Source organism: Sciurus vulgaris, assembly GCF_902686455.1.
Source record: "Sciurus vulgaris genome assembly, chromosome: 4".
Classification (NCBI taxonomy): domain Eukaryota; kingdom Metazoa; phylum Chordata; class Mammalia; order Rodentia; family Sciuridae; genus Sciurus; species Sciurus vulgaris.
In genome coordinates this window covers 181,500,060-181,572,148 of record NC_136464.1, presented here as the reverse complement: position 1 = coordinate 181,572,148, position 72,089 = coordinate 181,500,060, and the positions used below count along the sequence as shown (strand labels likewise).

At 43.2% G+C, this 72,089-nt stretch overlaps 1 long non-coding RNA gene across 2 annotated transcripts; it reads left to right on the top strand.

The window, feature by feature from the left end:
• Nucleotides 1-26,307: 26,307 nt before the first annotated feature.
• On the top strand, nucleotides 26,308-45,848 carry LOC306658753. 2 transcript variants are annotated; one of them, XR_013763141.1, is made up of 5 exons: nucleotides 26,308-26,481; nucleotides 28,107-28,133; nucleotides 42,938-43,049; nucleotides 44,183-44,313; nucleotides 44,729-45,848. It is a non-coding gene; the product is annotated as an uncharacterized lncRNA (long non-coding RNA). The 2 variants fall into 2 exon arrangements; XR_013763142.1 differs by lacking the exon at nucleotides 28,107-28,133 and having other exon boundaries at nucleotides 44,729-45,847.
• Nucleotides 45,849-72,089: the final 26,241 nt, after the last annotated feature.

The window sequence follows — 72,089 nt, the reverse complement described above, 5'->3', positions numbered from 1 at the left end:
GCTGCAGCTGATGAGTCTGTGCTGACATCATTATTGCCTAACCTTCCCAGAGGCTTCAGTGTGCAGCAAAGTCTGGGCCACAGGATGTGATCAGAGTTGATGTGTCCTGCTTGCATCCTGTGTTGTCCTCGGCATTTATAGCCCAAGTCCATGCAGATTGACCAGAGGCCCATGGGCAGAGTTACTGGTGCATTTTTTGAAGCTCAGGTTATGACTAGGAAATCCACTTCCAGCACCAGAGCCTTGTGAACACCGTCCTCTCGTCAGGGCTGTTCCTGCTTTGGGTGTGCGTGGTCTCTGCAGGCGCTCAGGCAGTGCACTCTCACAGGCGGTGTTGACCTCAGAATTGGATGTGCAGGGTGGACTTTGCAAACATCATCTTAAATTCCTTTTTGAAATGGATTTTTCTTTTCAAAAAATAATCTTTAATTTCTAAGTGAAGGTAAAACGTAGAAGAAGCAGGATATAAGACAGCAGGTGAAGATCCCAGTATTGCTACTCCTGACTGGAGAAACCTGGGCAGGTAAGATTGAGCCTCGGGCCAGAGCCTGCCCACCTCAGCATACCTCTGTGTCCAGATCTGCTCTGCCACCCAAGGGCAAGGATGGCTGTATGTGTTTTCACCAGACTAGTGACGTCGAGTCAGTTTGATAGGATTTTGCCTTTTCATAATCCCTGCATTGCTCGCACATGCCAGGAAGTCCCCAGCTTTTCCTCCAGTGACCAGTTGGGCAATGCCGGTGGGTATCAGGGTGCTCTCTCCTCCCCCAGGCCCGCTGCCCCAGGAGTTCTTTCTCTCCCCTTCCTTCTGAGTGAGATTCTGGCTCACTTGCTTTAAAAAAAATCCATATATTATAAAGCATCTCAGAAACAGTTTCACAGGAAAACAGGGAAGAAAACAAAAAAGTACAGGACAGGCTGAACCATTTCTGGATTGATCACACAAACGGAAGTTTGATTTTTTTTTTTAATTCACATTCTCTACACATATTGACAGAGAGGCTTAGAAAAGAACATGATGCTGATCAGTCAGGGAAATTACAGGCTTGCCTTTAGGACATGATTACACCTGATTTCTCTTATAATAAGAGTGCTTCAGCTCATTAAGTCCCCGTTGGGGGGGGTAAGTGTGTGTGTGCCACCATCTGATGGTCCCGTGTGTCTCAGGTCACCCTGCCTTCACCATGGATGCGGCTCCTACTGCAAGCAACTGGGAGCCATGGACACTTATTAATGGAAAAAGGGACCTGAGGGGTTTTTCTGTGGGTGTCATTTGCTCCTAGAAAGGCTTCTCTGCCGGCAATGAGAGGGAGGGATCATAGGCAGATGTGGTGGAAGTGGACACATCAGAGCAGAGCCACTGTTTCAATCAAAGAAGACACGGTCCTGAAGCCCCCTTGGCAAGGGGAAGGGCGCGGACATGCAGAAACATCCGGAGACGGACTTGAAGGACTAGTTGAACAATGGGGGAGTGAGCAGATGAGGGCGGAGAGGCAAGGCCTTCTAGATGGTGGAGGGGATGAGCGTTGCCATGACAACCACTGGGCCTTCTGTCTCCTTTCTTGGGTTCAACAGTGTGGCTCCATCCTGGTCCGTGTTCACCATGCCTGTGGACTATTTAGGTTTGCTCTGCGACAACACTCTTCTCCACCAATCCGCTGTTTGCTCACTAGCTTGATCCTAGCAGTAGGTTTTTATTGTTTCCATTTTAAAGAGGAGGATAAAACAGTTTTGGTGAGGTCCCCTCTGTCAGGTCTGTTCAAACCAGCAGACCAGGGCAGAGCCACCGTGGTGGGGATGGTACTCTGCCAGGGCCAGAAGAGTCACCCCCGGAGATGGACTGAGCAACGTGGCCTCTCTGTCTAGCACTGGGCACACCAGGCTTCCTGCGGGGAAGGGGCATATTTTAGGCAGATGAGTTTGGCTTTGAATGGTTGAACCTCTGGGACAATGAATGGAATGAGATGTTATTTGCTTTCTTATTTATTGCAAGCAGGTTGTAAACTCCGACTTTATGTTTTTGAGACAGGTTCTCACCTCATTGTTGAGGCTAGATTTGAACTTGCCATCCTCCTGCTTCGGCCTTCCTGGTAACTGGGAGCACAGACACTCACCACGACACCTGGCCAAGCAAAGTATTATTTAGGTTTTATATTCAAAATGCTAGTTTTGAAAGCAATGTTTGTCTGAATGACTGTGTGAAAGTTGGAAAAACATGCAGCCTAAGGATTCAGAATTTTAACAAGGTTTATTTCTGGAATATGAGCTCAGACCATGGAAATGCAAGGTTGATGAAGACCTTGAAGTTTTCCTTAATTAGGTTCATAAACATGTGCAAGGGATTGGAAATCTTGCTTTGGACCAAACCCCTGTGCTCACGGAGAACTCTTCTCTGAACGCGTAAGCTCCCTTTGTCCGCGGCTCAGACTGCTCTCTGTCGGACTGTCGTCTCACCCTGTGGTCTCAGTGTGCCTGGAGGAAGGAGGAGAAGCAATCTCTTTTTCACACTGGTGGTTTTCCCTTCTCTCCTTAATGCCTTTTCTTTACCCCTTTGCTCTTCTCTCCAAGAACATCATTTTCAGTTTCTTGACATCTTTATGTTTCCTCATATAGTAGACAGTTGAGATTCCCTCCCATTCTGCTGGACCTACGTGTGGATAGAGAGGGAGGAGAGTGTGTGCAGAGACGCCAGCAGCTCTTCACGCGTGCATGCTCACAAGTGTTCCTCATCACCTGGCTTGCATGGAGCTGGTGGCTGTGTGCCTCTTGTGGACTTTCCCCTTGATCCTGGAGCTGCTGATGAGTGCCCTGCCTACCCAGGCCTGCATACAGCCGGCAAGTCCGAGAGCACGTGCATTATTTCCATAATTAAAATAACTTATCCTAACAGCATCTCTCACTTTCTCTTTCCTTAACTAGGACTGCAGAGGAGGTCACTCACAGGTGTCCATTGGCTCCTGATATCCATAGGCTTCTGGTATCCGTGAGAGTTTTAGTCAGCTTTTTTGCCGCTGTGACTAAAGGACCCAACCGGCACAACTGTATGGGGAGGAAACGTTTATTTGAGGGCTCACGGTTTCAGAGGTCTCAGCCATGGATAGCCGGCTCCATTCCTTGGGGCTCAAGTTGAGTTGGGACATCATGGAGGAAGAGTGTGGTGGAGGGAAGCAGCTCACATGAGGATCAGGAAGCAGAGAGAGACTCCGCTCTCTAGATACAAAATGTATACCCCATAGCCACGCCCCCAATGAACCCCTTCCTCCAGCCACATCCACTGGTGCCCAGTGACCACTCAGTTGCTGATTGGGTTAAGGTCATGACCCAATCATTTCTCCTCCAAGCCTTGCATTGTCTCACACGTGAGCTTTTTGGGGCACCACATCTAAACCATAATAGTAAGGTCTTTGATAATCATGAAACATTTTGACATGTACACTTCTCTAAAAAGAGGATCCATAAACTCAGTGAAAACCACAAAGTGTCCATGGCACTAAAAAATGTTAAGAGCTGTTGACCTGTGGCTGTTTTGTCCTGGAAGGTATGTCATCTCCCAAGCATGGCCACCTCCCCCATCTTCCTCATCTGTCTAGAACTGTTTGTAGCTCTCATCAGCTCTCCTGATCCATCTTGGAGTAATGTGGAGTACAGGTGCACAGTTACCTTGGTGAATATTTCATGTATGTCTTAAAAATTTTGTTTTGATCATTCATCAAGCTTTACCTAATAAGGGCTTATAGAACCCACCCCTCCACTCTAGACAATTTGGGACCAGTTCAAAAGCTTTCTGTTGGCAATTTGGTTAACCTCATAAGCCTCAGCTTTTCTTATCTATAACACAAGAATAATAATATAATCATGTGTTTACGCAGAAAATTAAATTAAGGAACATACATGAAAGTGCTAGTCACTCAATAAAGACTTCTTTTTGTTTGTTTGTTTCGGCCTCACTCAATCCTTTGTGATAGGTACATTCCCAAGTTCTTTACGAATAGTAGTGCACTAAGTACTCATGGCAACCTCAGTGGGTAAGTACTGCTCTAATCATCATCCTTGATTTACAAGAAGGAAATTGAAGAACAGGCCAGTGGAGTGACTCAGGTCCCTGACCTGAGTGGCAGAGCTAGGCTTTGAGCCCGCCCTGTGTCCACAGCACATGTGGGTTTTTGCTTTTGAGCTTACCAGTATGCTCCGATATGCAGTCTCCTAGCAACTTGAGAAAACCATCCAGTGAGGGAACCTCTGACACAGGGACCCAGGTTTTCTCCACCAAGTTCCTGGGTCCTCTGCTCTTCAAGTCTCCCTTCCAGATGAATAGGAGATCCGTTCTCTAGAGCTGATGGTCCCCCAGACATTGATAGTCCTGCTTCCTAAAATCCTCCAGAAGTATCAGCTTGGCACAGCGGGGGGGTCGGCAGCAAGGTGGTACTCGTTGCCTGTGACAGGCTCACTGTTGTAGGCCGGGCCACTCTGACTCATCCTTTGTAGTCAGCAGGGATGCAGGACAAGCTCCCACCTCATGGGATTTCATTCCAGGGGTAGGTTTGGCGGCAGCCACTGATCCCAAAATGTGGGCAGGAGTCAAGGCATCTTGGTGTTTATAAAAATCACACCCAGAAGCACATGTGCTCTCTTCAGATGGGGGTTTAGTTCAAAGCTGGTGATTAATGAGTGTCTTAGAATCTGTATATGTAGAACAGTCATGTAAACTCTACATGGGGTGAACACAACAGTCATTAACTTGAAGATAAATTTTCTTTCCTAGTCAAACTTTCCAGTGTTTCTTAAACATGTTGTTTATGTAAAATTTATTTATAGCGGATTTTTACCCCCACTCAGTAATCACTGAAGAGGGATATATTACATACATACATGAACTGTCTCCTTCTAATACCAGCTAACACCTTTGTTATTTATACCAGAGTGTACAAGTCTCTCTTCATGACATAACATCTGTGACTAGAAGAATGGTTTTGTTGGCAGAAATGAGTAATATATTTTGAACCAAGCAAAAGAAGAGATCAATCATGGAAGAGAAAAATAATCTTGCTCCATACATTGGATGTGCTTCAAGCCAAAGTCACACGCTCACACACACACCCACAGAGCACCTTCAAGCTCTTGCTGGCTGCTCGTAGATGGTGATGTCAATGAGTGTCTGGGCTGTGCGTCCTCTCACAGATGGCCTTGGCTCAGGGGTCCTAGGACTTACCCCATTCTCCACCAAGGTGGCTCTATTTGTGAGAGGTTTGTGTATATGACATTTTGTCTTTGTCCTTCTCTGTTGTACTTTGTAAAATCATTGACACTTGCTAAGAAATCATAACTTAATCAATTTTTATTAATTAAACACTTTAAAGTAACATTTTCTAAGTTTATTTAGTGAATAAACTCAACTTCTTACCAAAATATAAAGATATTTTTCCTTAGCTGTATTTTTTCCCAAAATAGCAAATTTATCATATTAATGGGGTTCTGAATGAAAACTCCAGTTTATGAAAGAAACCCTTTTTTTTGGGGGGGGGGGATTATGTGTATTTAGGAAACTATAAATCCATTATATGTGCACTACAAAAAAACTTGGAAGATATGGAAAAGTACATTGAGAAAAAATAAAATAAAATTTGTTATAATCCACCTCTTGGGATTGCCTCTGAAACCAATAATCCAGAATGGAGGTGCTTTTATTATTTTTTATTTTTTATTTTTTATTTTTATTTTTTATTTTTTTATTTGAAAAAAATAAAAGCTGCAGAAATTGCTTGGGAGAAAAAAATTAAGTAAAATATTTAAAATATTATTATATTTTATAATGATTAAATATATAAAGCAAAAATTAATTATTATGCATTAATTATTGATTTTCATTCTAAGATTTATAGTTTCAGATGAAATTCAAAGTGTAAAATTCCAGAGAAACTGAAGCACTATGTGCTTTACAGGTTACCACACTACAGATACGCATATTGTACACCTCTCCCTAGTGTCAAATTTTTCTTGAGACTTACAAATCCCATGAAGATTATAAGAATATCTATAATTCAAAAAGGTGAAGCCAACTCATATGGGCAATGTAGCAGTTTGGAGTGATTTCAGTAGTTCTGGCAAAGCATGTCGGGAAGAACCACTTGTGTTAATTATCTTCTCTTCCCTTCCAGAGTCCTACTTTGAATAGAAAACAGCAATGCTGGAAGACTAGGGATTTGCCAAGAGGGCAAAAGGAAGAGCACACATAACTGATTCATTTCCAGATTCCCAGTATGAGAAAAAAATATATTCTAAAATTTATGAAAGATAATTGCTCTTGATCTCTTGCTGGTATGCTGTAGGTTAGAACTGTAAAGATGCTTTCCATTCTCTGGGTGTGCAGATACTTCTCATTCAGGAAAGCACAGTTTCGCATTTGGATCCATGGTGGACTCTGGCAGCCAGGGCCCCTGCAGCGCTCCAGGGGAGCCAGTGACCTTAGGTTGGCTCCTGAGTTCTTCTCTTCTCCTTCAAATGCTCCACAGGTTCTGCTCTCTCATCTAAGCAGGAGCCCACCCAGCAGGACTCAGTTCTAAGATTGTTGCTCTTCCCATGCTAAATACTGCCCTTTTGAAGTCTCCTCTAGTCTAGGGACTGCATTCATAACAACAAAGTAATGGTTCCAAATTGGCATCTCGGACTTCACTCTCTTCCATATGCTTTACTCCTATACTTCCACCTGTGAGCCAGATGTCTTTGTTAGGATGTCCTGAGGTCACCTTACTTGTATTATGCACTAACAGAATTTTTTTTTTCTTCTGATACCTGCAGGTGACACCATTTGAATTGCCACAGGCTGAACATCTTGGAGGATGACTAAAACTGTTCTCAGTTCCATGTTGTATTTACCACGTTTCCTCAACAACAATCTCTGTTATCTACCATTTGCTGGTTGCCATGGAGTGAACAGCCCTGCTAGGGCAACTTAGCCTAGCAGTGACTGTGGAGTTTGGAAGAGAAGTACCCAGTTGACTCTGAGCAGGTGGCCAAAAGTGGAATCAGAGCACCACAGGTGATTCTGAAATTAATCGTGAACAATTGAAAAGAGGTGGTGTGTGCATTTGGTAAATGCTAGTTGAATTAGAGGGTAGATAAAGGCTCAACACAACAGTGTAGGAATAAGCAGTGCAAGTTTCATTGGCATTCAGAGAACAGTCATGAACAGACCATAGGCTTAGATATTTATATGGGAACAGTGAAAGAATAAGCTTTAATTTCATCAAAGCAGTTCAAAAAATATCGCACGAGCTTGTGTAGAAGTTAGAGAAATACAGATGGATAGCCAAACAATTTTGTGGATGAATAGCTCATCAAGTCAATACTTAAAAAAGTATGGGTTGATGGAGAACAGACAGCCTGCTGAAGGTCTCTAATGGCATGCCATTGGGCTCAGTCTTTGATTTTTTTCAAGTTGTGTGGTATAATTATAATTTTTGCTATTATTAATGCATGGAGGTGTTGCTATTATGGAGGATGACAAAGTCAGAATTCAAAGAAAATTTTGACAAATTAAAATAATGAATCACCATAATAATAAAAAAGAAATTTAATGGCAGCTTTGGGTTCTGCTTTTAATCTAAAAAATCATTTACAAAAATATAAGTGTCATCAAACTTGATGATATTTGCTGAAAGAAAGATGTGCAGGTTTTAGTTGACTGCAAACTCAATATGAAGCAGCAGAGAGTGCGGTTGCTAAGCCAGCTAGAGCATTCTTGGGCTGAGTTCAGTAGCTCTGCGGTGCGAATCAAGTGCAGCCACCCCCTCACTGACCAGGCTGCCAGCAAGGAGAGAGGGTCTGCCAGGGGAGAAGACCCAGAGGGTGCTGTGTCCTGCACACCCATGACGGTGCAACCCCAGGAGCACACCCCCACCTCCCAGAAACCCCACCCCCCAAAAATCTCATATCACCTCTGTGGTCCTGCCACCCTGCTCCATGTGCCTTTAATGTCCTTCTTATTCTTTTGCAATTAAAATCCTTCTGTTCTGTTTAACTCTTACCTGTTCTTATGTCAAGATCAGAAATATTCAAATCTTCCTCCCCACATCCTCAAAGTTGCTTGGACTCTTATTTAACACTGATTTGTTTCAACCCTTCCATATAGTTTGTTGTCTGTATTTGGCAATATTTATTGATGCCAACTTCACATCTGATGTCACACACTGTCCTGAGGTTGGTCCTCTGAGGACAGAGATTGTGTCTTGTTATCGAGTTTGTCTTTCAGTGATTAGCAGATTGCTTAGGAAAGGGAATCGCCCTAACTTGAACATAAATTGAATGTGATAGAATCTGAACTTAAAAGAAAGTGTAAATGAACCACCACCAAGAACCAGGCTTGTCCCTAGTTTGGGGACTCTGTCAGTGCCAGCAAGGGCTACTTGTTATGCATTGTGCTTGTGAGCTTGGATTTTCACAAGCTTCCATTTCTTCACTCACAAATGGGCCAGGCGCTGCGCAAGATCGTGAAGACTCAAAGTTTGTGCTCGCCACTTTTAACTCCAGAGGTCCGTCTGAACTGTAGACCTGGACGCAAGGCCTGAGAATTCTTCTTAAAGTGAGAAGATCCATTATAAATTGTTTTGGCACCAAATGTGAATGACGGCAAAGACACGGCATCTCTGTAGTTCTGATGACTAATGGTGATCCAGTCCATCTAGAATCCTCAGTCCGATCTGAGTTCCTTGTGTCTCTCTCTGCTTTTCTAGTTATGTCAAAGAAAATCATAATGTGAGTGTAAAAGCATCTCGAGAGTCTCTTGGGGTTTCACTCAGGTAACACAGAGCCTACAGAAATGTGTCGCTCACAGCTCTGCAGGCTGGAAGTCCAAGATCAAGGCGCTGGCAGAGTGGGTGTCTGATGAGCTCTGGTTCCAGGTACATGGGGGCACCAGCTTACTGTGCTCTCACGTGAGGAAGGGCTGAGGCAGCTCCCATAAGGACACTGATACCATTCATTAGGGGCTTTTATACCTCATCACTTAATCATCTTCAAAGATCCATCTTCAGATCACATTGTTTTTGACCTGAATTCTGGGGACACAAGCATTCAGACCATAGCTCCATTCAGTCATATCCTAGGGCCAGAAACATTACAGTGAGCTCAATGCTTGGTTTTATGCATTTCACATCTGTTCTATTAAAGTGAATGCATGTAACAAAGTAAGAAAAAAAAAAAGAAAATCATGAATGTTTGATTTTTGTTAATTTTGAAAACTCCATAAAAGAAATAGATAAAATGGCTATTTTAATACTATGTTATTCACAAAGCCATGCCTTGTTTACTTGTGAATTGATGACTTCCCATTCTGAGATTGTTAGATTAAATATTTTAATATAGCTTTGTGGACAAGGAAGGGTGACTACTAAACAAATACTGCAAAGAAGAACTTAATATAAATGCTAAGGTTTCCTTTAGTCTGTGAAGTTGAAGTCTCCTTATTTCTTACATCTTGATAGAGAGACAGGCTTCTGTCCACTTTCAGCCCTGAGAGTGCTGACCTTGGATGAGAGGAGCATTCTTCTGACTCTGGAATCCAGAATGTCTTTGCCCACATCATCTCTGTGATAGTCATGGTGCTGCTGATGGAAGAGTCAGATGGGATTTCTGCCAAGTTAGCCTCTGAGAAGTTGAGTCACAAAGTGGTTCGACGACCTTCAGTGACCTTCAGTGACCACCACGTCCCAAATCAGCAGGACTCAATGACAGTCCTCTGAGCTGGTGCTAGCCCTGCCTCCCAGGAAGCCATGCTTCCTGTCACTGAGTAGAGCTGCATCCACCAAAAGCCCACGACGGGGGTTTCCTCTTGTGTGCTGTCTCTGCTTCTCTCGCGGCTGGCAGCTGTAACTCTTGGTACTTTTCTCAGAGCAGAATTTAGCTCACAGTCCTGGTGGAGACTGCCGCTGAAGGATGACGCCCCTCCCCCCACTCATGCCTGCACTTTGACAAGTAGTCTTAGTCAAGTGGGGGTGATGCTGGGGGAGAATGAGGAAGACTGAGGAATGATGCCATTTTTTTTTTTTTTTTTGCGGTGCTGGGGACGATGCCATTCCTAATGCACACAAAGGCGAGCTGGAAGGAGGGAAAGGAAGAATGGAACTTTGATTGTTAATAGATGCTTAAAGATGCCCAGAGCATCATTCAATGGTGTTTTTTAAAAAATTTTTCTGCACGTGCAATGTCTTCTTTAAGATCCATTCAAAGAAGCGTGTGCCTGTGTGTGTGTGTGTGTGTGTGTGTGTGTACAAGATGGGTGTGTGCGCTGTTTCATGTGACCATCGCTATGGCTTTTCCTGGTGTTTAGAATATCTTAATAAATCAAGCTGTTCTGTCATTTTATTACACAAACCGCACCATGAATGTAAACGTATTCGTCCACTGTTAGTTTATTTTTTGTATTGAAGTAAAACATAAAAAATAATTAACCTAAAGTTAATTCGAAGGTCATAATTATAATTTTAGGCAACAAATGAATGTTTATAAAACTCATAAACACTCTTTCACAACAAGTGGACAATTAGAACATTTGAGAAATCTTCTTCTCTTTGACTGAAATGAAGAATTGCAAGTTGCCACTAAGAACTCACCACTGAAACTGGAGAATAGATTCTAGCAAGTTCAAAGTTTACATTTTGAGAGAATAGTAAGAAAAATCAGCTGTATTAAACACAAACTTACTCCTACCTCAGATGATTCTGGGTTTTAAACAAAGACTTATGTGGAAGTATTGGCAGAATTATTTAGACTCTAGTCTTGTGAGTTTTTGTGGAAATTCCAACATACTTGATATTATTAATTAATAAGTCCTCACTTCAACAGGCAAGTGGTATTCTTGACCTTTGGTATTTTGATTATGGCAATTCAAAATTCTTCCTCCGCTCTTGGTTACGCTAGGATCTTGTCTTACGCTAGGACTGGGAGGGGAGGTGGTGTTACTGTATTTGGTATTTCAATGCACCAGGGTTCATGCATCTCTCTTACTTACCTTGTCCACTGTCACCTTGGAGGGGTGTACATTGCTGTCTATTTTCGGACTCCTTAAGTACTCATGATAACTCTTGGCCTGGAGTTTATTAGTAATTGAAGACAGATTGGTTGTTTAACGGAGATTGTGAGTATAATTCTTCATAAGTAAAAGTTCTTGTGTGAGTGGAAGTATGTTGTGATATATTATGATCACTGGGTTCAGTACTAAAGTGCTAATTGTAACTTGGCTTTGAATATTTGAAATTGTGTGTAAATCAGACTGCAAGAAATGGTCACTTGGTGCACCATTGGTGTGAACATAGCATTAGTTTGCAATTTGTTTGTAGTGGCACATCATTATTACTAATATGGTAGATCTAGTTTATAGAACAACATTGCTTCCTCCTGGAAAAGAAATATATTTTGAGCCACAGCTTTGGATATTGTTATTATAATTTAATGGGAAACAGAAAGATACTGGTTAGATTGAGAACTTGAGTACTAAACCCAAGTGAAAGAGAATGGACGTCTGTATCACATGATAGAATTAAAACCTTTATTCATCACTAATTTTGTGGTTCACAAACTCATAGCAAAGCCTGTCTCTACTGTAACTGTGTCTGCAAAACTATTCTTAAGCTGGATTATGTTTGTACATTCATTATTTTACTTTCTTTCTTATATGTAATTAATCTGAAACATACAGATGTTTGTTTTACTGGCTGGGGTGGCAGCAGGGCTGGAGGCCGGGAGGAGAGCCCTGGTTTCACTTAGATCTTCCGTGTGCTAGTTGTCTGAGAGGTGGATTTCAAGTGTGGGCATGAGCTTCAAGGCTGGAAGTGTGACAGCTGAACATGTACTGTTACTTGATCGAGTCATAAATAGTGATAGAACCATGTAGTGTAGACAACATGAGAGAGTCACATCTGTCTCTATGTTTATGAGCTGAAGAATTCCTTTATTACTCGATCATTATTATAGGTCATGACTGTGAAAATGTAAGAACAAAAAAAAAAAACCAGAATAAAATGAAGCTCTAATGATTGACACAGTAACCTAGAACATTTCCTAAATGTGCCCAGAGGAGCAAAGTGTAGTCTTCTCTTCCCAACCTGGTGTATAGTGAATCAAGGCTATTGGGAATTCTGTGCTTATTTAGGGGAATCTGATAAGATCACCATGGACAAGAAGTCTGCTTTTCTAAAACTAAACTGCTGGACTTTTGGAAATGTACTGAAACCATGGGTTATTAACATATCCAAATATTAAAGAAATCATAAAAACTTCCCAGTAATAGCCAGAAAGCATTTAACCCTCTCAAAGCAGTTTCAACTACTTGACTGTATTTTATTTTCCCATAGAATATTGTATTAATTCATTATAATTTGATTAATTCATAGCACTTTTAAATTACATTTTGATACTACTTTATTTCTTAAAAATTACTTTTAGTTAACTAGAACAATAAAACAAAAATCTCTCTCTTTGAAAGTTTGCTAATGTTTCCCTCTACTAACATGTTTCTGTCTCTGCAGACCCACATGACCAGACAACCATACTCAGCCTTACACGTGTCCAAGATCACTTAGGGGAGGTCCAGGGTGTGGGCTGCTCTTAGCCAACAGTCAGGTGGCTAGGGAGTTCTAGAGGGTAATTGATTTGAAGAATAAATCAGCAAGTTCACTCTGGGGCCGGAAAACAAAGCCTCCCTCAGCATTTTAATAGATAAGCAATCATTAATTTTACTCCAGATTACAAGCATGCTTATAATGTTTCAACAGCTGTTGATTAATTGTTGAACAGCAATAATGGGAGGATGAGAAAACCTTGTTGATAGCAAGTTCATGAGGGTCAGCAAATTTATGTGGAACACAGCTGTCCCTTCTAACCTCCAGTGAAACTGTCAGACCACAGTTCCGCCTTGAACTTGCCTTATAGGTTGGAGCCTGCGGTTTTCCCCTCTCTCATTTTAATAAAGTTGCTGACTTATCATTACAGCTCTGGCACGTTTTTCTGTGAATGCACTTTGTAATTTTAATATTTCAAGAGGATTCAACATCTACAGAATGATGGTGTACACATTTGTGTTCCTTAAGTGAAATATCTGAGCTCACAGATTCTGTCTGTGTGTTGTGGCCAACAGACACCCGTTTGAACAGGAGCACAGGTACAGTACTTTTTAGGTGGACATTCTACAGACATGTATCCTCTTTGAGCGTTAGCTTTCCATCTTTCAAGAGTGAATAGTAGTCTTTACCTTGCTGTGACATGTAAATGAAGCAGAAACATATGATATGTGCATAGACTGTTCCATCAAATATATGCAATACATATTTCTCTCCCCTTCCCTATCTCCACCATTTCAAATGCATGTAGGATAAATTTATTTGAGAACCAGAATAAATTTAAAAGTCATTAGGTTTTGTTCCTCAGCTGTATTACTTCTTTTTCTCTTTGCGTGCCATTCTGGTTGAAGGCAATTTGTGCTAAACTATAAATATTGTATGGTAGAATTCAGAAGTACCTGTTTCATTCAAGTTTTTATGAGAATATGTGTATTTGTGTGTTTAGGACTTAAGAATTCTTTTCACACAATAAAGTTCAACCCACACCTAACATTTCTGGATTACTATAAAATAAATAATGAAATAAACCACTCATAGCAGGAAGTTTTTAAGTTATTATCATAGCTGTGTCAACAAAGCACCAATGGGATTACATTTGGGGAATATTTTATGTGGCTAATGAGCAGCTGAGAAGTAGCATGTGGCTCATAGGTACACTTGAACCTCAAGCCACTGGGACAAAAGACGATTCTGTTATATTTATAGTCACAACTGTCTAGGTGGAGAGGAGCTCCTGAACTCGTCAGCCAGAAACCTCCTTTAAGACTAATCACAGGTGATTGAGTCTCCCTGCCAGTTGGTGTGCAGAAGGCCTCAGCAGAGAGTCCCATGTAATTTCTGCTGTTGTAGCTACGTCACCCAAGAAATATTTCCTGGTTACCCAAAGGGTCAACACACCCATTTAAAAAAATTCTTAAAGTTGAATTGGTTTTTAGGAGATTATACCAGTAAATAAAGCAGTTATGCTGTGCATAGAAAAGGTGCATTCATTCAGAACCTGGCAGCAATGAAGAGAACCCATTTCCAAACCTCCTGTCTTAGAAGACATTGTATGTCAGCATCTATTGAGGCGGGCCAGATCTTCTTGAAGCAGAGATCTTTGTCTTTCAGCAAATATTTGTGTAATTCCACTACTCCTCTGAATAGTGACTAAATGGCTAAATTTCATTTCAATGGAAATACATACCTCACTGCAGCGCCTTCTCTTCAATAGGGTCAAACCAGAGCATGGTGGAGTAGTTTGGACCATCTCGTACTTTTTATTTCTGAATTTTAATTTTTGAATTTCAGTATGAGAGATTGTGCAGAACACGTTTTAGTTACAAATATACCTCTCTAATAGCACTGAACCAATATCTTTTCCATGAAAGGCGGCACCCATGGAAGCTCTTTGTAGACTCAATAGTATAACTGAAATGCGTTGCTTGATGACACGCTTACGTTTCCATTTTATTTTTTTATTGACTTCAAATTTGTAAGGATAGAAATTGTGATTTCTGTCTTAAACATAATAAACACTTAAAAAATATACTGAATGGGTACCCACATCTCATATGTTGTTGTCAGGCGTGGGAACAGCCACCCCTGGTGGGGGGAGCTCCAGCAGAGCCAACAACCCTTCCACCCCTGCCATGGGCACTTGGGATCTTCCTCTGCCCTTTCTCTTTTTGCCCTCCTTTCTGAGCTGTAGGGAACGGCCTCCTGCCCAGTCTGACAACCATGGATCGTTCTTCCTTTTACTGTCCACTTTCCACTTAAGATTGGGCAGTTGATGTTTTCAAGCACGTGTTGACAAGATTTACTGCACTAATGATTTCTTCTTGTAATTTCAGTTATATCGGTTTCCATCATCAGTTCTTACCAAGTCTTCTTGGGTCAGGGAGGGTCTCTTATTTGTGTCTGTTCCCTAAATGTGGTATTATAAGTGCCATGATCGCTTCATTATTGGGTTATCTCTAAGCTCAACCCAATGCCCTCAGGGAGGTTGTTGGAAAGGCTCCGGGTCTCCTGCTGTGGAGAAGAAAGATGAGGTGTTTACTTTCACATTGGTAATGGGAAGAACCAAGGGCTAATGTGCAACCTCACAGACAAGAAAATTATAGATGATAAAAAGTGTCAGGAGAGGAAATGTGAAGAAAAATAACAGCCCATGGTTAAGCCAACTTATAGGTCAGAGTAAGGTTAGCATGGAGACCTGTATGTTTATTTAGAATTAGCTGGAGATGCAGGAGGAAGAGTTTGACACTCCAGGCAGAAGGACAGTGTCTGTGAAGGGTCTGGACCAGCAGAAAGCTTGACCTGTTCAACAGAAAGTAAGACTGAGGCTGTAGCGCAGCCAGTCAGGAGGGAGTAGGAGCACATGATGAGTTTGTAGGACCAGCTGCAGTCCAGGGCTCCGAGTCCTGGTCCTCTGCAGAATGGCTTACTCATAACTTAGAAGTCTAAACAAGAGGAAGCCATTGATAGAATGTCATGTTCCAAAGTGGCTTTTAGAAAGCTTACTAAATTTAGAAATTCTATATTACTGAAGAATAGATGAGGAGAATTGATCAGAGGCCGCTGAGAAGAGTGTGTTCCAGTGCAAAGGCTATTGTAGCTACAGACAAAGGTGGAATAGGAGAGGGGAAGGAAGGAGACAGATGTGAGATCTATTTTTCCATTGGATGGGACAATATCGTTGTGGGGTGAAAGAGGAAAGAAAGTAGCCAGGTGTTCATTGAGTTCCCAGTGAGCAATCAGCTGGAGAGAGGCTTATGAAATATGAAAGATGCACCTGAGAAGGAGGAGAACGTCTGTGGACCCAAAGACTCACTTCTGACATGTTAATTGTGAGGTAATGTAAGCACCCTAAGTGAGATATCCAATAAGATTAAAGAATAATTCTGGGCTGGAGATAGAGGTTTGAGAGTATGTGGCTGATGGCTGCTACTACAATCATGGCCCAAAGATAACTGTGTTTTATTTCTAGTGTCCAAGATGCAAGTCCCTGACTCTACTTGGGTAATTCCCCATTTTATGGGTCATAGCGAAAAATACCTTCCCTGGTAGGAACTAATACTGGATACTTCTCCAGCCTCTAGGCCACCAAAACACAGGGCTCTGCTGGTCAGGTACACCACCCCAGGTATTTATCAGTAGCTAGAAGTCCCAGAGAGACATGTTTAGGAGCTCTTGTTTTTGATTGGTGTCAACAGCAGTTGTGACTATGAGGTTGATGTGTGGGTGCGGAAGGGACAGTGAGGCTAGAGGTGGCCATAGTGAACTTTGTGCCCCACCATGGTAGGGTGAGTGGAAAATGCATTTGACTCTTCTTTCTGACCAATTCTTGGGCAAGTTGTGGAGTACTGTGCCTGGCATGGTAGCCTCAAGTCTGGTTCTTGGTCTCGCTCAACAATTTGGTGAGCAACCCTAAAAACCTTTCAATAGGTTTAGTTTGGGGCTTAATCTGTGAACTCTGTTTGCTCCTAAGATCCTCAGCTTATATCCATGGATTAGATTCAACTTTCTCAGGAAAAAGTAAGGTGTGAACAGCAACAGGGCCCAAGACATCCAGCATTTTCCACTCACACAGAGAGGGAGCTGGTGTCTGAGAAGGAAGTCACAGAACAGTAGAGGGTGCTGAGAGGGATGAAGACAAGTCAAGAGAACAGAGAACTGCAAGGAAGGAAGAATAGCCCATGGCATCAGATCTCACTGGGAAAGCGAGAAGCACTAAGACTGAGTTATGCCCCCAGCATGAAGCAAGATGGTGGCTTCGGGGTGGCCCTGACAAAACGGGACGATGGGGCAGGAGCCAAAGTACAGTGAGTGGAGGCAGTATTCCTGGGAAGGCAAGAGGGCATGGGCTCCAGGGAACACATGAGGGAGTCCGCGTTGGGAGGTGGAGCAGCACCTGGGCTGTAATAGAAAGAAAGGACAGTACAGGGGCAGATAATTTACAAAGTTATTTTTTATAGATATCACCATCTTGGGTTGACACCATCGCCATCACTTGACATCTGTAGGACCTGGGCCATATAGATGACCTTGATGTTCTTAAGCTTGCTTTACAGAGTACGGTTAGTCAGTGAATATATACCCAGAGCTTTATGAAGTGCCGGGCACATGGCATGACTCTTGAAATACCAAGCATTCCTAGTGTCAGTAGAACAGTGAGGTCACTGGAGTTGAGAAGGGCTACACAGGATGCAGGTCACACATCCTGTTTTTGGAACAGGTTTAGTTAGAGGCAGGGGTGAGGAGGAGGATAGTGAGGCAGATGCTGGGGTTCTTGCTGAGAGCAGGTGATTAGGAAGAACTGGGAGGATTCTGTTGAAGTTGGGGCCTGCAGAAGGTTAGACCCATTAGGGAGAGCTTTATGGGACAGGGACCTTCTAAGCAAGAGCTGTGGATGGTCTGAGGTGGCAGAGGTGAATCAGGCAAAGCGTGGTTTGTGAGAGGAGTTTCAGGGTGCAAGGGAAGCTGCCGACTCTGGCGTCCTTGGGGAAAGTCAGCCCCTGTTGTGCTCCTCAGTTGGACAGCGGGTCCCATTGGCTGGCTTTTAACCCATGTGCCATCTGAGTCAGGGCCACAGGGGACCGTGCTTCCCTGCTGTGTGCCTCCGGCTGTTGCTCCTCAGCTTCTGCGTCACGGCCCTGGGATACGCCCGACCACCACCTCTGCCACTGTGGGGGCCATTGCTCAGGCCCTCCTGGGAAGCTTGGAGGGGCATTTGTCTTGGAGCTTGTGCTTCTTCCTTCTTGGTTTTCTCTCTTTGGCTTCCTGCTTGCCCCTTGTGCAGGTCACCTTGTGCAGGTCACCCCAGCAGAGGGACCATCAGTGGCATGGAGATGCCGTATCCGTGCTGGCCCCTTTCGCGGTCACCATGGCTGCATTGGATCTTTCTAGGGCTTCCCTGAGAGCGACTCACTTTCCTTTCACATCTTCTCCTTCGTGAAGCCCCTGCGACCTCGTGGGAACCAGGCGACAAGGAGAAACTTTGTCCCTGAGTATCGCATTCTAGCTGCAAGCAAGTCAGACCTCTTAGAACATGACAGCTTCCGTTGAGGAATATAATTTTTCTTTCAGAATAAAACTAGTTATAAATTTGTTTATTTTAAAATATTACAATTTTTGAATGATAGAGAACATTCCTTTTTAAATAAATTAGGTATCATTTGAAACTTTATCTTTCTAAAATAACCACGTCTTTGGCACTCATCAATCTAAATATCTGTCTAGCCATAGTTTTTACATAAATGGTAGTATTAAATTCCTGATTATTTTGCAACTTCATTTTCTATGAACAATCGATACTTTACATTTAAATGAATATATACTAGAAAGGAAATTTTAATAGACAAATATTTTTAACCAATTGCCTAATGCTGCCTCGAATATTGTTTTTATTTTTTAGGATTTTACATATACTCTGGTGAACTTCCATATACATTTACCCTCAAGAAACTTTCTTATTTTAAAAAATCAGATTGTATGTATTAAAAACATTGTTGATAATAAGATCAACTTTCACGAAGGTTGAGTAGTTGATATTCTTACTTATTCTGATATATTCTTCACCATACTTAATAATTCCTGATATTTTAACCATTTTCTATCTCTAAGGGAAAGAAGTATAATTCTATTTTTACTTTTTTGACCTGTGACTATAGGGGCTTAACTATTTTTCTGATATAGTTATTGTCCATTTGCATTTATCTTTTTGTAGCTGAATGCATTTTGAAACATGTTTTCAGAAACTTTTGGTATTTTTTTTCTTAATGTTTTAAAAGGGCTTTTGATGTATAAAAAATAGCAATGATTTTTTTTTCTGGGTTATTTATCAATGAATCTTGGCTGTGTTTTTTTTTCTTAAAAATATTGGGTTTTAACTCTATTGACATTTTACTGGTGGCTGGCTATGTTTCTTCTTGTGTATTAGTATCTCGTGTATCTCCAGGGTTTATTTATGGTTTTAGTTTTTGGTGCTGGGGACTGAACCCAGGGGTGTTTAACCACTGAGCTACACCTCCAGTCCTTTTTAGACAGAATCCCAGGAAGTCGCTGAGGGTCTTGCCCAAGCTGCTGAGGGTGTCTTTGAACTCGCCATCCGCCTGGCTCAGCTTCTGGAGTTGCTGGGTCACAGGTTGTGCCACTATGTCTGCAGAGCCAGCACTGAAGTTGATGTGTCTTGTTTCTGCCCTTCGTCTGACAGTGGATGGCACCTGAGCAGCTGCACGGCTGAACCCCAGTGGAGACATCTCCAAGTGCAGCTTGCTCTCCATGGGGACACCTGCAATGAAGAAGGTCGGGAAGAAGAAAACAGTTGCAGGGAGATACTGAAAACTCAACATGGTCAGCGCTGGAAGACATTTTCCACTAACCCGGGGGTGGGAACTTTTAGACTTCAGGAGGTTGGTTTCCCCAAAGTTGTCCCTACCCAGTGACAGCGAGGAGAACAGGGAGCACTACTGCTGGTAACCGTCTTTCCAGTTTCAAACATACCTCTTTGTGCTGTTTAGTCGGGCACTGCTGGGGGAAGTAGGGTTTTTTTTTTTTTTTTTTCCAGAGTTCAAGGATGTAATTAGTTCATTGCCATGTCTTGCCAGCCCTTTAACACTGCTCAGGGACAGAGGGCACCTGCACTGGTCACCATTTTCTTATCACCACTGCTGCCAGTCACTGCTAGATGGTTCTGCAGATGTGCGGAGAGAACCTTCTGACCCTTGCCTTGTCGGCATGCTAATTGTGGCTCATAAGAAAGTTAGTGCGGCCACAGCTCTGGAAGACACCTTGATGGCATGGTTTATGACCAGGCCACGTCAGTGTGATTTTTAATAGGAAGCGTTTAATGAGCCAGGCATTGGTCTAGGCACTTGGCATGGATTATGTCTTTTGACCAGATAAGGAAACTGAGACTAGAAACATGTGGTTTGTTGATTCAGATCACCCAGCAATGTAAGTGCCACACTGAAGATGCCTAACAATTTTTGTTTCCTGCTACCCAAGTCTACGTTCTGCAACAGATTTAAAAGAGCTCTGAAATGGAGGGAGGGGGGCAACCTTGAAACCGTATCTATGTCTGAAAGACTGGAGAGAAATTGTCAAAGGAGTGAATTGTGCTGCATTATCTACATCCACTCGGGATTTGCAGCAGCTGCTGTAGAAAATAAAAGCCAATCTCAGCATCAGAAAATTCACCAGAAACTTGACACTATTTTCTGAATGCTAAAAATTTTGGCTACAATGTAGGAAATATTTCTCTAAAGCATAGCACATCAGAAAATGTGACATGTCATGAGAAAACTGGCAAAATAACAGTCACTAAATTACCCAAAGTGAGGTAAGAATAGCTAATGTCGACACACAGCCCATGGGAACAGAGTTTACCATAACTGCAAAACTTCACTACTCTGCATTGACTTGGGACTCTGCATCCAAATTTGTATATTCTGGGTGAATTCCTTCCCTCCCTCCCTCCCTCCCATCCTCCCTCCCATCCTCCCTCCCTTCCTCCCTCCCATCCTGCCTCCCATCCTCCCTTCCTTCCTTCCTTCCTTCCTTCCTTCCTTCCTTCCTTCCTTCCTTCCTTCCTTCCTTCGTTCAGTGCAGAAAATGGACTTCCCAAGAGTACTGAGCATCAGAGGAAGACAGACATCAACTTTCAATACTTTGTAGTTAACCAGCTTAGATGAATGTGTGTTGTTTGAAGGTTGAGAAACTGTTGGATCAGTCACTGTTTATTTAATGTAGCCATCTCAGCAATGACCCTATGGTACAGAGAGCTGTTGTTTCTTTGTCTATAACCTAAGAATTGGTATCTATGTCCGGGCCGTAGAATGCACTTTTTTGTTCAATGTTCAGTTCTATGCAACCCATGCTTATACAATGTGATATATGTATAAAAGCAACAAGACCAGTCATCTCTGAAGTTACTTCTCCCTGTCTTTCCTGTTTGCACACTTCTTAGCTCTGTAACAACACACAGACATCTGTATATGCTTCCAATCCAGAATCACTACACATCACAGGAGATGAATAGTTGTATTTCAGTAGGAATTGTATGAGATTGCCAGGTCTTCTTATATTTGTTATTTTATTAGAAATAAATCCGGTAATTGAACATTGAGTCTATATTGAACTTGTTCATTTTTTTCATGGTAAAATTTTCAACTTAGAAAAACGTTTATGTTCAAATTTAGGTTTTTTTTAAAAAACCTCCACATAAACATTGATGGTTTTGTATCATGTTGGGGTGTGTGTGAATGTGGATTTCCGTAATGAAAACATTAGAAAAGACAACAAACCATACAACAAATAAACATATGAGTTATGGAAGTCTGAATTATAAAAATGTTAATATATTAAAATAACTTACACCATCTTTTAGCAATTATGTCGAAGCCAAATCAAACACTTTGGAAGACGTCAAATTAGAGGGTTTGCATTTGTCAGTTTTTGTTAGAGATTTCCACCTCCAAACTGCCAGTTTGGATCAAGTTTCTGCTTGGATAGAACCAGTGTGGGCCAAAGTGGAAGAAACGGGCTTCATTATTAAAGTGAGGGAAGAGAACTATGCCCCACACCACTGTGGCAACTGGCTTCTGGGCAGCGAAAAGCCACTTAGCGGCAGAATGACTTTCTGAGCTCTCATACCAGGAAGAGCCCTCCAGTCTGACCCCCATTGGCCAGGGCCTGCTGAGAAGCAAGTCCATGACCAGACATCTCTAGTGTCTATGACTGTCAATTAATTCCTTTAACTCTGACTTCTATTCTTAGCTCCATTTTAAGTCCATGTGCATGTTATGGGTTTGATCTGGATTTGTTTAGGAAGATGGTTTAAAAAAAAAAAAAAAAAAGTTTTTTTTTTTTTTTTTTTAACTTTCTTTTATCCAGGAATCAAATGTCTTAAAGAAAAGTTAAATCTGTTTGTCTTCCTAATTTAATCTTCTGACTGTGTGTTTCTATTTTCTTTTTTGAATAATAGCACACATAGAATCTACCATTATTCTAACTTTTTTTTAAAACTGTTGAGTCTAGAAATTTGCCTTAAACTTAAAATCTTACCTTATTAAAAAAAATCATGATAACATAGCAAAACGAAAACAAAAACAAATGAAAATGTTTTCTTAAGCAATTCAAACTGGGGTAAGGAGGGAGTTTTTATTTGTTCTGCTCACTTCATGACCCGCTGTTCTTCCCATCACACACTGGGAGGGCGGAGAAAGCCCGTCATCTCATCCTTGCCTGACTCACTGTTCAGCACAGCTGGACAACCCAGCTGAGGCTCGCGGGACTGTGGCTCCGAGGATCCTACCAAGAACAACTGGGGATGCCATCAGGGGAGAGTCCACATGTCCCTCTCCATGGCAGGAAGCAGGACACTGTATTGATCGATTCTTTGATCTGTCTGAGTTTGGAGTTTGAATGGAACAACAAGTACATTTACAAATCGATTCAGCGTGTTTGCTGCAGGAAGCCTGAAGCGTTTCATGTCTGGCACACTAGACAGTCATCCAAGAATTTTTTATCTTTTTTTTTTTTTAATTCCTTCTAAAATATTTCAAGTAAAAACTTCCAAGACATTATAAAGTCATATGAATAATCGGTGTCAATACTGCTTTCCAAGAAGTCTTCTTTTATTTAATGTTTGATCCCCATTTCAGAGTTTTGTCCCCATCTGGCAGTTGTCACGTAGGCAGATGGCCACCAGCTGGGAGGGCAGCCTGAGTACTTCCCCACTGGGCCCACGGGCTCCAGAGACCTGATGTGGTCTCTGGAGTGAGACACTGCCTCACTCCAGGGCCCGGCAGGCTGGATATTCACTTGTCACCACCCGCAGGCTTCCCGGGGGACCTCCGTCATGAATTCGGGATCTTACGCTGCATTTTCCTCGGGTCACGGTGTCCTGTGTTGGCTTCACGTAAGGCAGTGTGGCTGACACTTCTACATGGAGCAGCACTGTCCCCCAAGAGGTCACATGTGACAGCAGCGAGTCACATGAATGAGCATGCCCAGGGAGAGAGGAAGAAAAGACCAATTGAAGAAATGTACCCTGACTGAAGTCCAGACATAATTTGATGTTTCAAGAATATGCTTACTCTACTCATAAAAATATGCCTCTATTTTTATGGTCTTTTTTCCCCCTTAAAATTACTTAGGTAAAACTTTTTATTAATTTTAAATAGCCTTGCTCTGGGAGTGTCTGAGTAGTACTGTACTAGAAGCTACTAGATTCCAAAAGAAACTCCTGCCTTTCTCAAAGACTGGTGATTCAGGGTTCTTCTTGCCCATTTCACATGTGAAAATTACTCTTGGTTAATTTCATCCTTGTAAGCTGATTTTTGGAAATGCTGTTGTTCTGTCCAGCTCATGACCCACTGGGTCAGCCAGGGATGTGGTTCTGTAAAGAAAGTTTTCTTGTTTTTACCAACAGTTGCCATTGTTGCTCATTTATTTCCCTTTTTATGATAGTACATTCGTTCAGGATGGAGTGGGTAGATGGGATAAAATTGAAGACAAATTAATCCTTGTTTATGTGTTTGTAAGTTTCTTTGTATAGACCTGTACATAACTGCAACAGGCAGAGGTACACACATACACACACACACACACACACACACACACATACACACACACATGCATACATACAGGGCAGCTGTGCTTGTATTTGTCCAAGAACAGATCAAATCATTTATATATTTTTTTTCATTTAGTCTTACATGGTGAGCATGTTTTTTTGTTTAAAATAAAACCCTATAATTTTAAATGACTGCATGCTTTCAAGTTTATGAGTTGACCATATTTAAATATTCTTTTAGTGTTAGACATTTGTTTCTGATTTTTTTAAAATTATAAATAACATTTTGAAATTTAAAAAAAATACCCATTTTTTTAGCATATGCTTGAAAATTTAGTTCTTAAAAGTGGAATTTCTGGGTCTCAGGATATATACAATTTAGAGTTTAAACTTTTATCCTTTCAAATTTCCTGAGAAGGGCACATTCAACAGTGACAAATGGGAGTGTAGAAAGTGTTCTATTTTTGTTGCTCCATGTGATGATAGGCTGTCTGCCCTTCTGTTTACCTCCACCTGCCGGCCCTGCCGCAGTTCTGAAGCTGGCTTGGAGCATCCCTGTGACTTTTCATTCGGGAATGGTAGGGATTCAGGTGGACAACACACGGGGGCTCTGCAGAAACCCCGGCCCTCTGTGCCTGCACACATTCGGGCCAAGAGCTAATAAGGACAGTGGCACAGAGGGTGGACTCCTCACTGCAAAACAAATGCAGCTGTTTACTTCTCTGGGTGGTGTCCAGTGAGGCTGAGTGAAGGTGCACGTTGGCCTTCCTGATCCAGTTTCCTGCCAACACAGCCCGGATAGGTATTTCGCTGTGACTGGATCTCTCTCCTTACACAAGCCACTGTGGGATTGTAGACTTACTTTTAGCTAGCATTTGAATAAGGCCTCCTGTATAAATGGGATCTTCCATGACAGATCAAGGAATGTCCAGACTTGCTTTCCATTCCATTCCTAGCACCAGCAAGCCCTGCTGCTCAGTCGTTGCTGGGTTAATAACTGAATGCATTGGTGGCTCCCTGGCTTAAAAGAATGGGATGGGATGAATATGTTTGAAAACACTTTAGATAACAGAAATGACTGAAGGGCACATATTGCTGCCACCAGCTGAAGCACTGGTCCATAAACATTTGGCTTGTGTGCAGGAGATTAACCCAGAGAGGTTGGTAGCCAAGCAGGTGCTTCATCCACGCCTAGGGATTCTGCTTCTGACATGGGCGAGGCCTGAGGAAGGTCTCTGAATCTGTTTTTGCGCCATTGCTGTGTATTTGCTGCGTGGCAGTTTCTGGGCACACATCTGAACTCTGAGATGGGTGAGCATAGGCAAGATATAAATAATTAAACTTGCAAATGAAGCAAGGCGAAAAGCCTTTCCAAGGTCTCACAGAGTCAGAGTCAGAACCGAGACATGAATCCAGCTCTAGAAAATCATAAGTGTTCATAGCTGAATCTTCTGAGTACAGCAGACTTTGTTCTTTTAATAGCTGCTCTGTAACTGATCAGTTAACAAATACCAGAAAGCTTCAAAATGCTAGCCGTTCAGCTCCTGGGTTAGAGTGTAAAATCGTAGCTTTTTAGCAGTGAGTTACACTATACGCTACACACGTATTTGTTGAGGGCCTGTAGCTGCCAGGTCTTACTGGCACTCGTGACAAGCACAATATCACATAGGCACATGTTTTTATTTTCCATTTTCTCAAAACAGAAGAGCAAAAACTGGCTTATTATTTTTTGTTCCAATGATCCACATTTCCCCCCCTTTTTGTTCTGTTTTTGGATGTTGTTTTTGCTTTGAAGCCTTTCATTATGAGATTCACTTGTTACTCTTTTTAAAAGGCCTTTATTGATCCTCTGCTCTTGCCATGTCATGGTGAGGATTCAGCTACCAATAAAAGAGATCTCCCATTTTCTGTGATTTCAAACTCCAGCCTCTGAGTAGACCTCTTTGCCCAGAAAGGGTCTTCATTAACCAGAGTAAGAAATGTCCGGTGTACATCAGTGTGGAGCGGGTGGAAGGATGGAGGCTGGTAGCAACAGTGCTCTAACTGTTGGGACTGAAAATCTCACGGGGCTCTAGGTGGATATTTCTAGGAGCAACTGGAGACAAAATTTGGACATGTCCCCTGGCGAGGGATCTTCAGAAATCTCCAGTGTAGTGTGGAGAGTTGCTGAGAGTCCTCCCTGGGGCCTGCCCCTGTGACCCCAGCAAAAAGGGAAACAAGGAGAAGGCTCTAGGGAAATACTCCCATATGAAGTTCACATGGAGCAAAGGAGACAAAGAGGACACAGATAAGAGGCCAGCCTAAAGGGAAAGACATGCACCTACAGGGTGACATCCCAGAAATCACGAGAGGCAAGGAATGTCGGAGCCACAAAACTGGGAGTTATCCAGATATCCAAAAGCACATTTCCCAGTCTGTTTGTATCTTGGAGCACATCTGCCTTAATTCTTGTTTTACTATGGGAGCGAGTTGTTCAAACAAGACATTATTTAATATATACACCAATTTCAACCACGAAGAAGATGATATCTTCACATGAAGATAAACATGTTAGGGCAAACTTGTTTACCAGCTATTTAGATAAGACATTTAGATAAAAATGGAACAGAAATCATAAGTCATCTTCAGATTTCTTATATGTGGTTGGCAGCAGGTCTGTAGCACCAGACTATTGGCAAAACTTAGGTTGCAAATATTTGCCCACAATGTTTAGGGAATCAAAAACGACTTTGTCCACCATCTTGCCAGAGACCAAGAACTTCAGCTGAGTGACTTTTACACTGCTAATGGCTTACTCAGAGCATCAGGTTGGTAGGTTCTGTTCTTTGTCTATATACTTTTGCACTTTAGATGAGGGACATTTAATTTAGATATTAAACATTTATTTGAGGTTAAAAATAAGTAAATATTGTGAAATAAAGGAGTAAATACATAAGGGGCATACTTTGGACTGCCTTTTGAGAAGGCTAAGCAATCTGCAGATATTTTTAAATGTGTCTTACTGGATAAAGAAGTTGAAATATATCCAGCAGGATTCTTAGATTCTTGGATATTAAAAATATGTAGGAAAGGACTGTTGTTTCATTTATTAGAGACAAGCTGCTTTGATAACTATTGCTCATCAGCTGCTTTAGGTTAATGTGTAGATATCACTGAGGTGTGGGACTTGAGTTACAGGTGGCTCCCCTGACATGCATTGTACACTGGGGACCTAGACATCTCAGTCTTCATCCCATTCATGGTTAATAAACTTTGATTGAAACATTATTAAATATGGAGACATTTTTACCTCACTTGTTTTGTGATTTCACAAAGACTGGAACTGCTGCCATTTTAAGAATTTTTCTGTGGCTCACTTGACTGTCATTGGGAACCTAGTAATTTTTTTTTTTCTTATTTACTTCCTTTGCTTAGATTTTAACTGTCACAGCAGACTTATAGTTTTACCAGTGTGTGTTTGATACCCACATTTATTTATTATTGCCTTCTGTTTCTATGAAAGCTAAGTGCCTGAGTGACATGTAGGTCTGCATGGGGGGTAATTTTGGAAATCAGAATCCCACAAAAAGAAATACTCTATTACTTTATCAAAGATCACACACAAATTGGCATATTTAGCATTTTATTCTGATCCCACCTCATGTGTGCCATCTGTATATATAAAAGTTCTGAGAATGGTCTATATTTTTAAGATTGATTGTTAATGAGCATTTCCTTTAGTTGCTAAATTATCTTTTCATCATATCTAGAATATTGACAGATAAAGATTATAGCTCAGCAAAATTTATTTAGAAGTGCTAATGAATGTATTTGTTATTTCCTCTAGGTTATTTTAATTCCCTCTGCCTACATGTATGAAATTGCAACATAATTAAATGTAACCAAACATTGAATGGGTTGAATTCCCAAGAGTTCAGGGCCAGAAACTTGTTTCTTGGTGGTGTTCAGGTTAGTCAATTGGACACAGCAAATTTCAGTCCAGCTGCATATTTTCTTATTCAGCTATTCCCAACCTCTGACTGCAGCTTCATTTGGTGTAGAATGTTCTTTAAAGGGTATGAGAAAAATCCAGCCATTCTATCCAAAGGTTTGCAGCTCAAGATTGCCCACCACTCAAGGGTGCATGACCTTGCTGATGTGCCTGATGATACAGAGTGAATGTCTCCCATTGAGTGTTTATTATTTTTCCTGACTTGTCTTAGAGTTAATTGTCTAAATGCCTGTCTTTCCTACTATCTTTTAGAGCTACTTGAAAGCTACCTCAGTACTTTGTGTGCCATTATTTTTGAAATTGTTTATTTTCTCTAAAATTAAAAAATTAAAACAAACTGTCATTGCCTTTAGAATACAAAGCTTATAAAGCAGGAGTTAATAATCAGATGATCAAACAGGGCTCCTCAAATCTCTCCTTCTTTTTTTTTTTTTTTTTCCCTTAGCTATGGATTCACTTGACTTCCTTCCGGGTGAGTAAATGCAGCTGTAATTCATAATTTTTAATATATTTATCCAATGGTGAATATCAGATATTTTTCTAGATTTGTTAGTTATTACTGTTGTTATTTTGCCACTATAAAAAACTGCAATACTGCAAACAAATATCCTTATGCATGTATCATGCTTTTTTTTCTGTGTAGATCAACTTTCAAATGATAAACAGCAGGGTCAAAGGTTATAGGTATTATTAATTTAGAAAGATATTTCTGGAATATTTTCCAAAGAAGATGTAGTAATTCGCTTATCTCCCCTAAACATGGGAGGGAGGGTTGTTTCCTTTCTCCTCACCAGACTGGACGCCATTTCTTCATCTAAATGTCGATCCCTGTGCTTAGAATGGACTCGTACATGGTGCAGGCTCAGATCTTTGTGGACTGAGTCACTTTGGAATGTCAAAGTAGCATTTTCCTTTTAGTCTTCTGATAAGTACTGAATTTTATTCACATTAAAACTTATGCTCTTTATTTATAATGTAAATTCATAACTGAACTCAACTCAAAATTTTAGCTCCAATGATGTTAGCAGGTTTTCCTGCCTTTGAATGCGAACACCTTTGAGTTTTTCTTTTGGTCCCCTTTGCAACTGGTCCCTCTCTTATTATTGCTTTTGCTTCTGTCATGACTAATAGCATGCTCGACGTGGAGAAGAAGTTCTCGTCATCATTATTTCTGCATTTATCAATGCAAAATGCAAAAAGTCAGAGGGTTTGCCTGCAATATTTGTGGATACTTCATAGTGGGTCTTTTCTCATTTTTCCAGGTACCATTCCATTTGCCAGTGTCTGTGTTTCCCTACACGATATGTCATTCCTTTGTAAGGTTTCATGTTGGAGAAGATGCACAAGTTCCTTTCATATTACTTTTGAATGATCCAACCATTTATGCCTCATAGGAATAAGCCAGGAATATTAATCAAATGCTTAAGCATGTAGTACTAGTATGTGTTGGGTGTTTATAGATGTTGTAACATATATATTCTCTTTTTTAAATTTGACCCTTACAGCGACCCTATGACACTGCTGTGGGGGGTCCTTGCTTTAATTTTACTGATGTATGGACAGAAGTTCCCAAAGAGCTTATGTGGTTTCTTTAAGGACTTACAACCAGTGACTATGAGAACTAAGATTGACCGCAGGATTTCTAAACTCTAAATCAATGCTCTTTGACACTGGTTTTAAGAATTCTAAGTGCACTCAGATCCTTTAAATATTTCAGTGTAAACAACACTTAATGAACCAGCGATTTTTATGTCTATTGGCCATGTACTGTGTTTGCTGCACTTTAGTCAAATTTGTTTTCGATTAATATAATGGAAAATGAATTAATTTTAAATATATTTTATATTTTGGAAGGGAAATTAAAAATCTTTTAAACCATGAAGTGAAAGGAGAATAACATAGGAAATCCTTAATTGTGAAAATGTTAGGAGTTGCTACTCTAAATTAGATCAAATTTATTTTGGAAAAAAAAATCACTTTAACATCAACCATAGAAAACATTGCTGATTTTTTAAAAACTCAGATCTTGCTCTCTCTTATTCACATTTAAGTTTTACTCTGCGGGTTTTCTTGTAGTATGTGAATTCTGTATTTTTAGTTGGTTGTGCATCTAGATTCAGATGGTTTCCTAAATTCCTGAAGGCTAACCATAGCTGTAGGATGCATTTTTCAATAGATTATCCATTTTCTGTATCCGGTGGTTGATAAACTTCCTTGTTCTGCTGGGGAACACATTCTAAATACTGGAGAAATTATGGAACCTCAAGGTTTCCCTATGAAAGCTCAATGTGTATTTCCTTGAACCCATTTAATGACCATTTCGAACATAGGCTGTCCTTTAAGAAAGGAAGGGAAACTTCTGCTTTATGCCTTAATTTAGTTATATCATATCTAACCTGATAACACTTCTCCGTGCTTGAAGTTCAAGGTCCTTAAATCAACATTCAGTTATGCTTCCTATTTAAATAAGGATGACAAGAACAACATATCCCTAGTTTTACTTCTTTTTAAATGAATTGATTTATTTCAATGCTGGGGCTAGAACCCAGGGTCCTGAGCATGCGAGGCACATGCTCTGCCACTGAGCTATACCCCAGTCTGAGTTTTACTTCTTTTATTTTCTCTCTAAATTTTGGCTTTGGTTTCGAATGAGTATTCTCTCCATTTTTTCTTGTTGATACTAACACCAATTTATTAAAGGGTAGGATACCATATGTTCATTTTGAAAATATCAACTCCATTTTGTTCATTTTAAATTCTACTATTTGCAAAGCAGTTTATTATTTACTTTTTACTTGCAGTAATTTGTGTCTCTGCCATTTTTTTTCCCATTTTGACTCATTTTTTCACTTTCAAAAGATTTAATCATCTTTCTTATGTTTCTTAGTTTGTTGAGGGGATATATGTTTATTATCTTTATTGTAAGAAAAAAGAGGAAAGAATGAGCAGCAAAAATCTTTGTATTTAATTATAAGTGAAAAAACTCGGGATTATTTTTGGAGAACTAACACACTAATGGGTTATGAACTGTTTTTTAATATTTAAATAAGAGGAAACTGAAAATGTCATGTAATGGGAGGATCGTAATCCAAGGGCTTAGGACAAGGGGAATGAAATATGTCCCAATATGAAGTCAAATTAAATGTTTGAGGGATTCACTCTCAAGATTTGGTCCACATGGCATAAAAACCTAAATAAGATGTTAAAAATTGTGGCTTACTCATTAGTAGCTGCATAGAATTGAAATCACACTTAAAATGGGCTTTTTCCTGCACACTCATGATGATGATAGCTGTTTCATTATCAAGATCATCCTTGACTGGATGCTAAGAGTGTAGGGAAAACAAATTTAATTGATACCTATCTTTCATCAACTGAGAATAAATCTAAGTATGATGTCACTGAAATTTAAATAGTGTGTGGTAACGAGGCGCCCAGATGGCTTTTCCTGTGGTTTGAGCCAATTCAGAGTAACTAAGGGTCGTCCTCCACCCCTTAAAACTGCTTAGCAAGAGGATGACTTATAATGTTTCCAGATTGATGTAATCTATACAAAATGCTCCCCCTAAAACAATCTTTGAAACAATAATTTCCTTAAAAATACAGTATGATTTTTAAAAATCTATGTATTTCTTTATTTATATTTTCTTAATACAATTCCTAAATTACACATAAATTTCTAAAAGGGAGGTAAAAGCATGATTTCTACTGTTTTCTAAGAAGATTCTCTTTGGAACAGGAAGAATTAATGCAGGTCACGGAAGGCCAGATCAGTATGTTTATGGTTTTCTGTGAAGTCCATCTTAATATATGAGAATACAGGAACTAAATGTTTATCATCTCTGAAAAGTCACTCAGGAGGCCGTTAAGTCTCCAGGGGATTTGAATTTATCTTACTGGTTGACAATCAAAATATTTTACCTCTGACCATTGTTTCTCTATTTTATTGCCTTCCTGTTCATATCTACATCCTTGTGTTAATATCACATCCTTGTGATATTATTGATGAACATGAAAGTAGGAAACCTGAAATGGTGTACTACTAAATGGTAAAACATGGTGTTTTCTGCAGAAATTCCTGGTCTGTTTCTAGAACTTAAACCTTCTCAAGTAGAATGAGGAATTTTTTTGTTTGTTTTTTGTTTTGCAGAGATTGTACAAATAAACATGCTTGTTTCAAGTCAACATAGAATATTACCTCCCTAAGAGATGTGCTTTCAGAAAACAAAACCTGGACACATAAGAAGTGTTGGGATCAGATTTTGTGGGGACCCAGCCCCAGGGAGTGGGCGAGGAAGGGGAAGGCTCATTGCTGACATTATTTACTGGTATTTCATGTCTGGGTAAGACAAGACTATACACCAAAGGACTTAAGTGAAGGTACATTTAAAAAACAATGTTTTTTTAAAAAGTAATAGAATTACAAAGTAGGAAAGTCAACATTATAGCTGAACTCTTTTTAAAAAAAAATATTTATTTATTTTATATTTATTTTTTATTTTTGCAGACTGCATTTTGATTCATTCTACACAAATCGGGTACATCTTTTCGTTTCTATGGTTGTGCACGATGTAGATTCACACCACTCGTGTAATCATACATGTACATAGGGTCATGATGTCTGCCTCAGTCCACCATTTTCCATATCCCCCCTCCCTCTCATTTCCTTCTATGTAATCTAAAGTTTCTCCATTCTTCTCTCATCCCCCACCTCCATTATATATGGTCATCCACTTATCAGGGAAAACATTCGGCCTTTGGTTTTTTGGGATTGCCTTATTGCACTTAGCATTCCAAATTTCATCCATTTATTTGCAAATGCCATAATATTATTCTTCTTTATGGCTGAATAATATTCCATTGTGTATATGTACCACAGCTTCTTTATCCATTCATCTGTTGAAGAGCATCTAACTGAACTCGTAATACTTAGGAGTTCACCTAAAAATTGCTAGAAATACTGAAACTAAATCTTCCTAATTCTTACTTTCCTGGGGAGTATAGAAATGTCATGCAGAGATGAGGAATGCAGATGTCAGTGGATAAGTGTAGATATGTTCTAAATTGAAAAGCATAGATGAATCCAGCAGTTCCAGGTCAAACCACTCAGTTATTAGAAGCTAACTGAAAAGACATTCTAAATTAGTCATTATCATTTACAATCCCTGGCTTTATTAAAGTGTCCTGAGGTTCCTTTTGCACATAGCAGTTAGGATTTCTAGAACTATACTAGATTGCCTTTCTTTGTTGAGGGCTATTTTTGCTTTTTTCATGTGATGGTATTTAGTCCCTTTTGGATGCTTTCATAGTCAAAATATTTGGCTCAGGATGTGATTTTTTAAATTGTTTGTTCTGTGTAGTTACACCTGACAGCAGAATGCATTTTGATTCATTGTACACAAATGAAGCACAACTTTTCATTGCTCTGGGTGTACCCATTGTAGAGTCACACCATTGGTGTGATCATACATGTACATAGGGTAATAGTGTCTGTCTCATTCCACCATCTTTCCTTCCCCTCTGCCCCTTCCCCTTTCCTCATTTCCGTCTACACAATCCAACGTTCCTCCATTCTTCACTTATACCCCCCTACCCCCTTATGTATCAGCATCCATTCAACAGAGAAAACATTTGGCCTGTTTTGGGGGGAATTGGCTTATCTTGCTTAGCATGATTTTTTCCGACTCCATCCAAGGATGTGAGTTTGAAAGCACATTTGTGGATGCTTCTTCTCCCATGTTCCTCCTCATTGTCTGGACCTGGCCTGTTATTTTTCATTTTCATCTTTTCAAGACAAATAGCGAAATAGTTCTTGCATTAAAGCTTTTGGTTTGAGCATTTGAAGTGAGGTATCGATTAGCTGAGCCAGTATAAATTCACAAGAACTTAGAGGGGAAAGTATGTGAAGGCCAGTCAACCTGCTTCTCTGTGACTGAGGTGCCCCAGCACTGAAATAACTGGGGACTCTACAAAACGGCACCATACATGAGTCAGGACCTTCCTCACTGCGTGGTTGCCACGAGTTGCAAAACTAAATAGGACATCTTGTCAGTTGTCTGCTGTGACATGGCCTTAGCAGAAGTATTCCAAGGTTAAGAGAATATGAGGTTACAAGAGAGGCTCAATTTCCAATTTTTAGGTGGGAGTAGTTATTATAATTTGCTTAAAAAATAAAAAAAGCTATGCATATCTTATTTTTGGTGCATGCTGAGTGAATAATTGTTAATAAATATGTGGCTACAAAATGCATATATAGACATTCACTGTCCCCTTCTTATCATTTAGAAAAATTAAGGGAAAGAAAATAAAAGTAGTGAGTACACTATCAAAGGGGGAAACCAAGCAGTGGGAAGGTAGGAGGACATTAATTAAAGGCAGAGTGATGGATCCTTGTGAGGGATTCGGTGACGTGACTTCTCCTGCTTACATATGCGCGCGCGCACACACACACACACACACACACACACACACACATTCATGCATACTTCAAATGGAGTCTCCAATCATGTTTAGCAAGGGTTACTAGTTGCATATATCTTTTCTCTCTCTGTTGTAGGATTTATTACTTAGTAATTTCTGTATGTAAGTGCACTGAGTGTGCAAATGCCAATGGACAGCTTTTGATGAGACAGAGGCTACTAAAGTAACACAAAGTCATTGACACACAAAACTTACTTTGATTCATTTTTTCGTGATTCAGCCTAACTGATGTGTAATGTGCCAGTCTCTCTGCAAGATCACTCAGACTATGTAAAAGCTAAAATGCTTAAGGAGCTTGTTTGCAGTCAGGGAGACTGAATGTGTTTACTATTCACTATAATAAACTGTACCTTGGGGTAGATGTTAAAATAGAGGGACAAGCACGTGCACATGTGGTCTTATGAAGCAGGGAGATGCAAGTTCCTACTTGGGAGAGTAGATTACAAAAGCCATCACTCAAGACTGGCACATGAACTCCATCTGACCTGTGGAGATGGGAGGAAGGTGCTTCTTCTGGGGCCAGGGTGGGGTAGGTGTGCAGGAGGTAGAGGTTCTGGAGGGAAGGGTGGTAGCAGAAGAGGCTGCAGCATGGGGAGCTTGGGGCAGCCCAGTGGGAGACGTGCTGGAGGGTGGGCTTGGCCCATGGAGAGCCCTGCTCAGACTCTGGGCTGCCTTCTAAATGCAGGAATGCTGAGCAAGGGAAGGAGGACGGGAGAGGAAGGTGCTGCACAGCGAAGCTGGTCTCGGTTCAGTGTGAAGCATGGAGGGGCAGTAGACGAGGCTGGCCTCACGCCCCAGCCGTTGGTTGCTAGTACCATGAGCGCCAGGCCCCTATCTGTTCTGAGACTAAACAGGATCATGCCACAGAGAACCAGGATCTGGTGTGTTAAAGTGACAGACCTACCCTGATCCTCACAGGTTGAGGGCCAGAGCCAGACCTCCTGGTGCTGGCAGGGCTGTGCTCCACCCCGAACTCCAGTGGGGGATCCTTGTTTGCTTCTTCCAGCTCCTGGAAGCCCCAGGGTCTCCCTGGACTGTGCAGGCATGATACCAGTGTCTGCTCCGTGTTCACGTGGCACCGTGGCCCAGTGTGCCCGTCTCTGCCCTCTGTCCCAACGAGGACTCCAGTGATATTGGGTTAGGGTCCACCCCAGTGGCCTCGACTTAACCTGAGGACATCTGTAATGACTCTATTTGAAAAAGAGGCCACACTCACAGGCGCATGCTAGAGCTTCAACTTCCACTCTCAGGGACATGGCCAATCCCATAACAGGAATGCAGGGTGGGGCCTGATGGCCAGGGTAGCACCAGGGGGGACCTGATGCCCAGGACATGCAGGGGAGGACAGGGCAGGCCCGCCACCCTTCAGACTTGGCCCACCTTGCAGGAAGGGAAGACGGTAGGGTACCTGGAGACTCAGGCATGAGAGTGGCAAGGAAAAGTGCATGAGGGCACTGTGCACCCCAGTCTCTGTGGCATTCCGAGTGGAATTTAAGCCGACCCGAGCCATTTGGCTTCCACGGTCACTGGGGAAGCCCTAGCTGGCGATGTGCGGAGGGCTAGGTGTGCTCACTGCATCCTGCCTGCCTCCACCACCCCATGCGTGTTCAGGTCTTAGCACAGCCCGGGCATGTGGGAAAGGAGCTCAACCTGAGAGCCTGCAGAGGGCCAGGTTATTGGCATGAAGGAAAGAGGCCATGCCGGGAAGACTTGGCATGCGCAGGGCCATCTCCAGCTCTCGCACCTGACAAGCACGGGTGTGAAGAGTCAGCTCCAACAGGTCATCTGGCAGCAGGGGCCACGTACAACAGGAAATAGAAGGCTTTCGTAGTTGGGCTGGAGGGGAGGCCCGAGGCCAGTGGGTACACAGAGACGGGGCATTAGAGGCAGAATTAGGGCTGAATGTTACCCTAAACCCAGCTGCTGCTTAAAGTGATCTCAGTGCTGGGAACCTGGATCCTGTGTCGTATGCTGCATTGAGTAAGGATCTCGGCTTTCCAGAATGTTTCATGACTACTGCTCATTTCACCAATGCACATTTATGCCTGGCATAATTTATATACATAAACACACCTGTGCGATTTAGATAGTGGTAGTCAGAGCGGTAGCTACTATGCAGAAGTTAGATGGTGAGGCTGAAGTCGGTAGGGAAAGACTTTTTTGGGGGCAGGGCAGGTACCAGGGATTGAACTCAGGGGCACTCAACCACTGAGCCACACCCCCAACCCTATTTTGTATTTTATTTAGAGACTGTGTCTCACTGAGTTGCTTAGCTCCTTGCCGTTGATGAGGCTGGCTTTGTACTCTCCATCCTCCTGTCTCGGTCTCCCGAGTCACTGGGATTACAGGTGTACACCACTGTGGCTGCCCAGTTGAGAAAGATTTTAAGGACATGAGTCTGTTTGGATATTATGAATAACCAGGAAGTTATTTAGGTTTCAGAACTCCATAAATCCAGGAAGTGTGATGTGGACTATAATAAAAATGTTATGTTACCTTTGTGTGTGTGTGTGTGTGTGTGTGTGTGTGTGTGTGTGTGTGTCTATATATACTTATATATGTACATATAAATTTTTTCCTTTTATTCTATGAGCCACGCATTTTTTAAAAAAAATCTTGTGCATTTCTCAATTAGTACTAAATTACTTCTTAAGAGATCTCAAGTTCCTGTTTCCATTGCAGATCTAACAATGAAGATTTTTTAAATTTTTTAAAAAATTTTTCGGGGGTGAGGTTGGACCCCAGGGGTTCGTGCATCTTAGGCAATTGTTCTACTTCTGAACTATGTCCCAGTCATCCCAACCCCCACCCAAACTCTTGCACTTTGTGAAGAAAATGGTAAGTTGGTTTAACATGATAGGCTTTACGATATGCAAGACATGCAATTAGTCTTCAGGAAACCTCTCCTTTGTTTCCATGTGGGCAGGGAAGTGTAGATGAACCTCAGTTTTTAACCACATTTATCAACTAGTCAAAAATATTTTGGAGTCAACAAAAATATGTGAACTAAGGTGACGAGCAATATTGATAAGCAAAATAATTTGCATAATATTTCAACTTACTTGAGACATGACACATATTTTCTTTGAAAGCGTCAAGTGGCATTTCTGGTTTTTAGAGGATGCCTAAATGAAGACGTATGCATGTGCAAAGAAAATTTGTGCAGTACACGTGCAAGAACATGTGTGTGTGTGCATACTATTTGTATTTTTACACAAATCTGACTTGTCATCCCATATACCTAATGGTACAGTGTCATGGTTTTGCTCCAGTGTATAGATTTGTGTCTGTAAAACATATTGTTGCTTGTAGAGGTAAATTGACTTTTAATTGCAAATGTCATCTTTTTATTTTTGATTTTATTTATACTGACTTTGCTCACTTTTTGGATTTTCAGTACAGGTCAAACAGTTCAGCTGAGGAGTGGAAGAGCTAGGATTTCTAAATATCTCTGGATTATTCTCTTGAAAATTTCCATGTTATTAAAGACAAAAAAGCTCTAAGCTTATTAATAAAAACAATTAATATCTTCATAGAACCCTCTAGGTTCTTGACCATTTACTCAAAACATTTTTTCATTTGACCTTTAAAATGTCTACTTGGAAAAAATTCCATGTGAAATAAACACAAGGATTTCTGTCGGCCTTATTTTAGCAACAAGGACACGTGGTCTGTGGAGACAAGGAGGTTCACAGCGAGGCTCCATGTTCTCCCCAGCCTCAGCAGCATGTCCTGCACTGCTGGGAAGCGTGTGCATGCCTCCTGCCACGGCGTGCTGTCTTTTCCAGGAAGTAGTGACCTTTCTGTCAAAAGACAAGGGATTCCCCTTTGATGCACGACTGGCTGTTATTGTTTATGTATTATGGTGCATCCATAGTAGGATTGTTGGCATCTTGGTCTGCGTGCCTTTGAAAGTCCATCTTTATATTATTTCCTATGGCTTCTGTAACGAAGCAGCACAAACTCCAAGTCATAACACAGTAGAAGTCCATGGTCTTGCAGCTCCAAAGGCTGCATGCCTGATGTCAAGGTGTCGGCTGGGTCACACGCTCTCTGCTTTTAGGGGAGGTCCGCCCTGCCTCTCCCTGGCCTCTGGTGCCTGCAGCTTTCCTCTACCACCCTGCCCTGCGCTCAGGAGTGACTTCAGGATATCTGGAAGCTTGTCTTATGTCTGACCCCAAGTTACATGCCCTATAGGTACTTCTTCACCCATGTTCCTTTCGTCGCTCCTAATTCCGTGTGGGCCACTCTGCCTGCAGCTGTGTCTGGTCCCTGCCCCAAGCACCTGGACTAGTCCACCTCCCATGCATTCTGCACTCCTTCCACTGAGTCATGGAGGGGTGGATGCTGGTCAGATCACACTGCCCTTTATGCCTCACTTCCTAGGCTTATGAATTGGTGCATAGATTTCAGGACCTCTGGATGGCTTGTTCCCTCACAAGAGGAACAATCTGCACCCTCTTCAGGAAAAACTTGGTTCTTCTCACAGGGCTTGGTCTTGACCAAGAAACCGAGGACCCGAGACCCACTGACCACCAGACTACTCCCAGATTCTGACAGGACTCACTGTGAGCTGGGGTGGGTGATTCGGGCTATGGTTTCTGCAGCTCAGCCCAAGGAGAGCTGGGTACTCCGCCCTCCTAACTCTGTCTCTCTCTCACATACCTAAAGAGTAAAAATTACTCCCAGAGGCAATTTAGCCTAGAAGTATATTTAGGATAAAATTGCCTTTTGAAAACAGAATTATCAGACCTGAAACCATTTCTTCTTTTCCCCTCTGATTGTTCCTCTGGGTTGATGTAGAAAGAAATGAGGGCATTACTAGGCTGTTTACCCAATGATGGCAACAAATAGAACTTACAGAAGACATGATATTCTGTGTTCTACTTTGTCCAGATTATTCTCCTTGGCTGCTTGGTCTTGGGCCAATCTCTAAGAAGAAAAGCCAGAAAAGCTTTATGGTCACCCTAGCAGCCAGTCATCTAGGGACTGAGGGTGAAGGTAGTTGTCCTCAAGTTGTATAAACATTCGTCCAGGGCTGAGGTATTCGCTGACCACAGCTTGAGCTGGCTGCCGTCCTGAGGTAAGAAGGTCCATTTGTAGTGGCTGAAAGCTGCCTCCAGTGCATGGACAATTGATGGCAGGTCAGCGGCATTATTTTTATGAATGTAGCAATAATATAATGTAATTGGAGTACATCAAAACAAATGGCCATCTGTGGTGGGCTCCATTCACTGCATTCTGGAAATTAATGATGTCTCATTGAAGGCGCATTCCACGAAGCTTTCTGGCATATGCCCGGTGGTGTTCCGTAATTTCATAGTCCACAAACCATAATGACACAATTTTCTCAGAGGTGCACTCATCTGTCTGTGTCTCATATTGATCTCTTTCCACTGTGAACTAATTTGGGGGTTATATAATTGTTTACGTGAGCCAGAAAATGACCAAGAGGGGAGAAATAATACAAAGTAAAGGATTCAAGCAGTCTTCTAAATACATTGATAATGAAATTTATTCTTTGAAAATCTAGGTTCTCAATCTAATATAAATACATAGACCAGAGTAAGGAAGTCTCATAGACTAAAGGAAGGAGGTCGGGGAAGGAGAAAGAGAGAAAAGGAGGGCATCATGAGCTGAAATGGAATTCCAAGCAAGTACGAGTTTGTAGGGTGAACCCAACTACTGTGTATAACTGTAAAGTTCTAGAAAAATGTAAAACAGCTTTAGAATAAGAAAGAAAACCTGGGTTCAGATCTGGTTTTCCAAGTAGTCACTATCTGCATCTTTAATCCATCAATGCATCCATTCATGGGCACATAACAAACCACGAAAGCATCTGTCCTCTAGGAGACCCTGCTGGGCATGAGAGAGACTCCACAGAGAGTCTGTAAAAGTCTTCCATCAGGGGCGTTCTAGCTGAGCCAGAGATGAGTGACCCAGCCTCCCATATCCTGCAGCTCAGTCAGTGCATGTGGATGGACAAATGCCTTTATTTAATGTCCTTATTTTCATGTGATCCTGAGGATGGAACCCAGTGCTGCACACATGCTAGGTGAGCACTGTACCACTGAGCCACAACCCAACCCCCATCCCACATTCTTTTTTTTTTTTTTTTGGTGGTGCTGGGAATCGAACCCACAGCCTTGTGCTTGCAACACAAGCACTTTACCAACTGAGCTGTCTCCCCAGCCCCCCACATTCTTAAAGGCAAAACAGTCACGTTTCTTTTGTATGGCACTCTGGTCGTAGGTGAGCTGGACACACGGGGCCAGGGAGCGCATCGGCAGGCGCCTTCCAGCGGCTGAGCCTGGGGAGAGGGCCCGGCAGAGACGCCAGGAACTTTGGAAGACAGGACTCTTCCTTGTCTTAATCACCACCATGGCTTCATTAGTGAGGATTTATCCAAATTCTTACAACTGTGCCCCTAAAAAAGGTGAATTTTGCTGTATATGTGTTTTATTTTAGTAAGCCCAACTTTAAAAATGAAAATAAAAAGGAAGTCCACGCAGGGGGCCTTCAGGTAGCTGCCTGCTTCTCTTTGCACGGGAGGCTTGGACAGAGTCCCCTCCCTCCCTAACCAGCCTATCCAGGTTGCCATTTAGTCTCCTAAAGAGAGGAACTTGTCTCGAGACGAGCAGCCCGGGGATCCTATTTACCCAGATGTGTTCTACGCGTTGGGCCTTCTCTTTTGTTTCCCCAAATGGTGATGGCTGGACAGGTGACTCTCAAATGCTTCTCTCCTGGATATTTAAGTATCAAGGACAAGGGCAGAATCTACAAAGCTTCATCTTGTCCCTTTTGGTGTTTTAGAGCCATTAAGGCAATAAAAATGCAGCTGGCTCATTTCATCCACAACCACGGTGGACCTGTGCGAGGCTAACTCCAGCTAAGGGACAAGGACCATGTTCTTCCTAACTAGTGGTACTAGAAGGGCGCTGGCTTTGGGCGAGAGGCCTGTTTATGAAGACCAGTGCTTCCATCAGTAAAGGAGAGAGAAACATGGGGCTTTGCAGGTCATCTGGGTGTGCGCTTGGAGACTGCAGTCTTCAAAATGGAGGTATAAACACAAGTCCCATTACGCATCCTGCGTGTGAACGAGTCTTGGGCCCTTTCTCCCTCTGGGGAGCTCCTTTCCACTCTAAGAGCAGGTTTGGAGCTGTCGTGGTTGCCTGCGCCTAGGATTGCACTCTGAAGACACATGCTCCCATCCTCCCTGTGCCACTGGGAAGGGCGTCACTGCCTCTGTTTTTTTTTTTTTTTTTTTTTTTTTTTTGATTCGTCTGTAAATGAGCAAGAACCTGGATTTTGTGATGGCTGACGGCACATTTTAAAATTCAAATCCATTTTTCAGGGAGGTGGCTGACCCCGTTGTGCTGACTCTCCTTACCAGCTTCCCCTCAGGAGTTCCTGTGTTTTGAGAGTCCGCACAGGATGGCCTGCAGTGATCCCTCTTACATCCCCGGTCACTGCTTGTCCTGACCCTCCGTGGCTCTTGAAACCCAGGCAGAGGCCACATGTCTGGATTGATAGAAGTCAAACAGACTCCCACTCAACAAAGCTTTCCAAAGCATGCGTCCAGAGCGCCCCCATTCAGAGTCTGGAAAGGGGCCTCCTGACTTTCAGAATTAATATTTCAGATTTTTAGAGCACAGAGGTTTCAAGAAGGCAAAGCCATTTTTTCACTCAAAAGCATTCACATTGGGTTGTACGTATTTTTATGTCTTTCTGAATCAGGGTGCGTCTGTTGGCTTCCGCTCTGGAGGCCTCTCTGGCAAGAGCCACTGACTTTCTGGTGAGCCAAGGTCCATGCCGGGTTTGTTCCCGGTGTTGCGTGTGGCTGTGTAGTAAGGATGCCTTTTGGGATTCTGCTTGGGGAAGACTTGAGAATGAAGATGACTTTTTGCTGCTCTACTGTGGTTCATCCAAATTATTCCAGATATTTCGGTTTGTTTTCCAACTGTGGAGGCCTTCGTGAATGGGATGCTTCTCTCTTGCCAGATGAACAGTCAGTGTCTCTTTGTCAGGAAGTTCCTGATGATTTGAGTACCTCCGCTTCTGTTCAGTTCCTCCTCTGCTCAGTCTTGAGTGGGGTGCAGCTCCGAGGGTAAGTTCGTCTTTCTTTGAGTAGTGATCCCCCGCACAGTGAAGCAACCATGCACTTAAAATGCGTACTTACATGGCAACTTGGGAAAGAGGAGCTTAGAGGCAGAGCGAGTTAGAAAAAAAAAAATAGGAAGTGAGAAAAAAATAGAAGACAGTTTCAGAATTAATGACTGAATTATCATTTAACACTTTAGGAAAGGATTCTAACTTGTAGGAGTTTTTCTGAGGGGTGTGGGCTTGGAGCACGTACCTTATTAGGATGCTGGCAAGACATACAGGAAATATAAAATAGTGGGAATATGATAAGTGCAGAAAATTGGCTGGGTAATATTCTGGAAGAAAGAACGTGTTGGGAGGAAATGAAGAAAGTCAGAGAACTTTATCTTCAGGAATCATAAATGCAATGGGATGGTTGACATGTCTTACAAAGAAGAGCTCGTGGCAGGGCAGGAATGGCCAGGAGCCTGGCAGGAGGCCTGCGCATGGACTCCAGAGTGGAATTCTTTCATGTCAAGTTGTGTTACGTTTCTATCATCTTGAAGGAATTTGGACCCAACCAGGATGGATGTCACATTCTCATTTCTAAAACCATAAAATGGAAACCACACAATGCAAAAGACTCCAAAGTAATTATTTTGGGCATCATTAACTTGTCCATAATTAGAACCTCTCCTGTTCCACATCTCCCAGGCCAATTATGTGTGACACAGTCGGTGATGGCGGAGCCGCAGCAGGAACGCTGGCAGGACCTCAAGGCTTCCCTTATCTTTCCTTTTACTGCAGCCAACTCTGCATTTACAAGGTGAGTCTAGGCCTATGGTGCAACCCTCTCGGGACAACTCATGCGCATGAATAATCCTTTGCACAAAGTTCCATTTGTCCTTTCCTTCTCTCAGCATTTGCCTGGTGCCCAGTCTGGGCAGGCTCTCCTGTAGCCACAGAAGTCTCAAGTGCCTTTGTCTGAGCAGTATTTTCAGCATATTGATTAGTATAAATATTTATAAAAAAGTTAGAGGTCGGAACCATCTTGAATTTCCATGACAGAAAACACAATTATTCATAGGTTCAGCGACTGTCAATTCACTCATTTAGTAAATATTTACAGAATACCTCCTGGAAGCTAGGGGCTTGTCCTCATGGTAGTAGCAACCCACTAATGAACAGAACAGAGATGCTTCCTTAATTCATGGTATATATTTAGGTTAATTTTTTTATACAGGTTCCTGCAATGTTGCCTAGGCTGGTCTTGGACACCTGGGCTCCTAATAGATCAGACAACAGGCCTGTACCACCACACCTGTCTTATTCTTGCATATAGGATTGAAGTTGTAACAAAAGACAAGGTTGAGAGTGTTTGTTTTCCATATAAGTATGAAAGAGAGAGGACGAAGTTGAATCAGCCTGGTGAAGAGTTTTAGTCTATCCGACTTGGAATTTATTGCCTTTTCTTATGAACCCATGCCCTGGGAATCATTCACTACATTCTGTGAAAGAGTTGATTTTAGAGTGGGATATTTGTTTAAAAATGTACCAGATTTAGGTCTGTTGGTAGAAACGGATTCATATTCCTCAGCTTCATTATGGAAAGCCTTAGCATAATAATCTGTTGGCTCCATCTGTGTCTCTATCTAGGCAGCCATTGTCTCTCAGCATTTCACATATTTAATATTGACATTTACTATCTTAATTGGCAATACATGTGGTAAATTTAGGTGTCTTCTGACCCAGAGTTAAGGCAATATTGGGACTCTGAGAGTAAAACTCTCCAGAGTTTATCATTCAAAATCTTCATCAAGTGTATGTCATACTTAACAAGTGGCAAGATAATAATAATCAGATATTAATAATAATAATATTAATAATAATAATAAATAATAATTAATAATATTAATAATATTAATAATCAGATATTTTAAAAATCTTCCCTTATTAAAGGTATAATCATAGAGAAACATCAGTATCCATAATGGCAAATGAAAATCTGTTTTGCAAGGTTTCTACAAGAAGTATTTGAGAACAACCTGTAAAATAACGAAACACCACCAGGCTGACCTCTCACCATCAAGGTATGATGAATTTGTAAACAATACAGAACAAGAGGTTATTTACTTTCCTCAGAGAAAAATGCTTATCTTCCCATCAAATGAGCCTCAATTTTGTGTGTGTATGTGTCAAGGGTGGGAGGAAGATTAGATGTTTGCTCTTAAATTTAATGGAAAGTATAATGAAAAACCAGTTTGTTGAAAGTCACATGCACTGAGCGCAGGTGGGGCCAGAGTGCATTGCTGCTCCTGGGAAATCCCTGCTGAGCAGTCCCACGGCCCGAAGCCTTGGGAATTGCCCCTTTGCGATGCCCACATCGTCCCGCATGGAGGGTTCTCGTGTACCCTGGGAGGGTTTGCACTGGACAGCCTCGGCTGAGGGTGGGTTTGCGTTGCTCTGCAGCGCTAAGGTGCACAATTCACTTTCTCTTGTCTTCAGGCAGGAGGAGAAGGGCCACCCAGGGAGGCTCAAGGTGAAGAGTGAAACAAGACCCCTCCCCAGCTGCACCACTCACTCCTCCTCTCACCAGGGAGACCCACAGTCCTTGAGGAGGACCGACAGTGTGAGGTGTCACCACTTCCTTCTTGTTGGGAAGCATGGGAAGTAGCCTGGCACTTACTCCAGGTGGGTTTGAAGAACACGAAGAAGTCTCCATTCAGCAAGAGCCCAGTGCGAGGCGTCCACCTGGGTCTGCCAGGCTCCCTGAAGCTGGATTTGCAAAACGAGCACTTAACTGGACAGCAGTGCCAACGTCCGGGGCACTTCACGATACCCACTCCGCGTCAGTCCTTAGCGGACCCTCCCTGTGAAGCAGACAGAAGATGCAGCTCACTTGAGAGCTCAGTAAAAGTTCTGCTCTTTCTCGTTTGTTTGTTTGTTTTTAAACAGACAAAAGGAAATATCAAGGTGAATTCCTGTATCCTGCCATAATGCCTAGTGGGTCAAAATATCAAATTGAATGCTTTTTTTTTTTTTTTTTTTGCCTTGCTAATGCAACTAGATAAATAAGTAAGTTTCAGTCACAGTGTTTTATTAACTTTTTGGAGTCTTAATTTTCCAACTCTGGCACCAGAATTTTGTCATTAACATACCATTAAAGAATTCTTTTTAAATTTATGTGCCTGGACTGTTTTTAAGATGCAGCCCAGTTGCATGTCCAAGAAAACACTGGAATTACATAAGCACAGCAGGAAATTAACAATATAGGAGCCAATCATGCTTGGTTATAGATAACGCACCCAGGGCTTAAAATAGCACTTTGCCATCTATGTGTCACTTTACACCAGATGGTAGGGAGAGCACAGGACATGTGTTTATGTGTATATATATATATATATTAGGAGGGTACATATAAAATCTGCTCATAGCAATGCACTGGAAAAAGGAAATAGATCTATAATTTAGGATAAGTGAATGTTTGTCAAATTGCCTTCATCTATATCAAGCTCAAAGCTATTTTTATGTATTTAGTAAGTAAAAATATTCTGTTAGGAAATATCAAATGAAATTGTGATATCAAGCTTTTGTGGAGTCTCAAGTAGAGGACTTCTCTTGAGTCCAGCGCCTGACCTGAGCAGTTAATGGACACATCTGGGGCACGTTTCACCTTTAGGTATGTTATTACTTCATTTTAATTCCAAGTCTTGGGAGAACAGTCTCTGCCACTCTAGCGGGGAGGTCAAGATTGTACATGAAGTTGGGGTTCATTTACTCCTTGCCGGGGGACTGCTCCCACCCAAGGGTTAGTCGTCCGCTCACTGTGGACTACAAGAGCACCGAAGAAGCTCCGTGACCTTCGGCATACTGGAATAGTGTCTGAGTGGAAAGACAAGACCCAGGGCACAGGCACATCACTGTTGGGCTCTCCATATGAGGCTACCAGGAATGCAGAATAATTTGTGAGGAAATGGGTGGAGCCCTTGGCCTAGAAAAGTAGTTTTAGGGAGAAGGATCTCCCCCAACAACTGTGTGGCTTTGGACAATGATGGAGCTTTTTGCTCATCACAACTCAAGTGGTAGCTGACCGGTGCATGTCAGGTAGCAGCCAGGAATGTTGCCAACATCCTACAGACGCCTGGGGCAGTTTCCTTCAGCAAAGGGTCTTGGGACAGTCTCTGGATGCTCAGTTGCTGTATCAGCTTGGTAGGCCATAGACCCCAGTTTTGTAATCAAGCACTAAGCTGGTGACATTCTGGAGGTATTTTGCAAATGTGATGAATATCTACCAGGAAGTGACCTTAAGTACAGCAGACTATACTCCATAATGTGGATGAACCTCATTCAGTCAGCCAAAGTCTTTGAGAGGTAAACCTGAGGATTTCCAGAATGGAAATTTGTGAAATATATGTGCAAAAATGGATTCACTTTCTCTGGAGGACCTTGTTGAGTCCCCTCAAAACAACTCTGTGTTGTAGTCTACACTTCCAGTGTGGTAGTATTTGGAGACTAGCTTGCAGCGGTGATTGGGTCAGAGGGTGAATCCCTTGTGTCCTTGTAGGGAGAGATACAGAGTTTGCTTGCTGTCTCTCTGCTGTGTGCCTATGATGACACATCGAGAAGACTGTCATCTGCACACCTGGCTGGGCCCTCACAGACCCTGGACCTGCTGACACATTGATCTTGGCCCTCCAGCTTCAAGAACCATGGAAAATAATTGCTTCTTGTTTGAGTCCACCGGTGTGTGGCCATTTGTCACTGCAGCCAGAATGGACAAAGACTGGTCCTGACTGATTCAGTGCCAGCTGTCAGTAGGGACTTTGTTTTGAAGCCCTGGGCTTGGGGTGAAAATGGACCTTCAGTGCACCATCCCAGCCTGTCTTTGTACCCCTGCAGCTGGCCAAATGTGCTGGGGATCTCCAGAACCACCTCTGGAGTGCACAGGGCTGTCTCTTCTACTGGCTGCAGCTTAGCGGTCCAGGAATTCTGTATCTGTCCCTCCATAGTCAAAGCGGAGACTTCAGAGAGGAGAGTGAGGTAAGAAACCTTGCTGCTGCTCACCTCTGCCTCCTGCTGGGGCATTTCCCTCTTATTTATTTATTTCTTATTTTTTGGTACTGTGGGTTGAACCCAGGGGCATTCTATGAGCTACATCCCCAATCCTTTATGTTTTTTTTTTTTTTTTGAGACAGCATCTCTCTAGGTTGGCCATGCTGGCCTCCAACTTGTGATCCTCCTGCCTCAGCCTCCCAAGCATCTGGGATTCAGGCCTGTGCCTCTGCATCTGGCTTACCCCTTCTTCAGAAAGAATAAGTTAGCAGAAGGAGCTCAGATCAAATACCCTCTTTTCTCCTTCTCTCTCTAATGTTACGGCTCCTTGTCTCTAAGCCCTGTGCACTTGTCTGCTTTGCCCTCTACCCTGTACTAATGCTCTTTCCAGATGATGCTTTATTATTCCAGAGCAGAAGTAATACAGCTTGGCATCATGCAAGACAGACTCTAGCACTCTCCCCAGGTTTCTGAAAGGATCACTGGCATCCCCCTACACACGCACATGCGTGCACACAAGTCACATGTGATTCCTAAACACATAGCGAGGCTTTGAACTTCACATTGATGATCTCAGATGCCACATAGAAAGCTTCGGATCTAAGGGAATGGTTTTCAAACCTTTGGGATTTTCCTAGAGAAGTGATTCAAAGAAGGAACCGGCCCTGCCAAGATCCGTGTGGATAATGCCTCTTTGTCTGCGGACCCGCTAAGTCCCACCATTGTCCCCGAGGAGTCTGAGAGTGGGCAGGACAGGGGTAAGAGGATCAAACATTCGTAGTGTTTCTTTCAAGGCGATCCATGTTCCCTCTGCCTTTCTGCCAGAGGCCCTGTTTGACAGCTGCCTGTCGCCCTGAGCCCCAAACCCTCAGTGAATCAAAGCCTCGCTGTCACAGGGGTCTTCTTGGGGTGAAAGGCGACTGGCCTTTTCTAGGTCGGTGGCCCACTTGGCAACAGAAATGAAGTTCCCCTCAGGCTACCGCCAGCTGCCAGAGCGAGGGGAAAGCCCTGTGCGGTTACGACCATGTGGTCGGGCCTGAGACCGCGCTGCAGCTGGGGCAGGGTACTGGCACCAGGTGTGCTGAGCAGGGAGGAGCGGGGTGGCCGGCCAGCACCAGAAAGCAGGGGAGCATGGAGCTGCTGGCTGGCCTTCCTGGAGACTCTGCGTCTTCACCTCCCCTTCCCTGGGTGTCACCCAATTATCACTCCCACGCACTCCTTGCAGCTGTACTTTAGGGCGGACAAACATTCCTGCTTTGTTGTTCTGGAAGCACTGCAAGCATGAGAACCAGCCATCAGGGGCTTTGACACAGATATGCAGTGAGAACCCAGGGTGACCGGGGGCCTCAGCACCCGAGGTGTGAACCGCCCAGGTCAGTCACAGCTTCCTGGGGGACACACTGTTTTGTGAAAGAACTAAAATAAAGAATTAAATTTTCTGTTCTCTTTTCTTTAACGCCTTTCCAAACAGGCTTCCTGCCAACAACAGGTGAGGATTTGTCACTGCGTGGGGGGCATGGGAAGTTGGGGAGAGTGAGCTGGCGCAGAACCCAGAAGCCACTGCGCCCCTCCTGGGCGACTGCTTGTCCGGTTGGCTCAGGACTGAGGAGTTTTTTGAGATTTGAGACTTGGAGTGCTAGCAAGAGGACAGGCAGCTGGTCACCCGATAGCCACTTCTCTCCATTGGCAGGACTGAGGCTTGCCTCCTGGTTGGGATAAGGTCAGAGACAGTTTCTAAACAAAGGAGCTTTAGGGTAAACAGAGGTTTCAGTGTGCTTCGTGAGCTCCCTGGGGTCATCACTCATGATGCTTAAACTGCTCTGTTACTTGAACAGTCAGAGCTTGCTCCGAAGTTCAGGGTCTCTGCATCATGGAGCTGAATGTTTGCACAGGGCTTAGAAAAACACAGAGAAGGAAAGCTATGGCATTTGAGTTCTGGGTGAGGGAACACTCACTTGCAGGAGATGTAAGCACGTGTTAATTGGTGGCGGTGTTTGCGTTTGGTTCTCATTCCTCGTGTGCTGCAGAAAAACACAACAGGCCGGCTCAGAGAGCAAGTGCAGATAAGTGGTCGGAGCACTGTTTTGCTTTTAAAAGATAAATCATCAGTGTGCATGGGAAAGGAGCAGAGGGCCAGTGGGAGGCTGACCCAGGGAGGGTGGACTATTAGCCTCGCGGCCCAGCTGTGCAGCCCTTCTGGAAAGAAAACATGACACAGCTCTTCCAAGGCCCAAGTGGGAGATTAGTAATGCAGAAATCACAGCAGCCTGTGCACATCACTCCACAGGTGGCTGAGGACATCGCCTACTTCGTTGTCCTTGGTCCTCATGACATTCTCTGAGATGTGGCAAGACGAAGACTGGTAACCTTCTTAGAAGTGGCCTACTTCAGCTCACAGGGCCAGTTAAACAAGACAGCCAGAACTGATTCTGGTCTTCTGGACTCTGGTACACAAGCAGGTGGCTTCAGGGGTCATCAGGGTGAATACAAATCATGGAAAATCCATAGCATTAGAACCCTCCTGACACACGGCTCTGTATTCCCAAGTGAAGATCTAGGAACAAAATTAGGAGTAAGGAAAGAAGCAGCTTCACAGAAAAGCTATAGTTCATGGAAGGCAAACTGCCGGTCCCTACACTGACGACCTTCAGTTTCTTTGATTGAAAAGTGATTTGACTTCAAGGTCGACGTGATTTCCAACGAGGTGCTGCAGCCTGAGCACATGGTACCGATGACCCTAATCAGAGAGTCGGCGGACAAGAACGACTGTGGAGAGAAGAGGAACCTGAGTCCCGCCCAGAGGACGGCTTCCTAAGACACCTACGCTGTCAACAGGCCCTGGTCCAGCCTCAGCTGTGACCTCTGAGAAGAAAGAACCCTCTCGACCAGGCGAGGAAGCACCAGAGACTTCAAAGGCAAAAAGTTAGAAGAGAGGCCCGCGCCCCTGGGAGAATGGAGAGGAGGCCGGGCGCACCTAAGGTCACTGTGACGTTCCGATCTGCTGTCATGAAAACAGTTGTGTCAGAGGAGACGCTGAGTTAGAAGTGAGCCACAGGATAAAATCGAATTCTGAGTCACTCATCAGGGCTAAAAAATGTTACCCGTCCCCTTTATTTTGTGTTGAAGCTGAATGTGGTGGCAATGACCTCCGTGGGCTCCTTCATAAAGGATTGACTTTAGGTGAACTAACACCAAAGGTTTCTCTCTATTGCTTTTACTCTAATTCAGCTCCAACGCCGCCTGAATGGGCAGTCAGGATGGCTTTGGAGTAAGTAGTCATCGACTGTATACAATGACCTTGACAGTCGTGTGCCCTTCAAACGCATGTGGGCTCCTAGACAGTAGCTTAGGTCAAGCGGACTGTGCAGTTCCCTCAGGAAGAGGGTCAGCTTTGCTATGAGGGATGCTTTGTTATCTGTAAGGTGCTTTGTGTTGTTAAACTCAACAAGGTCCTTGGCATAGCATTTTGCACCAAAAAATTCATTTACATAATACACATTTTCTAGACCAATAAAAAACAAAATGCAGACACTGCCAATGAACAGCATTAGAAACACGCATTTTTATCCTTCTCCTATTCCTCCTTCGATTTCTCCTGTGGAATGCATTCTTTCTCAGGTATGGAGGCCCGTGACCCCAGAGTCTGCCGTCATGTTGACTCTCTGCAGTCTTATATTTGCTTCTCCTTTCTTCCATCTTTCTTTTTTAATTGGACTTCATCCTCTACCTCTTTAAAATCACATCCTTCCCGTACTTCATGAGACATGCGGGCTACCAAAGGCCCTGGGCATTCACGATCCCTTTATTAAGGGCTCCCCTGGCTGCTGTAGCTATTGATAGGCAGGAGCTGCAGTCGGACAGATCAATTCTGAACCCAGGCCCTGCCACCTAGCAGTGATAGCCTTTGGAAACTGACCCTTGAGCTCATCTGCAGCACGTGGGTCAATTGCATAGAGGGCCCACTCTTCACTCTGCCCTCTGTGTGCCCCCGCTCTGCCTCTGGACCTTGTGCTATGGCTTGCTTTGACCCATGTGGGCTGCTAGTGGAGACTTGAAAGCACCTGTGGATTCTCACTTGCAATCTTAGTCACAATGACGATGCACCTGAGCTAACCTGCTGCAGGATAAGACACATGGACCCCGTCTGAGCTGTTCCTGATGCAACAGGGCCATCCAAAAGCTGCTGTCACCTGGTTTGTTCCGCAATTGCCGAGGACTAGCTTACCTGCCTTTGATCCCACACACCTGAGAAGTGCAGGCATGGTGGTGGGATCCAAGCCGGGTCAGCTGAACTTCACACCTGAGCCCATAGGTCTTGTCAGAGGCCACTGAAATCGCCTGACTGTTCATATGCAGCTTTCTCACGGCAATAGACAACTGAATCACTTTGATTCCTTACCTTTAAATAAGCAAAAAAATTGCAAGTACCTCAAAGCTACTGTGAAGACTAAAAACTATAACATGTAGAGAGCACCTCACCTGGGCTTGGTACATAGAAAATGCACCACAAATATGAAATTTTACCATTTGGAAACCAGACTCACCTGTCTTCTTCCATCCTCAAGCCTGCTACACCTTTTGGGTGACAGATTCTCCCCTCTGCACTTAGGCTTCCTTTCTTGGGAAAAAAGTTACTTTATTAAGGATGTCATATTTTAATGATACCCTAGTTGTGATCATTTATTTTCCCTCCTCTTAAAGATTATTAAGTTTGTTGTTATCCTACTCTTTAATCTTACAGTAGACATAGACTTCCTTTTGTGTTTCATTACATATAACTACCATTTTCCTGTTTAGAAACTTGATCTTCTTCAAACTATTAACTTGTCTTAGGCTATTTTCAACATCTTTATTTTTACTTTTTTTTTATTTAGTGCTAGCACCCTTTCAACTTGGAAATGTGGACTTTAAGGTTTGCCCTTCGTTTTACCATTCCCAGTCCTTAGGATTAGGCCATGATGTATGAATATGAAGTGGATCAGATCAGATCAAAACCACTGATCCAAGGGCAGTTGATCCTCTGCTGGTCAGGGCTGTTGGTGACAATAAGAACAAGGGCCCGAAGTCTTCGTGAGAGGTGACCTCATTCACTCATATGATCTCTGTAAACACACTTTTTGTTCTCAGTCTTTCTCTTGTACAAATGGTGGACTTTGAAGACGTTAGTGTATAACAGAATTGATGTTTGTTTTCTGTTTGATTTTAAACAGAGAAGATAAAAGGGGTTACAGCTCCTTTTTTCTTTCCTTACTTTTTTCATTTCAAAGTTGCCATCAGTGCATTTGGTGATGGACAGCAGAGAGGCTTGCCGTAGAGGATTTTATCGCCTAGTTGAAAAAGCCGCTTTTGAGCGCCAGGAGTTCGATCCCTTTGACGCTCTGTACTTTTATAATACGTGTTAATGCTGCCTGACAAAATGCTCCGGTTCCCAGTGCCACCAGCCCAATTCAGGGTCTCTGGCGACACACTCATCCATTTGTGCTCCTTCTTTTCTCATGGCTTCACGTCGGGAGCCCTCCTTTGTGAGTCACCCTGTTGTTCCTCAGGCACTTCACTTTTGCTTGGATGAAGGTTAAAAAATGGTCACTTGTTTTGTGGTTCTCGTATTTGTGTCTAACGCATGTTTAAACACGATGGACGCGAAGCGGCGTGTAGCTACAGTTTTCAGGAAAAGTTACTCTTCCAGGGATTGCTTTCCAGAACTTCAGGAAATTTATCTTTGAATTAAACAAAGAAATAAACAAAAACCCTAACGACGAAAAAAAAAAAAAAAAAAAAAAAAAAGGAATTTGAACCAGAGCTCAAACATGGAAAATATATTCATAAAGCCATTGCAGCACAAAAGAATCGTCTCCTGTGCAGCTCAACATATCCTTCCAGAGGTCAGAAATGAGCACCCTCAGCACAGTGTTCACTGCTAAGGAGTCTGAATAGGTGTGCACCACAGATGGCGTGCTTCGTCTCCTCCCCTCCGTGTCTTGAATCCAGATCCCCAGTGTGACTGCCTTCAGAGCCAGGGCTTTGAGAAGTCACTAGGTCAGGAAGGCAGACCCTCCTGGAGCTGATTAGTGCCCTTATAAAGGAGATGACAGAGAGTTCCAGTGCTTGCTCTTCTGCCCTGTGAGGACAGAAAGAGATGGAGTCATCTCTAGTCTAGAGAACAGGCTCTCCCCAGAAACCAAATCGGCAGGTGCCCTGGTCTCGATTCCCCAGTCTTTAGAACTGTAAGAAATAAATCTCAGTTGTTTATAAATGAATCAGTTTGTGACGTTTTGTTATAGCAGCTGAAATGGGCTGAGACAGGATGTGAGTTAACACATTTGGCAGTCTGGATTTTCCTAGCAACTCCCTGGTCACAAGATTGACACAGGACAGAGCAGAGAGCTCCAGAAGCACTCAAGGGCTAGGGTGGAAAGACGCCTAAGTGGACTAACTAAGGGAATGAGTAGGGACACCTGGCCTGCTGGAAAGGCGGGAAGAAGTGGGAGGGCAGCTGTAGTGCTCCTGAGCAGGGGAGACCCCTTCATGCCCTCTTTGGGCCAGTGTTACTTAAAATTCACCCAGAAATTTTCATGTCAATGACACTAATGTAGGAGGACAATAAAGGTATTTCCTGAGGATTCTATTGATCAAGTCGGGGAAATATATAATGCAACTTGTTTAAATGTAAAAAGGACAAGTGGCAGTGGGCTGGACATGGCCCATTCAGAAGCACCTTCTGGGTGATGTCAGACATTCTCTAAATAAACAGACTCTCTTGCTGATGGCGTTTTACCCAATAATACAAATAATCTATAAATAAACGTCTTAGTCCTTTTATTGCTAGGTAAAGTGGACTGCCTTTCTGGTTTCGGATCCATCCATCCGCCCACCCGTCATGTGAGGACAGGTCTTCCCTGGCATGGTGTAGCACATGGGCAGCTGATGCAGGTGGATGTGACTGGGCACAGGTGTTGCTGGTGGAAGAAGCAGAACAAGCACAGGTCTGGAGGGCATGGGGAGAGACCTGGCATAAGAGCAGCTGGTGGAGACAACAGCAGGCCCCAGGACTGTGGCTGGATCATGACCAATGAGAAGAACCAGCGAAGCGGGAACACTGAGGGTTTTACATGCCACCCAGAGGAGTTTGCACTCTTCCTACAGGAAATGGAAACCTTCCCAAGTTCTAAGTTAGGGTCTGCGTGCTCAGACTTGTGTTTGGAGAGTTACTTTGGTAGGAGGCAGAGAACGGGTTGGGGAGATGGAAGTCATACGGCCAATTAGAAGACCAATTATTTGAGAAGAATTGTAAGGAACTGATTTGAGATCATCGGCAAATAAATTCACTTTTGCTACTCATTTGGACAAATAATCGAGAATACTGAAATATACCTGGCACTATCAGGTATATGAAGAAAATATGACCCAATCTCTTCCACAATTGAAATTACAACCCAGGAGGGAAGATGCTACTACCACACAAATGCTACACCCGGGGCTGATGCGCAGCATGGTGTAAGAGAGGCGATATCAAGTGGTGTAGAAGGGAAAGTAACTCGTTTTGTTGGGTCAAGCAGAAAAACTGAACATTTGTGAACAGTGTAGGATATCAGATTAGACTTAGAAGAAGAAAAATCTACTTTAAGAGAAAATTGTGAAGAAGAGCTCACCGTGTGAGGTGACAGTATGAGCAGAAGGCACTGGTCCATATGCACAGCCCAGTTCTGATGAGCAACGAGCAACCTGTTGGTGCTTGCAGAGGAGACGCGACGCGAGCTGAGGCTGCAAAGGGAAGGGCACCATATGGTGGAGCCTCTGAGACGCGGGAGCGAGTGATTTGTGCCTCACTTGGTCTATCATGGAGAAGTCCTGAAGGTGCCAATAAAAGAAGGGACACGCTGCACACTGTCCCAAAGGAGCTTTCCCTGTCACCCCTGGATGGCACAGGTTGTAGGTAGGGACTCTGTGCAAAGTCTGTTTGTACTGGTGTGAGCTGACAGAGGCCCGAATCGGACGTCCTAGCTGGATATGGAAGGAGAAACTCAGAGGTTGACGCCAACCCTAGTGTTGTGACTGGGTGAGTGTGGAGGATCGGGGAGCCGCTGAGTCAGGGCACAGAGCTGTTGAGCTTGAATGAGGACAAAGGGGACTCACTGATAGAATTAAGGAAACGAGGGATGATAGTGAATTTAGTTGAGGTCATATGGGGTTTTAGGAGCTGACAAGACATTTAGTTAGAACTCTGTGTTTCCCAAATGGGGCAATTTTGCTGCACAACCCAGACCATGTGGCAATGTCTGGAGGGATTTTGGCTGTCACAGCTGGAGCCCAGAGTGCTGCTGTCAGCTGATGGGCAAACCCAATGCAAATCACAAGGCACCCCCACTGTGAAGGTTCATGTGGTCCAAAATGTCAGTAGTGCTAAGTGAGAAACCTGGGACTGGGTGTGACCAGTAGGAAAATCACACTTAAGAAAGGTGGACATGTTAGAGGTGACTATGACAAACAACATGAATCACAAATATAAATGGTTTTGATTGTAGAGCCAGAAGTTGTCTACTTAGAGTTGCTAACTGTAGTTGAAAAGATGCGTTTGACTTTAGAGGGAATGCTTCCCTGGGATTCCCTGCCTCTAGAGGGTGGCCACTAGAAATGAACCATGGTGGACAGCTGGACTCCTCAGAAATCCAAAAGTGCCTGGCTCTGGTGGTGCTACAGGAGTTGGTGCAGAGGAGTCTCAGCAGAAGCAGCAGGAAGGAGCAGAAAGACCAAACAGAGGTCAGGCTGAGCCACAGTGGAAGCCTGGGCCACCTACCGGCTCCTCCATGTTGAACAAGCTCCTGATGGCTCTCTGTTTCAGCGTCCCCGTGTGTAATAACAGCACTCACCTGAGGGGGGTGAAGACGGTAGTTTGTTGGCATGAGGTTCTCACAGAACAGATCACTTGCCACGTACTAGACCCTCAGTGGGGGTTAGCCTCACAGAAAGGAAAAGCAAAGGCAGCTGGAGAGCAGACAGCAGGCACGAGGGAGACAACGGTGACTAAAATAGCACGAGGGACTTAGAAGGTTCCTGGTAGAATTCACAGCTTGGGCACTAACTAAACTCAGAGTTCCTGACCTCCAGGACCTCGCCTGACACCTGCGGGTATCTCAGAAAGTGCAGAGTGCTGGGCCACAGACTCCAGGGAATCTCATGTTTTGTAGGCAGTTGCACAGAATTCTGATGCTCCACCAGCGGCCTAAAGCACTTTGTCAGGAGCTGGGGCAGACCTGTCAAAGGCTACGACAAGCTCTGTGCCCTGAGCGGCCCCGTGAGGGACTCAGATACAAACAGGAACAACAATCCAAAGTGACCCCTGCTGCACAGGAGGCAGGAAGCCTGGAGGATGGACAGACTCCTCTGCTGACGGGACCCCAGGAGGTGAGCGAGACCCCTAGGCCAAGCGAGGACCAAGCCCGCTCAGCAGAAGCAACAGGACCTGTGGAGATGTGAAGGGGCACATGGAGGCGGAGGAGCAGGGAGGCTGGAGCACACGGCAGGGCTGCTGCCACCGGAGAGGATGGAGCAGAGGGGACAGGAGCCCACAGATGAGGGCTGCTTCCATGTCAGGCCTGTCTTATTTTAGCTAATTATTAAAATAATATGTGTATGCAGATGGTTAAAAATCAAGGTATCACAAAGGAAGATCCTTCAGTCCCCTGTCTGCCTCACCAGGGCTGCTGCTGACTGGGTCCTTGTTTCACTACAGAAAATTTCCATGAAGTTACAGGTATTTCTACCTATCTATCTATCTATCTATCTATCTATCTATCTATCTATCTATCTATCTATCTATCCATCCCTTTCTTTCTCTCTTTTATCTGTCTATCTAGTGGTAGTTAAGTTCATGTCAACTTGGCTAGAATATGGTACCTAGTTGACTGGTCAAATAGCAGTCTACATATTGCTATGAAATTATTTTTTTAAAGATGTGTTAACATTTAAATCATAACTTTGCATAAAGGAAATTTTGCTCTCCAAAATTGGTTGGGCCTCATTAGTTGAAGGCCTTCAGAAACAAAGACTGACCTTCCCAGAAGAGGAAGTAATTCTAATTCTAGACTGCCCTTGGATTCAAAACTACAACATCGACTCCTGCCAGAGTTTCCATTCTGCCAGTCTGCCCTGCAGATCTTGGAGTTGCCAACCCTATAATTGTATGGGACGATTGTTTGAGAAAAATATCTCTCTCTGTCTCTCATCTCACCACTATCCCATTTTATGCCCATTTTATGATATTGGTGCTATAGTTCTGAGAACCTTAACTTACACACTGTCATCTATTATGTACCTAATATTTAAAATAGAATAACTGAACCCACAGGAACATACTGCCCTCATTGATTTTTACTTCCTTTATTACTTTACTACTTGCAAATATAGTCCTGCCTTGCTACTCTCACTTATATAAATATGCTTCGTGTGGATACCGTGATACAGGACTGCTGACTGATGCTCATTCACTCGGGTGCATTGAACACCAACTGCACTGAGCAGCCTCTTCTTTCCCTTTTGCTTTGGGGAGGTTTATCTATGGAATATGTTTCTAATAGTGGAATTACTGGAACAATGGGTATAAGCATATCACATTTTGATAAAAATTGCTAAATTGCTCTCCAAAAAGTTTGCACCAATTTATAAAACTGGCACCGGTGTATGAGATGGGTTGTTTTTCTATACTCTTACCATCGTTTATCACTGTCAGGTAAAAAATAGACTCTCATTGCTTTGGAAGCTTACATTTCTTTAACTGTGGGTGAAAATTGGAATTCAAATCACCAGTTCATTTTGTTTGAGTTGCTGTAATGTGGCATCCATTTATTATTTATTCTGAAGAAAACCACACATACAGTGTTTGGAAGACACAGTGAGCCCAATGGTAATGCAAGTTTGTGTGTAATAGTAGGCAATCACCTCCTGCCTTTGACCTCCAGAACTTTTGGCTCTATCCATGCCATTAGTCATTTGATTAACCTCACATTAACATGACTTTGCATTTATTGTAAGTGTTTTTAAAGCCCACTTAGAGAATTATGGTAGGAATTTATTGTTTTAAATTAAAGATAAAAATTAAGTGTATGATTTTATTAAAATATTTATAAAGTTTCAATGAACATTACTACTCTTTTTAAAAAACAGACACCATTTGCTATAGCATCACAAATGTGTATAGTGTATATAGTGTACAAATAAGCCCAACCACAGAACTGAAAGTTTTTGAAGAGAAATTTTCATAAAAGAAATGACAAAGCCTCATTGGCAGTCATTAAAGATGGTTTTGGCAAATGGATGGCCACCTCATCTCTACCAAGATGGGAGAGGCTCCGAGTTTGAAAGATGGCAAATTCATCAAGTCAATTTATGCATTCACCTTAATCTGATGAACTGCTGGTTGGTTTTCCATAAAACTTAAAAAGCTAAATCTAAAATTGATATGATACTGAAAGAGGCAAAGAATTGCTAAGCCACTCCCAAAAGAGAGTCACCCAGTTGGAGGACATTATTTAACAAAACTCAAGAGTTCTAGAACTGCAGTACCAAAGACAACATAGAATCACTAGACACTAGGTTTTCAACAGATAGGCAGGGAAATTAGCTATCTAGAGAAAGAAAAATGAAATTAACACTAAGCTTACCACAAAGTTGAGATTGATTCCAGCTGTATTAAAAGCATAAATGCAATAAAACCAAAAAAAAAAAAAATTCAGATATATAATATAATATAGAAGCACACTCTACTGGTCTCAAGGGAAGGAAACATTTCTTAATTTCCTTAAACATTAAAGGACAAATGATAAAATTGACAAATTTGAGAACTTCTGTTTACCTAAATGAAGCACCAGAGAGAGAAAAGATTAACTATGTAATGAGAGATGATTATAGATCTCTAGCAACACATACCAAGTCTACATCCATCTTTGTATATCTGAGATAGGTTAGTTCATAGGATCTTCAAATCACTTCTACAAATCAACAGGAAAAAGATAACTCAATAGAAAAATGGGTGAAAAATGTAAACGAGTCCTTTATGCAAAAGAAAGTTTATTTGAACATAAAGCATGCTAATGATGCTAAATTTCATCCTTAATAGTAGAAAAGCACATTAAAACTACAATGAAATCCATCCCCACAGGTGTTGCTAAGTTGAAAATTCAGAAACTACAAGTGTTGGCAAGGGAATAAATTTATAGGAGCTCTTAGGAACTCTTCTGGACAAAAGAGTGTGTATTAGTTTCTTACAGCTGATGAAACAATTTACCACAAAGTTAATTGTCTGAAACAACTTATATTTCTTTTCTTTTCTTCCTTCCTTCCTTCCTTCCTTCCTTCCTTCCTTCCTTCCTTCCTTCCTTCCTTCCTTCCTTCTTCTTTCTTTCTTTCTTTTTCTTTCTTCTTCTTTCTTTCTTCTTTTTTCTTTCTTCTTTCTTTCTTTCTTTTCTTTTCTTTCTTTCTTCTTCTTTCTTTCCTTTTCCTTCTTCTTTCTCTTTTCTTTCCTTCTCTTTCTTTTTCTTCCTTTTCTTTTCTTCCTTCCCTGTTCCTGTCCCTTCCTCCTTCCTTTCTCCTTCCTTCTTCCTTCCTTTCCTTTCCTTCTTCCTTCCTTTCCTCCTTTCCTCCTTCCTTCCTCCCTCCCTCCCTCTCCTCCCTTCCTCTTCCTCTATCCCTCCTCCCTTCCCCTCCTTTCTTCCTTCCTTTTTTGATACTAGGGAATTGGACTCAAGTGTCTTTTACCACTATGTTATGTTTCCAGTCATTTTTATTTTTTATTTTGAGACTTAGTCTTACTAAGTTTCTGGAGTTGGCATCAAACTTGGGGACTCCCCTTCCCCAGTCCGCCAGCTGAGTTGCTGGGATTACAGGTGTGTACCACTCTGCCTTCCTCCAGATTTATTTTCTTTCATTTCTAGAGGCCAGAAATCCAGAATCAGTTTCACTGGGCTCAAGTCAGCAGGGCTTGTTCCTCCTGGAGACTCAAGGGTTGAAATGTTTTTCTCGTTGCTTCCACTTCCATTTTTAGCCTAATACTATTATTCCCATTAATTAAAAGAGTAATTAGCCTCAAGGAACTGGCTGGAGAAACTAAGTGGACTATTGAAACCTGATGTGCAATTAGAAAGTAGTCGAAGCATAGGATGCCATTGTGACATAGGAATACCAGTGTGAGGTTTTGCAACTTGTTGGTTGCCAGAGTACAACGGGCCTTTATCATTGTCCCACTTTTAAAGCAAATCTGCAGGATGACTCAGGAGAAGGCTGTAACTGCTGCTGCCCAGGCAAAGCCAGCATGTCGTGTGCTTTAAGAAGATACCCATAGCTCCAGTGCTCTAGTTAATTGTGCATCCATAACCAAAACACAGCATGGTACCCTGTTTTTGGCAATAACTCCACCGTAGGTTGTACTAAATGTCACAGCAAGAAGGATCTGAAGGGCCAGGCACGGTTGTACCCACCTGTAATTCCAGTGGCTCCAGAGACTGAGGCAGGAGGATTGTGAGTTCAAAGCCAGCCTGAGCAATTTAGTAAGGTGCTAAGCAACACAGTGAGACTCTGTCTCTAAATAAAATACAAAATAGGACTGGGGATGTGGCTCAGTGGTCGCGTGCCTCTGAGTTCAATACCAGGTACCAAAACAATAACAAAAACAAAAACAAAAAATGAAGGAAGCCACAGTTCATGAACAGCACAAAGCTGTAATTTTAGCTCAGGTGAACTGAGACTATGTGCCACCTTACAAATGCAGAGACATCAATGAGAAGCTAGACATGAGTTTTTCAGTGAATGACCTGGAGAAGTTAATAGAGCCAGGACCCTGGTGGTTGACTAGCAACAAAATCATAAATTGCCACGTGGAGGGCCCAGATTATTTTGGCTGGAGAGGAGCTGCTGTCAGATCTCCTGTCTGTGCCACTGAATGGTACACAGGCAAGCTCACTGACTCCTTCTGTAGTCGCATCAGAGACAGGCTGGTGGTATAAACGGCTACCCCTAAGCCTATGCTGCTGTCCACGCGGGTCAGACACATGTCCACAGTAGGTGTTCCCAGTGGTCGCATTTTACCACAGTAGAGGTGGCAGTGACAGAGGGCGTGGAACACACCTCCCACCCCCAGGCCTGGTGGGGCTTAACCGCTGAGGCTGGAGCAGGCGGAGGGAGCCCGTCAGGTGGGGCAGGCAGAGAAGCTCGCTGCTTTGGCTGAGGCGTGTTTCAGGGCTTAACGATCTTGGTTTCTTCTGCACGAGGGAGGGTTTGTGATGCTTAGCTCAAATATTCTGAAATTTCCATTTGTGTAGAAAGAGTGCTCTACACTGTTATCAGGAATTTGGTTTTTTGGCTCTGAAGTCCTCCTATGTCAAAGCCAAGGAATTTAGAATGAGAGAACTACTTCATAATAGAAAAACATCAGGGAACTCACCTATTCCCAAATCTACCTGCATGCTGACCACATATTATAACAAGATTTCATCCAGCCAGTATCTGTAGTGCACTAGAAATGCATCTGGAGAATGTTTTTCATTGACGAGATTGACAGATTGCTGATAAGATGGATCTATGGTAGAATCCATTTGACAATCAATTAGTATTGGAAGCATAGTTTCTTTACCTCAGTGCCAGAGGTATTTAAAATACTTGAAGCTTTAGGTGATAGCAAAAGATAAACATGAAGAAGTTTCAACAGCCATCTGCTTGATTCGATTGCAGGAATACAAGCAAACTGGAATTGTACAAATTGGAGAACCATAGTCATCCATGGATTAAAAACAAATTGGCAACATAGTCCAGCTGCTGAAAGAGGAGCACATCCAGCGCTTGATATGAATAAAACATGTCGAGTGCACGTCGCGGAGCCAAGTGCTAATGCCAGGGAACCGCCATCCCTGATGGCGAGCTGTTTCATTGAGTCTCTCCTCTCTGGCACTTGGAACTCCTTCCTCTCTGGCTCTTTGTCTTGAATTTCCATATTGGAACGATCTCAGTTTTTTTTTTTTTTTTTTTTTTAGCCCATGGTCTGTGTTTACATGAAAGGATCCCCTAGTACCCTAGTATTGAAGGTAAAGTTTGTGACAGATGCGCAGATCTCTCCTCGCCTCTGTGTTTCCGGGTATGTCGTATCCCATACAAAGCGTACTTGGACAGAGTAGATGGTGCTTGGCTTTCAACCAGATATGCACGCAGGGTCTTTTTATTTATTTTTTTAATGAGTTCTGAATTTATGACTATTCTTTTCCTGGAAGTTTCCATCCGTGGGTAGGTTGCTACCTATCTGGACATTTATCCTTTCCAGTGAGTTTAGTCTGATGGGTAGAAAAATAGACAAATGCCTAACTAATTTGACTTGAGAGGCAAACAGGCCACAGTCCCTCCTCGAAACCGGGCCAGTCACTTGAACTGAGCACTAATGGCAACCTCTTGTTGAGCATATTCTATGTGTCAGTCGCTCCCTGTGTATAGCTAGGGACTCGATGGGCAAGCCCAGGCTTCCTTTCTTCACATGTACTAACTGGCAAAGGGGTGACGTCCCAGAGTTCTAATTTTGTTTATTTTCTCTTTTGTGGAACATTTGGGCTGATTTTCCAACTTGCAGATTGGTTTAAAGGAAAAATAACTGCCTCAAACAGCATTTTACTCAAATAGTAGGGGCTCTACTGCTTCTCACAAGAGGAGCAGAGCATCCCTAAGACCCAGGTGTGGTCCCAAAGCCCAGCCTGCATCGTCTCTGCCTTGCTGCCACGGCTCACCTCAGCATCCAGCTGAGAGTCTACTGCAGGAGGTCTGCCCTAAGCTGGAGAGGTTGGCCGGGTGCTCCCATTTGCTGATTTGGAGTCAGAAGGCAGTTTGTGTACGACCAGCGTCTGGGATCCGCAAAGCTCAGGCACAGCAGAGCCCAGCCCTACCCCAAGAGTTTGACTTTGGAGCCAGGCTGCCTTACATCTCTGCCTTTCCTTATTCCTCTGAGGCCTTCAGAAGATTTTTGACTTTCAAACATTTTTCACTGTGGAAGTCTGGGTTCAAAGGCGATACCTGGCAGAAATCCAGTAGGTATAAAAGCTAAAAACAAGCCTTTGGGGCTTGTTTGTAGCTATTTGTTTCCCTCCTGGAAGATTCTGGGCAGGGGCTGCCTGGATGTGGCTGCGCAGGGAGGATGTCGCACACCTCCAGAGAGCGCTATTGCCATCACCAGCGTGGAAAACGGTGGTCTGGGAGCACTTTTTGACCCTGCCTCTGCAGCAGGAGCTGTGGGCTTCAGATTCACAACCAACCACTCTTGTGTGCAAGTGGACTGTGCTGGGAAGTTTCTTGCTCAACTTTGATTGCAAATGCATTGACTAGAGCTTATACTTCAGCAGTCATTAGTAGGAAGGAGTTTAAGGCTGCAAAATTGGGACAGGTAACTGGAGCAGGAAATGCTCAAATGCAGCTGGGTGGGCATCACAGAGGAGATTCACCCCTCCAAAATCCCCCAGGGCAGTCCATCCTTCACTACATGTTAGGGCTTGAAAGGGCTAGCTGGCCAGGTTTTTGGATCCAGAATAGGTTGCCCAAGTCAGAGAGAGAGAGAGAGAGAGAGAGAGAGAGAGAGAGAGAAAGAGAGAGAGAGAGAGAGAGAGAGCGCGTGCGCGCTCTGGAGATATCCCAGCTCCTGAGAGCCCAAGAGCAGTCAAAAAGGATTATAGGCAGCTTTGATTTTTAGGAATAATGATAACATTTTGCTACTTCAAAATAAATTTAGACTTTTATGAAGTCCTAAAATAAAAGGATATTTTCTTCTTTTATTCATACTTCCCTAAATAAAAAAGAAGTTCTGAGAAAAATAAACCTGTTTTCCCAACAGTTGTCTCTTCTGAATCCCTGTTGCATCCATCTTTCCCCATACACAAGTCTCCTTGAATGGAAATACGCCTAATGATCTCACAATTTCTAGTTCCTGATGTATTTACAAGACAGTGGTCCGTTAAATAAGTGATGTTTAACTCTTTTAAATATTTAATTATACATTTTGAAAAGCAACTTAGTCTTAAATACCTAGAATTTATTCTGTATTTTTTCTTCAAACTTCTCTAGATTTAATAGCACAATTTATATTTCATGCCAGCCCACCCAAGGTGTTAGCAGAGATGGAATCTCTGATATAGTGTGGTTTTTCAAGGTCTGTTATATTATCCTTCTCTATTAGACTCTATAAATATTGCAATGCAAAACCAAATAGAATACCAGTTGAATAAAACCATTGGTTTGACCCAATGTGATATTATTCCTTATGAAATAATATTTAAAGTGAAAAATGCAAGATAAATGCAGTTAATACTTCAAATACCTTTTATATGACAGCCAAGCAAAACTTAATTCAAGTTAATAATAAGAGCTTAAAATACCATCAATTTTATATGATCCTTTTGGTACAGTATGTCAGGGACATATCTGTATGGAAACTGTTCTGTAAGCCAATTGTATTTTACTGCTGAATTATATAGCTTGAAAAGCAATAGTGTGAGAATGAAATATTTAAAAAGAAGTTAAATAGGTATAAATGTTCTTATTTGACTCGAAGTCTTGGATGCTGCTTTCATAAAGATTTGCTTTTTATATGGTATTAATCAGTTACTATAAAGGCAGAATAGTTCATAAAGTCCTCTGATCCATATTGCCAGAATTGAGAGCTTGGTTTTTGCAAAAATACCAGTGGCATTTTTGTTGGACTGGGATGTAAGGTGACCGGGGGATTAACTGTACGTACTGCAGAGAAAGGCACCCTCTGTCCTTCAGTCTGTGCTGAGCAGGATGCTACTGTCCTGCCACCAACTCTTTCCCGACATTCACTGTCAACCGTGGGTTAATACAGATCCTTCTGGTGAGAATTAAGCATTTAATCATGTTTTAATTAATTTTGTCCTGATGTGAATCAAATTAATTAAGCCCCTTCCCCTTGCTCTCTGGTCACAGAATGAGAGATCCACCGGAAGGCGGGAAGGAGAGGCCCCCTCCTGCTGGCTGTCAGTGAGGAGCTCTGGACACCAGCAGCTGCAGAGGTGAATGAGGAGATGGCCTCTCAGGGACCTGGCCCTGAAGGACGGAATGGAAGCTTCAGAATAATTCTCCTGATTTAGTATCATTTTTCCTTCTAGAAAGGTCCCTGCCACCATGCTTGCTATTTCCCAAAGATCTGAGCTGACCACACTGTGGCATTTCCCTTGCCAGTTTCTATACTTTGAAATCTGGCATTCGAAAGAGTTTTGTTTAGGACTTCCCAACACAACCAAAACAAAGACTTAGCAAGCACACCCAGGGACACAAGAAAGAAATCACAAAATATCCAAGGAAGCTGTTTTTGTGAACACAGAAAATTAGGGAGGAGGGAAAAAGTGCTAAATTTTTCCCTATTTTATTTTTTATAAACACAGTTTGTTCACCAAAAGGACAGAATGCAGAGGTTGCTCAACTCTTTCTTTTGTGCCAGAGATCATTGCTGGCAGGGTTTTTGCTCTCCTGATTTAGTGTCTGGGTGGTGGCATCCCTGATAGAAAAGGAATCCCTTGACAAGCCCAGGCAGCCCTGGCCCTGGAGGTCTTCCAGTAATTAGAGTCAGGCAAATCCAGGGAGGAAACCGGTGAGTCTGGGCAGCATTCACTGTCTCTCTGGTTCTCCGGCACTAAGAGTTTTCTGATAAAGCCACACTGGTGTCTTGTGAACTCAGTTTGCTAAGCTGTTGAAACCCGGGGAGAGATAACCAGGGTGAGATGAAGGAGCGGGGTGCTGGGCTGGGAATACTGGGGGTGGGAGCCGCTGCAGCCTCATGTCAGTGCAGACAGGCAGCATTAAGCACGGTGATTACAGGGCTCCTCTTTCAGGTGAGTAAGCCATGTGGGAGGACGTTCCAGGCTGCTTTCAGATTGCAAAAGCAGCTTTTCCAGGTGCCTGCTGTTTCATTTGATTCATCTCTACAGCAGGGCTCTGGAGAGATGACATGGCAGGAAAGTGCCCGTTTTTCTCTGTCAGGGGATTACATCCTGTAGGACCAGAGCCCAGACAACGTTCGCCCAGGCTGGGTCTGATCACAAAAATCCAATCAGACTACACAGAGTGACTTCTAAATTTAGGAAGGCTTTTGGATAAAATTGATCCTTCTGGGAAGCTTGGGCAGATGGGCATGTACTGAGCAACCCTGCAGAGCCGTGGTCTGTCATCCTGTGTGACAGTGTGGTCCCAGTCCCCTCAAGACCCTCCATTCCAGGGCCTGGATATGCCTGTGGCTGGTCCTGGTGAGGCCAGCCTTGGGCCTGCTGGACTCATCCCCAAACTTCAGGTCTTTGCTCAGATGTGCAAATAGCTCCCTATCAAGAATTTTTATTTTACTAGCTAGCTATTTCCTAGGATTGAGGCAGCGTCTTCCTTTATGGTAAATGGGGAGGACTTTTATTATCTTAGTCAATGTATTAAACCTGGAGAGACACCTACGTTTTATGAATCTCTTATTAGCATTTTTCTTAGAACCTTCTGAAGTGACAGCAGCCCTTTAACCCTGACACAGGAGACACATGCACATGTACAGCTTGGACATCTCCTGGGATTTCCTTTCAAGTCTGGGGCCCTGCTGGGGGCGACTGACCCGGTAAGTTGATACATGCAACGTCCCAGCACTGTGTCTGCCACTCAGTCAACAGTCAGTGAGTGGCAGCGCCCTTCCTTCTTCAGTCATGCCCGGCAGGCTCACAGAGCACCATGTCCCCCATCCCGTGATCCTCACGAATCTGCCAAAGTTGGCTCCACCTCATCTCTGCTACTGCTGCTAACTGCACATTAAACTTGTTCAGGCGCAGGTCCCAGAAGAAAGGGGACAAGCACCTTCTCCCTCCGCAGGATTCACTCTGACCACCAGCCTCTGCTGGGAGCAGTGGGCAGCCTCAGCCTGCGAGCACCAGGTTTCTTCTGTGCAGGGGATCCGGAGGCACGGGCTGCATCTGTCCTCCATGACGCCAGGATGCAGATTGAGGTTTCCTTTTCGGCCTGTGGTCAGATCAAGGTCAGCTTGAAAAATGATGCAGGCTATGCGAAGGTTTGGAAATAAAAAATAAAAGTGAAAAAGGCTTTCTTATAAAAACATTCTTGGTTCAGACGGCTCGTCTGAAATATTCAGTTTGCATGATCTACTGAAGACATCTGAGCGCGAGCGCGGGCAGTCCGTGGCCCAAACGCCAACCTGCCAATGTGCATCTGATCAGTGAAATGCAGCCTGGCTGTGTCTGCATATCCTCTGCTCCTTTTCCCCCAGGCTGTCCTCCAGGACATCAGCAAGCAGGACCCAAGTCAAATGTGTTCAAGGTCCAATAGGCTGAGGTTTGAATGTGCCCCCACCCCAGTACATGTTTGGTGACTTAATCCCTAAATTGATACGGTAATGGTGTGTGCACGAGGGGCTTGTGGGAGGTACCTAGGGTTAGCTGAGTTCAAAGGGGCATGACACTAGCAGGTGTGTGAGAGAGGGAGAGAGACCTGTGCTAGAGTGCTTGCTGTCCCATCACGAGACGTCGTGACTGCGTGACGCTGCAGAGGACATGCAAACACCGCCATGACTGGGTTGCACATCACAGACCAAGTGCACATTGGCAGGCTGGTGTTTCTGCCAAAGACGGCTTGTGCTGCCATTAAAAAATCTGCAAATTAGGTAAACTGGACCTTTGAAATCATGCCTCTGCCATGTTATAACACAGCAAGAAGTCCGGACCTTGTGCCTGCTGGAGGCAGCATGCTCTAGGGTTTCAAGCCTCTAGAATTTGAACCCAAAACTACTATTTTTTATAAATTCCATGCCTCAGGTATTTTGTTACAGCAACAGAAGAATGAACTAAGATACACCACAACCTCCCCTCTTAACCTGGATCAAATAACCATCATTTGGCAGGGTCTTATCCTTGAACACTAGAATCCCAGCTTGATTTCCGTTAGAAACACACCTATCACTACCCTCCTCTGTCCATATGGCCTATGCTGGCTTTTATGAATGACCTTATTCATTTCACAAGCTCTGATTATTTGGCCAGAGCCAAATGATCTCTTCATAAAATACAAAAACAAAACTGTGAGACTGGAAAGCTATTTTACTCTAGCATATTACAGAATGTGTGACCTTGAAGGAGAAAGAGACGTAGATGGGTGATCGGTTACATTCCTAATGTGGAGTCCCAAGCGCCATGATGTTTCCTGCTCCCCAAGCTTCTTAATCTCTTCTTTCTTTGACAGGAATAATGACAAGCTTCTCTTTTCCCAAGAATATACCATTTATTAACCTCCAAGTCTGCTCTTCCACTGAGGTGGCATTAAATGGCACATCTTTTTTTAGGAAGAAAAGACTTACATTCTCAGGGACGTTAAGAGTTGTTCCCATGGGTAGGCACGGCTTTACTTGGCACTGTGTGTACAGTGGGGGAGAATAAATAAGCACCTTTTCTTCTGAGCTCCAGAGACTGCCCTGGAAGGCAGGGACAAGCCCTTTCTCCATCCAGCTCCCTCTCCCCAAGGCTTGGACCCAGACAGGTGATGCGCGCGGCTGTGCCCCCACAGGGTCTGCATGAATCCACCCCAGAGGAAGCTGCATCTGCTCAAGCAGAACAAGTGTCGCTCATGGGGAGCTCGCCGGGGATGCAGGGTCCCCGCCCTCTCCTCTCCCAGTCGCCCCTGCTGCCTTCGATCCTCCACCCTCTCCTTCCCTGGCCATCTTCGCCTTTACACCCAACAGGGTGTTCTCAGACCTTAGAGACCTTCTCCTCCCCCAAACACCCTGACGCATTTTTCCAAGGCAGAAAGACAGGTGCTCATTAATTTTCTTGAAACCCGGTCCTCCCAAGCATTCTTAGGCTTATGTCTCAACCTGCTTGCTCACATGCATACATTAATGCATGTCCTGAGATTGCCCCGTGTGACCTCTGGGCCTGCTGTCATCTGCATGGTGCAGCGGTTAAGGATTGGACGATGGAGTCTGCTGTCCTTGCCTCTTATTAGCCATGTGACCCTAGGCATGTGACTTAACTCCTTTGTGCCTCTGTTCCCACAGCTGTGGAATGGGGATAATCACAGGACCTGCTTTATACATGTTCGGTTTCGCTGACAATCACGGAAAGCATTTTTAATGGTGACTGGTGCACAGCAAATGCTCAATTGTATGACAGCTTATTTTTATTCAATGATATTTATTAGTCCTCCTAAATCTTCTCTTCCATTGAGTTGGTGTCAAAGTCCAGATGGAATGAAAAAGGTAATGCAGATTATTTTGAGAAAAGAGAAGAAACAATGCCGATTATGAACAGCCAGGCTGCCAGGCCATGCTTAAGAAGAGGTGTGGTCCAGGGGGTGGAAGCCCTCCCCGGGAAGACACAGCCCTGACTTGAGTTGTTCCCTCTCCAGAGGGACCCTGGAAGAGAAGAGGGCTGGCAGGACCAGGGAGGGGGGCCGAGAATGGTGGGCCAGGAATGTCCATACCCAAGGGGCCACACAGGAGAACTTTAGGAGTTTGAGGTCTTGGCTTTAGTATGCAGTCTTGGTAAAAGTAACTTCCCCTCGTTTTCAAATATCCCAAAATGGAGGTAATGCCATAAGCAGCCAATTTCCTGGTGTTGTTTTGAAGATCAAATTCTTAGGTCTATTTGCATGATCTACAGATGCTACACACACGGAAAATCGGATTGCTTCTCTCTGTTTCTGTGGAGACCCCAGGGAGTGAATGTGGGACTCCATTTCAGAAGGTGAAAGAAATGCCTTCCCCTTCAAATCCAGCAAGTGTGTTGCTACGCGCTCAGCGTGCTGAAAAAAGGAGACACACGTTCAGGTTTCTATGATTTTTTTAAAAATTTCAAATATAAACTCTCCTTAGGGATAGTTGCCATCCCAATTAAGAATTTTTTTTCATACACATGTTTATGTAAAACACATGCATTAAACAAACTTTGATGTCATTCTCTGAATTTTAGAAAATTTTCACAAATCAAATTAAAATAAGAAAAATAAATTTTCTCATTTCAGATGTTTCTTTACATTTTCTATTAATGGTGAGTTTCTTTGATTTCTTAGCAAGCATTCTTGACATATCTGCTTCCTGCGTCAAATACCAAGCACACAAGACCCAGAGAGTCTCTGCACGAGGAGCAGAAGCAGCCCTCGCCTGGAGCACTTCCTGTCTCCCACCGGCCATGAGCTGGACTGTGTCCTTTGCCAGGTGGTACCGTTGGGGATCTGGATAAGCAGTTGGTCAAGGCGAGTTTACTGTTGGGACTGAACTTTGGTGCTGAGTATCATCAACCCACAATACTACAGAGTGCTTGCCAAAAAGGTCACCATGGGATGACAGTCAAGTGATGAAGATGGCCTGCTGCTGTGGAGGCATGTTCCCTGAGTTCACATCAGCTCACAGACGTCCCATCCTGGAGCTATCCCAGCTCTGCGCTCGGCTGCCTGACCATCTGCTTTTGAACCATGATGAACTCAATCCAACGCAAGATCAGAAAAACATGAAAATTCACAGTCCACTAATGTCCCACTAGGTCTGTTAATTGCCCCTAGCCCTCCCTTTGGATTGTAGGAATTTAGAAGAAAGAGATATTTTCAAGACCTGTTTAACGAGCATTCCACAAAGAGGTAATGGAATGAGTGTTCATGTTGACACCTGTAAAAATCTTACTTGAAATTTCCACATTTATATTTCATATGGTAAAGTGTTTCGGCCGTAGGGAGACAGTCAGAGCTGATCTGTCTCGAGGCATGGATGTGACTGCTTTCTCTCGTGAAAAACTGCCTCTCTGTGATTTTTATGGACAGCTCAAATCAGCAGCTAAAGATTGCAAGGGTATTTATTTCGGTTCGGGACACTACAGATTGAATAATCCTTGGCAGTAGGTATTGCAAGGGAGATTTTCCTCCAGAGTTTTCCTTTTGGATGTTTTGCTCTTGGAAATATCAAACATCTGCCCAGGGCAAATAGCTAAATAGCTGCAATTTTCTAGCTCACTCCTATTTTTGGCTTTTGGTGCCGGAGGCATTTGAACACCCATGTTGGAGCCTGATTCTCACGGAGGCTGGGGAACTGAGGAGCGCCAAGCTGGTTTAGATCAATTGCTCCCGTGCTTAAAGGGCTAGTAAAAGCAGGTTATAATGTTTACATGACTTTTTATGGGTCAGAGTTTATTACGGTCCTATTCTGTGGCCTACAGCGGAGGAACGTTTTACGGGATTTTGCTGCATTTGACAGTTCTGTTTCAGTGCGTCTGGTAGGGGAAGTGTTTCTTTATTTTTTTTCCTCCTTTCACTTTCACTTTTTCTGTTTTACCACCCTCGGTCCCCATGCCCCCACTCCAAATAGTGAGTTTTTTAGGGACCCTGATTGCAAGCCATCTTTGTTTTCCTTTGAAAACTATAAACCAGTTAGAGTAAAGATTCTGTAGATGGTTCAGACAAACTTTATAATTTCATCTAGTTTTCAATCTTCCTTTGGAGGTTCAGAAACAAGACTCTTATACAGGGGACATTTAACCAAGAGACGTCGAACTGACATCCATGCCCTGTGATCTGTCCCTTCTGGGGACTGGGCAGCAGTTTGGTGGGTCAGAGCCCAGACTTCAGAGGCTGACAGGGCTGCTTGCATAGCTGGCCCACCGCGTGGCTGGCTGTTACCCAGGACAAACGTGCTCATCTTTCTCAGTGCGGGAAGATGGTGGCTACACAGGAGATACAGGCAGAGTTTAGAAAATGAGTTCTGCAAGAGCAACAGGTGCCCCGATGGCTGTGGTACTCGCTCGCCCATTGATCCAGGCTC